The 72,089-nt window shown below is 32.4% G+C and overlaps 1 protein-coding gene and 1 long non-coding RNA gene across 2 annotated transcripts; one reads left to right on the forward strand and one right to left on the reverse strand.

Moving 5' to 3' along the window:
• The first annotated feature begins 3,737 nt into the window (after window positions 1-3,737).
• LOC128555661 (tyrosine-protein kinase SRK3-like) lies at window positions 3,738-34,661 on the forward strand. Its single transcript, XM_053538715.1, is given in 8 exon segments — window positions 3,738-3,817; window positions 4,193-4,351; window positions 9,269-9,419; window positions 11,206-11,459; window positions 12,774-12,927; window positions 29,844-29,884; window positions 29,886-29,976; window positions 34,255-34,661. Coding segments are annotated over 5 exon segments (672 nt in total). The 5' UTR covers window positions 3,738-3,817; window positions 4,193-4,351; window positions 9,269-9,419; window positions 11,206-11,258; the 3' UTR covers window positions 34,440-34,661.
• Window positions 34,662-49,167: 14,506 nt separating this feature from the next.
• Window positions 49,168-52,977, reverse strand: LOC128555662 (uncharacterized). The gene is made up of 5 exons (XR_008370251.1): window positions 52,542-52,977; window positions 51,425-51,543; window positions 50,761-50,902; window positions 50,218-50,313; window positions 49,168-49,768 (listed from the first exon to the last, which is right to left on the reverse strand). It is a non-coding gene; the product is annotated as an uncharacterized LOC128555662 (long non-coding RNA).
• Window positions 52,978-72,089: the final 19,112 nt, after the last annotated feature.

The following is a 72,089-nucleotide window of genomic DNA, read 5'->3' on the forward strand; positions in this document are numbered from 1 at the left end:
TTAAAATAATGCAATACTAAATCCGTCTGAAACCGAGCACGTACTTAAGTTACTAGTATTACAAGATATTAAGGTACCAGGACCAAAAGTTTCTCTCAAACTCAACAAAATTCTGCAGTAGATCTATATCGGGGAGAGAAAGTGATTTCAAGTCATTGCTAAATACATTTATCTTTTTAAAAAGGCAAGTTTTACCACAGAACAATTATTATCAACACCAAAACAAAAGAGCAAGTATCTTTTGTATGAACATATCGTTTGTCCCTTGTAATTTTACACACGATTTCTGTCCAAGGTAGTCTACACTGTATACTATTTAGTCTATTTCAGTGCAATTCAATACCTGACTTCTTAAAATCGTTCACTTAATATATTTTTCCTATAAACTGACAACACTTATATGACAAACACATTCTTTCCTGGGTGGTATCAGTGAGCCAATTCCATGCTTGTTTTGACGATTATCGGAAGTTGTTTTATTTTAGATGTTCCAAAAGAACAGGCCTCAGGTGCAAGCAACGATGATGACTGTAGCTTCAGAAAGGAAGATAACTTAAAAGTGTATGAAAAACCAAGGTATCCGTTTAAATCTGGTAGTGATTGTCATTTGATGATTTATATACAGGATGACACCGCCTATAAGAATAAGATATATACATCCGATTTGGTTTCAGACTAAACTGTAAGCGTTTTTTTGTGAGGGATAGCTTGTTACCTGGTTATCATAATGGAATTTTACTTATGATTTTCGTACTGTTAAATGCTTTAAAGTAGTAAAGGGTTTGCCTTGATTTTCTCTGGAGGTTTGTAAAGCATTCAAAATATGGTAGTTTTTATGTGCTCAGTCACCTTGCTATGTACACAATTTCCAATCATATTGTCCTCTGTGATGAATGACTGAATTTAAAAGTCATTCTTCCTCCACCAACCACGGAGGCTCTACAGGCACTTGTTGAGAAGAGAGTTTTACTGATATGGAGTTCATTCACTTTTGGTAGGCTGATCAACTGCCAGCTGTATATAATTGAAATATTGTTTAAAGTTTGTATTACACCCAACAAAAACAAAACAGACAAACCATTTCGAGATTTGATGGTTGTAATGAGGGGACCATACTTGTCGTATGATTTGGCTTTCTCGGTCTGATTGTATATCTCAGCAGGGAGAAATGGAGTTCACCTGTCTAGATATAACAAGTTCGTTATATTTACGGGTCCTTTGGGTCTTAGATTTCAGTTACTTTTTTTATGTATAAAAGAGGTTCGCTTAAGCTGGTGTTAGGCTGGGGGAGGTGGGTGAGGAGGGGGACGGGGTGCGTGAGATCTCTTCTAACATGTCTGTTGACGTTAATCATGAAGAACATTCATTTTACAAATGGAAACCCGCTGAAGCCTGTGCTAAGGGGCGTAAGAGATATTTTCCATTTCCTTACCACTAAGGAACAGACTCGATCTGACCGAGTCTGCTATTACTTTTCTTAGTTGCGTTCAATACTTCCAAAGAATCTTCTGGAAAATTTTATCCATACCGAGAAAAGAGCGTCATTTCTTTCCGACCTCTGATTCATGTCGGAAAAATATTGGTCATTTGCTCTGAATAAGTTTGTAATGAACACATCGAAATAACTGTTCTGAAAACGTTTTCACTTAAGAAAACAAAATAGACAAATACACAAACCACCATTTTAAGCATTTAAGTGTAGTCGTATTACTGATATACTATTGAAAAACAACGTTTGTCTAAATTTACAACAGCTAAATGCGTAAGTTTGAATTGATATTTATGAATTTAAGATGGTTCGCGGTGTCTTGTTTGTTGTCAGTGCGCTTTTTGAATCGAAGTATTCATTGAAACATAGTGTACTCGAATAACATTTTAGTTCTGATGACAGGTAATTTATTTATGCAGACTGGATCTTTCTTTGAGTTCGGTATTTGACACAAGTCAATGACTTTTCATCTCCTCTGGCAACACATTATCAGACTGTTATAGCCTAAAGCTTTGAGGATTTTTGCTTACACAATGTCTGTACAAATCGAAAAGAAAATCTTGAACTAGCTGATTATGATGAGATTCTTGCAAATTGACGAAAGCGGTGTATTCGAGAATGTGATAACCATTGAAAATATATCTGACAACATCCTGTAGACTCTTCTTATGTTAATTCTCATTTAATGCTGATTTTGAGATTAATATTGCCTGCTTGACATGTTCCCTGTTCAATATTCACCTTACTCATCATTTAAACTTAGTATAGTGCAACCCTCAGTAAACCGTTCCTACGATTGGCTAGTCATGCAAACCCTAGGAAATCACACTTTAACACTTACATCTGCTGTTTTGTGTTATATCTCTATCTTTTCATATTTACATTACACAAACATTTATAGCTTACGTTTCCAGTAAAACACATTGCACAAAAGCCAAAATATACTACGTTCAGTAAACCTCACTACGTAAATCCTAAAATATTTATCACTGTAACAGTTGTAATTTGTATTTCAATTTCTATTTCCTAGAAGTTGATAACAATGGGTCAGTGCGGTAGGTAAAGTAGCAATCTCTTTTGTCCCCTGGTTGTATTTTAGCAACACAGCTGCTACAAGATTGTAAAACACCTGTATAAGCAGGATATCCGCTCTGTTTATATGTTCACTTGTTGGACATCGCGGCGTGTCGGGCTGTGAGTGAAAAATCGTACTTATATAAATATGGATAACTAAAATACAAAACGACCACATACCGAAACAAACAATGACGGCACGGAAGATAAGAAGCATCACCAACAAAACTTTCCAGTTTCTCGTAATTTAAGCTACAAGACCTTTAAAACGTTTGAAATTAGGCCTTAACATAAGACGCAAGTGCTGTCATTTTTTTTTCAAAATAAAAATTATGCAAAGATGTATCAAATTTAAAAAAGATATATATTATTTTACTTTTTTACCCGAAATCAAGAACCAAAAGAAAATCGTGCAATATTCTCAATTTTGATTCAATATACCAGATATGTGACTATATTTCAGTATAACTAAAATAAAGGACTAAAAACGTCTGTATCTTATGTCGTAAATATGGGAATATTATGGGCACTCAAAAGTTTAGCCAGGTAACCAGGTAAACGACCAATCCAGCTGGGTAACCAGCTAATTTGTAGGGAATAAATCCGCCGACCAAGATTATGTAGATGAACGAATCCATGTCTATTGTAAATAAAATCTAGAAAGTAGTTCCCTCGGAAGCACCGAAAATAATGCAAACAGTGAAAATTGCAGACTCGGTTTGATTGAGTCTGTTCATGACTAGTAATGTAAAATGCAACACTGTCCACGCCCCCTAGCACCGGCTTAAGCAGTATTCAATCTTCAAATCTAAATGAGTTGAAATCAATGATCCCGAAGGACTAAAAAATATAACAACACTGAGGTGAAGTCGGGGCGACTTTTTACGGCCGCCACACAGCACTTAACACCCGCTGTTGTGAAGTAAATAAAATCTGGAAAGTAGATCCATCGGAAGCACCGAAAACAATGCAAACAGTGAAAATTGCGGACTCGGTTTGATTGAGTCTGTTCATGAGCAGTAATGTAAAATGCAACACTGCCCACGCTCCCTAGCACCGGCTTAAGCAGTATTCAATCTTCAAATCTAATTGAGTTGAAATCAATGATCCCGAAGGACCTTCCAATTATATCTTTATCCTATTTCAATAGAACTAATTACAGATTGTGGTGTAATATGGACAGAAAGAAAGCAGAAGAACAACTATTGAAACCTGACACTCCTCCGGGAACTTTTCTCATAAGAGAGTCTAGAGGTATTTATTTAAAAGTAGTCTGGTAGTCTTTAAACACGTGTAAATAAAAATGTAAATACTTGAGACTCCAAAACTGTAAAGTTTTATATTAAAAATACTAAATAATAAGAATGCTATCATTCATTGCATATATTCAACGTATGTGTACTTCGAAATAATGGTAAATAATTGTTCACATATCTTTTGTACGTTTTCTTTAAATTTACACTCTTATATAAACGTAGATTAAGTAAAATGAACCCTGAAAAGTTGCAGAGACGAGCTGTTTTCATTAAATACCGAGTCAGTACATACTTGTAGCTGGGCGGTGTCTAAATATATAACGAAGATCTGCACAATGTACATGATACGACCTATACTTTCGTTGCTTTTCAGGAGGAAATTCCCTTGTGCTATCAGGTAGAGACTTTGATCCAAAGACAAATAATGCGTGTGTAAGACATTACAGAATACGTCGGTCGAATAACGGAGGATTCTATATCAGTCGAAAGAGAATTTTTGACAACATGCTTGATCTGATCTTCCACTACCGAGGTAATACAAACCCTGTTCCTTTCATGAATTATTAATCTTAAAGCTAAACCAAGTTGTTCATCGGTTTTATTTTCCCAAATATTGGAGAGACGAGTGAAATGATTTTTTTTCGTTTTCGAACAAATAACGAACGAGCGAACAGCTAAGAAATATTATAAGCTTAGAGTACATGTCCTTCACAGTATTACAAAAATGATTACAATATGTGACTAGAACAATACAGGTGACTTAAATGGGTTAACTTGAGTTATATAAAATGCAATATTGTAACCTGAGATGAGAGTTATTATGACCAGCATATTTGTAAAGTATAAATGCCTTAAATTATCACTGAAATATCTTTTGAAATGTAAAATGCAATAACTTTAAAGAATAGAAAATGTGTGGCTAATTTTTATGCCCCCGAAGGGAGGCATATAGTTTTTGAACCGTCTGTCTGTCGGTCTGTCATTCTGTAGGTCTGTCGGTCTGTCCGCAATTTTCGTGTCCGGTCCATATCTTTGTCATCGATGGATGGATTTTCAAATAACTTGGCATGAATGTGTACCATAGTAAGACGACGTGTCGCGCGCAAGACTCAGGTCCGTAGCTCAAAGGTCAAGGTCACACTTAGACATTAAAGGATAGTGCATTGATGGGCGTGTCCGGTCCATATCTTTGTCATCGATGGATGGACTTTCAAATAACTTGGCATGAATGTGTACCACAGTAAGACGACGTGTCGCGCGCAAGACCCAGGTCCATAGCTCAAAGGTCAAGGTCACACTTAGACGTTAAAGGATAGTGCATTGATGGGCGTGTCCGGTCCATATCTTTGTCATCGATGGATGGATTTTCAAATAACTTGGCATGAATGTGTACCACAGTAAGACGACGTGTCGCGAGCAAGACCCAGGTCCGTAGCTCAAAGGTTAAGGTCACACTTAGACATTAAAGGATAGTGCATTGATGGGCGTGTCCGGTCCATATCTTTGTCATCGATGGATGGACTTTCAAATAACTTGGCATGAATGTGTACCACAGTAAGACGACGTGTCGTGCGCAAGACCCAGGTTCGTAGCTCAAAGGTCAAGGTCACACTTAGACGTTAAAGGATAGTGCATTGATGGGCGTGTCCGGTCTATATCTTTGTCATCGATGGATGGATTTTCAAATAACTTGGCATGAATGTGTACCACAGTAAGACGACGTGTCACACGCAAGACCCAGGTCCGTAGCTTAAAGGTCAAGGTCACACTTAGACGTTAAAGGTCATTTTTCATGATAGTGCATTGATGGGCATGTCCGGTCCATATCTTTGTCATTCATGCATGGATTTTAAAATAACTATGCATGAATGTATGACACAGTAAGACAACGTGTCGCGCGCAAGACCCAGCTCCGTAGGTCAAAGGTCCTAAACTGTAACATCGGCCATAACTATTCATTCAAAGTGCCATCGGGGGCATGTGTCATCCTATGGAGACAGCTCTTGTTTTTTCTATTTTATTACCTTATGCTGTAACGTTACACAATACATCAGGTTTGATGTGACTAGAATTAATGTAAAATACAAAGGTGGAACATTAAACGCAGGAGAGGACTTAATGTGACTAGCATAAATGTAAAATACAATAGCCCGGCCTTAAAGGGACTGGCCTCCATATCGTTCGACAAATGCTGTGTTTTAGATATCTAGAAATAACTGCTATATATAACGCGGTCATCTTTTTTTCTTGATTTGGAATTTAAAAAGAAAGAAACAAAAACTCATATTCTAATGTTCATAATATGACCAAACTTCAGTTTGAAAGAAAGATATTTTTAGCCAGATCGGGAGGTCATTGCCTTCAAACAAAAGTTTGGACTAAAATACTTTCATTAAATGATAATAACACACAGTCACTGCTCTAGAAAGTTCACAAACTATTGGCATTCCCAAGATATTTCTTGTTTTTAATTTGCTGAAGTCAAATTAATTTCATATTAAAAGGTAAATTAAAAATACATCTGTTTTTATTTCCTTCATATTTCCACAGTTTTGACCTGTCAAATATACTTTCCAAACTATTCGGCACTCAAATGTTATTGTTATTGTTGTTGTGCAGTCTGTAACTTTGACCATATTTCACACATCAAGCAAAATCTAACTTGAAAACCGGTAATTTAGTACAAGTTTACTATGAAAACTCACGGGACAGACACCATTTTTCTGATATGTCTAAAACCCATGTCGGACCGTAAAAAAAGGTTGCGCACTACCACATTTTAACTTCATTTTAAGGGTGCGAGCGCATGCAAAACAGCAACAACAACAAAAACAACATTTAAAAAAAATCAAAAAAGATACGTGCGGCAAATCCGATGAACAACAGCTTATTAATTTGATGCGGCCTAATCAGGTTTTAATAGAATACCAATAATATAAATTATCTTTTTTACATTAATTTCTTTATATTTATATTGTATATTTTTTGAAATCATAATTTGTGAGTCATGTCTCAAACATTGTGTTTAAATAAAACATATTAGGAATGATAACTGCTCTAGGGATTGTGGCCAAGCAAGTTTCATTTAGATTGCTTGAAGAAGACAAGATTTATGACCCTTTGTACCTTGAGTGTATATACCATCTTCTATTGGTCCGGAGTCATATCTCAGACTCTGAAAAGTGTTTGAAGGATGTCAGTGAAAAATATTAGAAATATTTGATATTATAATGTACGAAATAGGACCCTGCAAGTTTCTGTCAGAGTATTTGAGGTAGACAAGATTTACCTTTGTACTACATACATTGTGTAAGGATTTAAATAAACATATTAGGAATGAGAACTGCTTTAGGGATTGTGGCCAAGCAAGTTTCATTTAGATTGCTTCCCTGTACCCCCGCTCTTTCCCCTTGCATTTGTGCTCCTTCCTGTATACACCCCTCCCCATTTACTTTAAGTTAGTTTTCGTGGTTCCCCTTTATTTTGGCTGCCGGAATCCTAAGGCAGTACACGATTGTTTTTTTTCTTGCTTATAGCGATACTTTGTGTGCTTGTGAGTCTAACGCGGTGCCCTACTGTGTTCTTGTACAAATGTATCTTATTTTTCCGTTTTTCTATGTTAGTTAGTTGGGTGTGATTGTGTGTTTATCTTTGGTACATGAATGTCTGCGGTATTGGGTTTACGTTGTAGTGTAACCGTGATTAAGGAACGTAGAATTCCCTTTATATATTCATCCTTGTCCTACTTTCTCCTTCAACTTCCTCCCCCAACCCAAACCCTCTTTTTTACCCCTTACCACTTTCTCCCTCCCAATACATATTTGGCATAAATTTATATGTATTGTTAGATTTTTGAAGCAACCCGTCTGTAATATTTTTCCATTACGGCTTCTTTTTGTTGTGGGCCTACTTTGCAAATACGTGGCTCTGAGGCTGTGTTTTTATGCTCTGTTCTTCCGAGAAATCTACCCTTACCTGTTATATCTTGAAGAAGACAAGATTTATAACCCTTTATACTTTAAGTGTTTATACCATCTTCTGTTGGTCCGGAGTCATATCTCAGACTCTGAAAACTATCTGAAGGATATCACTGAAAAATTCTAGAAATATTTGATATTATAATGTACGAAATAGGACCCAGCAAGTTTCAGTCAGATTATTTGAGGTAGACAATATTAACCTTTGTACTATATATCCTTAATATACCTGATATGCCGGAACCTAATTCTATTCATTCTGTAATGTGCCGTTATATATACCTGGTATATGGAAACTTTCCTTTGTTGGAATCTTGGAACGAACATAAATCACCAACAAAATAATGTTCCAACAAACCAGGTAATTTGGATGAATATATATATCTAGTGTTTCAGTTTTCTGTCCTTCGGTAATCATGTGGTTGAAGGATTTCAACAGCACATTGGAATGATATCAACTGTTATTGGTAATTGTGGCCCTGCAAATTGCAGTGAAACTGCTTGAAGAACACAGGAGTTATGGCCCTAAGTAATTTAGTAATTATAAAGCTGTGGTGTCAATTTTCAGTGGAATGTGGAGTTTATAGAAACGTGACTATAAAAAAGGTGTAACGGCCATGACCTCTCATATGACATCAGTACTGGTTTTCCAGGAAGCGGACTCGAGCGTGGTTCAAATAAGCTTGAAGCTTTCATCACAATCGAGCTAAAACAAATTAGTATATAAACTAATAATATTGTTCTATGTAAAATTTTAAACACTGAAACGAAACAGTTTATACAGACAATTTAGCATAGAATATGGTCTTTTCTAAAAGATCGAGGGTCAGATTGGGATAGGAGGATCTATGTTTAGCAAAATGGTTTCTATAACCAATTCGTTGATTACAGCAACATTACCAAGAATTAAGAACCCTATATAGGCATGTGATATAAGACCTACACATTAATCTCATATACATAACAATGTTTAAAAGATTTTTGACCGAGTTTTAATACATAATATCCACAAAGATATTCTATTTGGAACGTATTTTTTTGTGGAGTTAGTGTCACTTTCATGAGTTATGGTTATTTATAACATGCCGTCTAATGGTGCGTCATGCGTTTGCTTAAGGTGGCATTATGCACATCTTATTGCACATAGTTTTTGATGAATATTTTATAAAAGCATTTTTCTGTTGCTGTGCATTTAAATGTGTTAAATTAACGATAATGCCGCATAAGTATTTGATGTTGATACTTTAGAAATTAAGAAATCTGACTAAGAAAATGATAGTTCCTTTCTTCAGTCTTTTACTTAGTGATCTCCTTTACCTATAGGTAGAGATTTCTGCGGTTGAAAGGAAGCAACTCCTGTATGAAGTTTGACTTCTCTTAAAAAGACCTTCGCAGTCAAAATAAAAAAAAGTCATATTTGGAAAGTTATTATTTCGTACTGCTAACTAAAGTTATTATTTATTGTCCACTAGGTGATGTAACGGACCTATTCTACGGTAAATTGAAGATTCCGGACACAGAGATTCAACCTCTTGTAGAGTTCAGGGAGCTAGAGGTGTCGCGACAGTCGGTGAAACTTCTCGAGAAACTTGGAAGTGGTAGTTTTTGCAGAAGTTTATCTTAGTAAGAACCTATATGAATGATACTATAAAGCCGCCTTAATTTAAAAGGCATTTAATCACGTGGTATCACTTTAATTTAAAAAGCACAAAATCACGTGTTATTTGTCAAATCGGTTATTCCATAGGGATAAATAGTCATGGGTTTCGTTTCTTTAAAGCTACTTGTCCACAGTTTAGGGAAAAAGTTTGCAAATTGTTCATTTCCATTATGTTTAGCATAGAATGTATATATGGCACTGAAAAATGATAAAGTGGATGAAAATTAATGTTGGATATTGTGAAAAATGCTTTATTTCAAAAGCGCTGCAAAGATTTACTACCGTCTGCACAATATTATTGGTTATTTATAAGAATATCTTGCAAAAACCACATGTCAATACGTTTGTACCACAAGTATCTTTCAAAGTAGCCCTACTCATTTGAAAGAAATTCTTTTTTCGCCAGTGTGGGTTGGTCTTAAAGACACTGATTCTGGTATGCTAGGTATGTGGCCTATGGGAATGATAAGGTCTGCGTATTGGTGGTAATGGCCAATACACAAGACTGGACCATTGATAGACTTGCTTCTGTTTATCATAATAAGCTACTGTATAGCTACTGTGCAGTACATAAATTACAGGTGATATTTCTCACCTTCATAGCAAATCAGTTCCCACCTTTATAACGAGTTTAGAAAGCTTTAATTGAATTAGGGCTAAATAAAAAAGTGATAAGATACAACAGTGTTTTTATCATATTTTTATTAAATCAAGTTTTCTAACAATTACATTTCATCATTTCTGTTTTTTTTATCAAAAATATAAAAAAAAATGCATTTAGGCACATAGCTTTTAGAAATAATAAATCATGTGTTTTTGAACAATGATATATCTTTATTGCTGGATTTATTATACATAAAAGAAACATTATTTAGACAATACAAGGGGAATTATGCATTTTAATATAAACAATCTTTCTGTCCATATTCCTTTTTTATCTATTAAAAATGCAACTGAATGCTTCTTTAAATAATTTCTAATACAATCCAGCAATTATCTTCTTCTGGTTTTATTTTGTTACTTTTGATAAAAAGATGACAGTCATTGAATAAACAAACTTGTAATTTCTCTTTAAATAAATATTAAGTTTTAAAAAATTATTTCATTGTTGAGGAGTGAAAATTGCTTTGTTATAAGAGTTATAATTTAATTGGCCAGGAAATTATTGAACATGACTGAGCAATCAAAATTAGTATAATTATTATCAATTAAAATGATTTTGTGTACATTCTGAAAAAAAAAACAAAAACAAAAAAAAAACAGGACTTCAATCAATAAAATGCAAAACACAGGAAATAACCAATCTATCTTGTATATTGGGGATTAAAAAGTCTGGTATTTGCGGGGGTGGGGGTGGGGGGGGGGGGGGGGGGGGGGGGGGCAACTTATATAGGAGATTTTCTTTGCCTTTAATAGAATTAAAGAATTTTACATCTTCGTTGATTTTTCATTTCATGTATTGACCAAATCCACAAAAAAGTCCCTCTTGAATATCAATGATATTGCAGTTCTTTACTATAATAAGAATATTGTGACTCATGCAAATAACCAGAAGCAAGCGTGCACAAAAACAAGTTACTGCAACCAGGAAGGCCGAGTTCCGTGTCAATAACCAGAAGTTTACGTTAAGGATTATAATATAGTTCTCGATAAATGGCATTGATTATTGAAAACTACTTTTATTTAAATACAGTAGCAAAAAGCACTTAAGACAGGCTATTACCGTTTAATAAGTGTATTACATTCTAGGTAATTTGCATAATACAGTAGACGTGGCTGTGAAAAGGTTGAAGCAAGGTAAGATGACGGATTTCCTGGCCGAGGCGAAGATCATGCATCATTTAAGACATAATAAACTGTTACAGCTGATGGCAGTGTGTACAGAATCAGAACCTATCTGGATTATAACTGAGCTCATGAGTAAAGGGACGCTATTAGATTATTTACGCTATGATACAGACAGAACCATTGACTTCAATTCATTAGCTTATATGGCTGGCCAGGTATGATATAATTTTTGTATTCATGTGACAATTACTGATTAAAATGCATGATTATTTATATCATCTGTCAGTTGCTGATTTCAAGCCAGTACTTGTGCCTATCCTAGGTCTTGTCTAAAGCTATGCCAGATCCCTCCTTTCAGATAGTGGTCCACTGCTTACATGAACTTACTATACACTCAACGCGCGGTATTTGCAATATCATCAAATGAATTTGTATCAAACTAATACAAACATGATCCTTGGCCCAACGGTTGTGGCATGGCAACCATTTTACCTCTGATCACTAGAACACAACGTGATCAGAATGAGTTATTGTGACAACTCACAGACGTCTTCCGTCCATCCGTCCATCCACCCGTCTGTCAACATTTTCTCCAGTCGACCTCTTCGCTGAAGTATAACTTATATTTTGGTGAAATATTGCCTGAATGTTATTTAGCAGTTGTGCTTGGTTGCACAATAGGACCATCCGATAAAAACATAGAAAAAAATGTAAAACGACATCCTCCCGAAATGCTGGTCTGATTTTGAAATTATTTCACACTTGTGTTCATTGAGTGCCAAGATTGTGCAAATTATTTTATTTGATTCGTCAAAAACGTGGTTGCCAGAAGGCCTTGTTACTTTCACCTAAATGTATACAGATTTTATTTATCAGAAATTGTGGCTCAGTAAAAATATACAAAAGGTTGTTTCAAGTGTAGCCGAGCATAAAATACTGTACCACCAGAGCTAAATAAAAACCTTCTCTAAACAATATTTTCTTCTACTCCTATTTACATTTAATTTCACAGATATAGTTTTTGAGTGACCATCTGCTAAGAGTGTTTGAATTATACAGGACTGTCAATAAGAACATCACCACCACAGTTTACAATAGAACAGTTTTCAAATGTCATTTCGTTTTAAACATCTTCTCCAATTTTAAAATAATTTCACAAGAATCTTTGGCGACCTTATACATTCGTATTAAATTAACTAACAGCCATCTTCATTTCTCAGAAATGAACCAAGACAAGGACAAGGTGTCCAGTTTTCCCCATGTGTCTCAGTCTGTTCTTCGCTTCTGAAACTGCATACCAGTTTCAAAGTGATTTACCGAAGTGTTTCTTTTTATATTAGTTTCAGCTGTGAAACTACAACAAAGTATTATGATGCATAATCACAAGCAAGAGGTATCACTATTCACAGAAAATTTTGACCAGGTCTGAAGAGCGAAAAAAATTATAGTGTACTGATAATTACTACAAACCTCCAACAGGTGTTCCAGTTTGAAATTGGCATTACATGTAGTTATATTTGTGTATTCAGATAGCAGATGGTGTGGCTTATATGGAAAGTAAGAATTATGTACACAGAAATCTGAGAGCTGCTAATATTCTTGTTGGTGATCACAACAAAGTTAAGGTGGCAGGTTTTCGTCTGGCAAGATCGATTCATGAAAGTTTTGATGACTCGCATGAAAGTATGTAAATTTTTTGTTCTATTTAATTTCCGTTTTCTTTACATTTAATTTAATAAACTGATACACTAAATATGTTCCTGGACGTTTCATGATGTTTGACCTCATTTTTTAGGATACAGATATAAAAACAAACTAGAATAGATTAAGCGGAAATTTATTACACGGATACATTGAATTGACTCCTTTAATTATAGATTATTGCGGCTATTAAAAAATGAACGCTTTACAATGAATCTGTTGCTTAGACTACCCAGAAAGTTCTGAAAAAAAAAACAACAAAAAAGAAAGAAATAAACAAACAATCAATCCCAAAAGAACAATTAAAGGATCCAAAATGGCTGGATCATATAATGAACATTTAATATAACACTTTCTAATGTTTCGTTCTGTTTAATGGAAACTTACCACCAAAATCTTTGCCTGAATATGTCACGTTTTTACTATTTATTATGTAACATAAATACAAACTTGCTGATCAGTTTTCAGTAACATGGGTAATTTTTTTAGGACTTTAGTGAACCTCATGCAAGTCGATATTTCGCAGACATTCATGTTAAGTATAACCTAGATTAATGTATACACGTTAGCATTTCTTAATGTAGCTTTGGCCTGTCAAAACGCCGAAAAATATCGTGGCTGATTTCTGGAATTTCCTGTTGGCGAACACCTTGTTTGTCGAGTTCTCGTCTATTTGTGTTTTCGTGTTGGCGCGGTGAAAACACGACACACTTGTGAGAAAACTCAACGCTTAGAGGGCGTTGAGTTTTCGTGTTAACAGGTATGAATATATCGTGGTGGGGCCCTTTCTTTGTCGTGCTGCAATGTTAACGTGTGTTTGCCTCGCCGGCATGACAACACGGCAAAAATCGTATAACAATATTCTAATAGTAGTTATATATATGGGGTTTTTGGCCCGATTTTGACCCAACTTAATTTTAACCCTTGACCTAAACCGACCAATGCTGACCAATTTCAACAAATTTAAAACAAATTTTAACAAATTATTGTTAAAACCTATAGTAAAATATGATTAAACACTTCTGTCAAATTTTTGCCAAAATCCTGCCAAGTGGCAGCAATGTGACAATGTCTGCCAACTTGGCAAACTTTTGGCAGATTATTTTTATTGATAAAATGTAAGGTGGGTCTACGACCCCCGGAGGCAAAGCCTCTGGTCTTTGATCTTATTTTGAATTAATAACTACATTATTAGGGTACACATAGTAATTAAAACTTTAATTAAACTTTTAATTAAGCTTTTAATTAACCCTTTAATCCAAAAGTCTGCTTCTACCAGAGGATATAGGTTCATCCGATATGTAGAATCTAATGTAACTACCTATCAAAAGCATAAATGTTAATTCTGTAGATGCTGAATCGTTCATACGGGTGAATATCAAACATTGTTCTTGTTTTAGATAAATTTAATTTTTTCTTATACATAGATATTAACTTATCAGTGTCAAAGTCCTCAGCTGCCTCAGCTGGTTATATTTACATTATCAAATATATCAAATAAAACATCATCCTGAGGCTATCATTTCCGCCACCTAAATATAAAATGTGATATGGGCTTTTAGTCGGTTTTTACGGTTCACCGGAGAGCTCGCACCCTTTAATTAAATCTTAATATCTATTTATATAAGTTCCGGTTTTTCCGACTATAAACACACCACTCAAAAGCATATTTAGTATATCTATTTTTATTGTGTGGTTTATGCTTATAAAATCTTACTAATCTAAGATAATTCAGGTCTTATTTCAATATATATTTAAATAGTTCAGATCGGCCATATTTTTATATGTTGAATGTATCCAGGCACACGACGGTCAAAATACTTTTTCATTTGTATGTAATCAAAAGTATGATTATAATAGTATTCAAAGAGAAACGCTTCATGTCTCACTTCCTCTACCTTTTTCTATTTTCTTGTCTTTCTTTTTAAGTTTAAGAATTATTTCAGCTAAATCATCAACTCGTTTTGTTGTAGCAACTTCAGAAGCAGATAAATTGTCAACAACGCCCTTTGTTTTAGCTAATTGTGTTTCTTGTTTATGAAAAAAATTTTTTACTTTTGTAATTTCTTGGGTATTAGTAGTAATTTCTCCGACATTAGTGGTTATTGCTTTAGTATTAGCAGTAATTACTTGAGTATTAGCAGTGATTGATTCTCCTTGTTTAGCTGATATTTCAACTACAGAGTCCAAATCTTTGTTATTTTTTTAATTTGATCATTAATTATCTTAATTGCTTCTTCTTGTTTAGCTGATATTTCAACTACAGAGTCCAAATCATTTGTATTTTTTTAATTTGATCATTAAATTCATTAATATCTTCTTGTAATTTGTTTTTTGTAATATTACTTAATTCTGCATATTTTTAAATGTGACGGTTGTCAACAATTACTAATCCAATTCGAATTTGTTTTTTAAAGTCATCTATTTTAGAATTAATTTCTTTTTTAAGGTTATCTAATGCTGTATCATGATCATCACCTCTTTGTGAAGCTGCCTTTTCCAATTCAGATTTATATTCTGCAAATTTATTTGAAAATGTATCGAGTAAATCTTGATTCCCTTTTGCCATTTCAGTATTTAGTTTATTTATTTCTGTTCTGATTTCTAACTGATACATATTTTGTAACTTTTTCTCTGCTTCAATAATCTTGTCTTTTAGTTCTTCATGTTTAATCATACTATCTTTTAATTCTTGAACTTGAGTGAATAAAATTGTTTAAATTAACTCGAAATACTTTTTTATGTTGTCATCTGTCAAATCAGATTTCTCTTCAAGTTCTTTAATAGAATCAGTCTATAGCTTTCATTTCTTCTTCAATTTTACCTTGTAATTGATTAATTAATAATGAATTCTTTTTAAATCTTTTGTTAATCTTCAATATTCTTTTTCTACTTCTAGTGTTTGTTTTATACTTTTGACATCTTCAAGTTTTATAGTCATCTATTACACTTTGAATTTTTTTATACACATACGTCTTGGAACTGCATCGTGGGGTTTATCTGGATTTCTAGGTTGATTTATTTCATTACCTCCCATATCTAATGCTCTATTCATTGTGTTATCAAGTTCCTTATTTCTGTGAAGATATGATTCCGTTTCCTTTTTAAGCTTTTTGAATTGCTTTTTAGTAGCATAATCACTTAAATCAATATCAATTTTAACTTTACTTATACTGTCAGGTTGATTAATTTGTTTTACATCATTAAAAACTCCCATTATATAATTTTATATATTACCAGTAAAGTTTTTTCTTAAAAACTTCTTGGTTTGTCAATATATAAGAAATTATATTTTTGATTTGTTGCATTAGCAAAGTATCACGATCTATATTTTGTTCATTCACAAATCCTATTATTTTCCATTTTACCTGGACTTTCAAATAAAATATAATGTGAACAGTTAATTCGAATATCTTTTGGTGTTTTATAGTAAGACTGACTTAAATAAATAACACAACAGTTTTTGTGACGTCCTTGAATAAAGTATTTTGTTTTTCATTTTGAACTTTTTTATCTTCACATACAAAATCATCAAATATTACTACTTTTGTTTTTCTGATTCAAGATTCTCACAAGGTTCAATTTGGTCGGGATCAGCTGAATATTCAGTATTTCATTTGGATCTAATTTAATCTTTTTGCAATTTCATTTAAATTGTTAATTAAATCTTGATATTTAGATTGTTCTAGGTTTTTAGCATATAAGTATAATTTATCATAATATATAAGAGGTTTTCGAAGTATATGCATTAATGTATTTGTTTTTCCAGATCCTGACGATCCACATATTAACATTCTAAAACATGAATCTGGCATAAAAGGATAAAATTGTTTAAAGTTATTGGATTTACCACTTTTTGTATCATAATTTGGAATTTCCATTTATATATAATATTACATTATTTTACAATATCTTACATTATCTTACATTATTTTACATTATTTTACATTATCTTACATTATTATATAAATGCAATCAAAACTTAATGAAATGATAATAAGAAAAAAATTAGTTGGGGAAAAGATGAGAAATCTTAGAGAAGAAATAATGAGAGAAAAAATAAGAAAAGCTACAAATCGGGAAATGTATACTGAAATTTATAAACCAATTACTGAAAAAATAGAAAGTCAAAAAGAACAATTATCAAGTCAGTTAAAAGCATTACCTGGAATAGAACAACAATTAGCGTTACTTCCAAAAAGTTTTGTTGATAAAATACAAGAAGTAGAACGACAACAAAAATTGACAGGGATAACAGAAGAACCACCACCTCCGGGACTACAACAACCATTACAACCATTACAACTATCACCACAAAAACTAGACGAAAAAGAGGTTAATAAAATACTGGAAGATTATTATAACATAGAAAAAAAATATCCTGAAGATCATATGGGTTTGGATGATGAAGATGATGTGTTTGAAGAATCAGAAGAAGAACTGGGAGCAAGACCAAAAGAAAAAAAAATACATGAAATAGATTTGAATGCTGGTTTGGATAATGATGTTTTAAAAGAATATGGATATTCCGAACCGTCTGAAATGTTGACTTTTTACTGCAGATGAATTTAATAGAGATAAAATAAGTTAAAGCCGCTCTTGAAGCTACAATAAATAAGGTTACTGAAGTATTAAAAAAATTAAATGGTCCGATAGCAAGCAAATCAAGATCAAAAGATCCAAATAAGCAAGAAAAAGCAAAAGAATTAAAACATGATCAAGATCAACTCATAAAGTACAAATACCGGTTAAATTATATTCTTGGTACGGATCCTATATATAAAAAAGGAAAAGGAATAAAACATCATAACCCATATAAAGTTTCACCAAATGGACAATTGGTAATTTAATTATTAACTTAAATAAACTTTATGGCCAAATAAGTTAATTGCTAAGGATAGAATAACTGGAAAAGAAGTAATTACACTAAAGTAGATGATGATTTAATCGATTTGATTAATAAAGATATAACAATAAGAAAAAGCATACAATTCATTCAATAAAAATATTTAAAGAATTAACAGAAAAAGTCAGGATTACCTATCAATAAAAGATCTATGAAATTTAAAAAGTAATTAGGGACAAGGTTATGACGTTTGTCCATGTAATCCAAAAGAATTGGTTTAATGACTTAGAGTTAATTTGTGGTTCAATTAATGCTGGAATAATAATGAAGAACTAAAAATGAAGGTATTAGAATAATTGATGAACTATTAAAAATGAATTCTCTTTTACAGAACAACATGAAATGTTATATAAAAATTATTTTTCTTGAATTTAGATTTTAATTAAGTTTTTTAGTTATATAAATGGAACAAAAAATAGTATTAAGTTTGAAACAGTTAAAGATTATAAAAATACTCCGAGTGATTTTACAATCAGATTTAGTCGTTCTTTAATTTTAGATAAAAATAAAACTTATGTTGTCGGTTTGGATAGTATTAACACTATGACCTACTCTTGGCATAATATTAGTGATGATATGACAAATAAAAGAATTCGTTATCATAATGGTAAGGATTGGAAAGATATTATATTTACAAATGGTTCTTACAGTTACACAGATATTAATAATTATATTAGGGCAACATTAATAAGTAATGATGATTATGAATTTGATAAATCAGAAATTGCTCCAATAAGTTTGGAATTTGATTTAAGTAGTTTTAAGATTTTGATTTCAATTACAGTATAATTTTAAGTGGATTTGGATATATCAAATTTTCATTACATTGCTTGGATTTGAGAAAAAAAAATTAGACAAAACTGAATGGGGAACTAAAACACCAATATTAACTAACTCTGTGGATACAATTATATTCATTGTGATCTTATTGTTATTCACTTGTTGATGGTAATTTCAGTGATATTATCTATGCTTTAAGTACTGCAGATTTAACAAGAGCTTATCCATTTACAAAAGAACCACAAAGAGTTGGATATTCTGAAATTAATAAATATATTATAAATTCAATTAGAATATATATTACAGATGTATTTGGTAGAATAATTAATTTTAATGAGGTTTGAAACAAGTTTTACACTAATTTTTAAAAAAAATTTAAATTTTAAAACTAAAGTTTTAAAAACTTTTATTAAATTTAGTTTTATATATGTACAAAAAAGTTTATGACAAAAATAAAGGAATATTTATTTATGTTGATGCTCAGACCGAAGAAGAAATCATACACGGAACAGGTATCTTTGACACTTTAACGAAATTAATTCAATCCTCAATTAGCACAGCTGGAAAAAAAGCTTTGGAAACAGCAGGAAAAGCAGCACTTGAAAGTGGAACAAAAAAGGTTGGCACAGAAGTTGGAAATTTAGCTGCTGATAAAATTGTTGAAAAATTTAAAAAGAAACCTGCTCCGGCAGTTGGTAATTTAATTGCCAAGGAATTACAAGAAAAGAATAATAGTAAAAATAGTAAGGAGGAGGAGGATATTCATATGAGAATAAATAAAATATTGTCAGGATCTGGGACGCGTAAACGTATTAACAGATTAATTTATAAAAAATAAAAAATAAAATAAAAAATAAAATAATATATAATATATACATGTTTAGAACAAAACAATATTGTGAAAGATATGAATTAACTCCTATTCAATTAGATACAGCATTAATATCTGTCCTGGGAAATAATGTTAAACAACAAAAAAACGGATATCACTTTACAATTAATGATAGAAGTTCATATTTTGATTGGTTTAATGGTTATTTTGAAGTAAGTTTTAAAGTAAATAAGCTTGCTGATGGTAGTAATTATGATGTTGGAGATCAAATTGCTTTAATTAATAATGCAGCTTCATTAATTGATCAGTTAGTGGTTAAACAAAATGGAAAAATTGTATATGATTGTAATAATTTATACAAAATAATAAATGTAAAAAATTTAGTTGAACTATCTGAAGATTATGCAAAATCAACTGGAACAAATGAGTTTATTTATTTAGATATAAATGAGAATGCTGAGAGCAGGAAGGATCAAGCTAAATATAATTCGGGGTTTGCTTCTAGGAAGTTATTAATCCAGGGTAATAAAGAGGTAAATGCTAAAATTCCATTAAATAATTATTCATTTTTTCAGGGTTTAGAAACTAATATTTTACCTCCAAGTCAAATTCAAATAACACTGCAGCTGACAGATGATGATGAATTAATTTTTAGAGCTAATGCTGCTGATGCTGGTAGAGTAATTGTAACAAAATTAATTCTATGGGTTCCACGTTTGGTTTTTAATGAATTTGGGTTTGATCTAATTGCTACTGAAAGATTTAAAAAAGCAAGATGGTCATACCTTAGGGAAATGATGACGCAATCAACTGATACACGACAGACGGACATAACTTTTAGAATAACAGCTGGTATAACAAAACCACAACATGTATTTGTTTATTTTACAACGACCTGAAAAAAGTATGCACAAAGACAGAATCCACATTTATTAGATACATTTAAAGTTGATGCAGCAGATGATAATGTTTGTATTTTGAGCTCTTGTTGTCTTGAAGTTGGTAATGGTGTTTTTTATCCAGAAACAGAATACACAAGTATATCAAGAATATATGATGATGTAATTAATTATTATTATAAACAAAATAATAAGACTACTGGAAGTCTGCTAAATAGATCAAGTTTGTTTGGATTTGTTCATTTTAACTTGGAATATAAAAAGGAAGCAATAACAGAAGATCCTAAACACATTACATTAACAGCTAAATTAAATGTTCGGCCGGCAGCACATGTCCGTGTTTATGCAATTGTATTGTATGAGGAAACAGTTGAAATAAATACTATTGGAAATGAACTTGTTATTGTTTAAATAAAATAAATATAAATTATATATAATGTCATCAAATTATATTGAATATAAAATTAACCTTACAGATGGACAAAAGAAAAATTTAGCCCGAGCCTACAACAACAAAATTCCACATACTTTTAGATTAAAACATGAACAATTTACGTGGAAACTTCCCTTTACTTTTAACATAAAACACAAATTAATCAAATTAAAAAAGCTGTTGCAAATAAGAAGGGATTAGAAATTACAATTTCAAAGAAACAAATGTTCAGTCAAGGTCAAAATGGTGGATTTTTAGGAGCTTTGGCTGGTTTGTTAGGAAAAACAATTCTTCCAATGGCAGCAAAAATAGCTCCAAAAATATTAGCCCCTCTAGGCATCGGCGCTTTGTCTGGGCTTGCCAGTACTGGTGTTAGTAAAATACTTGGAAATGGTATGATTTCAGTAGCTAATGATAAGAAAATGTTATATCACCATATCTTACACCTAATCAAAGAAAGCAACTAGTAGGATCTGGAGTGATTAAATTAACACAAAAACAAAAAACAAGACGGTGGGTTTTTAGGTATGTTGGCTGCTAGTCTAGGGATACCTTGATAACATCTTTGTTAAGTGGAAAGGACTACAGATTGATTCACAACGGAGACTTACAGACGAATTCCTATAGTAAAAAAAAATAAAATTTATAAACAAACCAATATCTAACTTTGAAATAGAACAATGGGTAAAACAATTAAAAATTAAAAACTTTAGGGGTGTATTTAGTAGAAATAATTTACCAAGAGTGAAACTCTCGGAGACCACAGGTCTACCAAAATTAAAAGAAAAGGACGAGTGTGGAATAATCAATTTAGATGACTCTATTGGTCCTGGAACACATTGGGTTTGTTACTTTAATACTTTGTATTTCGATCCGTTTGGACTTCCTCCACCAAAAGAAGTAATTAAGTATATACCAAATGTAAAATACAACAATGTTCAATATCAAGACAAAACAAGTATGCTTTGCGGATATTATTGTTTATTTTTCATTAAAATGTTACAAGATAAAGTACCGTTGTATGATTTATTGTATAAAATACTAAAAATTCATAATCAAAGAGTAAATGAACAAACTATTATAAATTATTTTAATAAAAAAGGACATTTATTTAACTGAAATTTAACTGGAATAATTAATATAATGGGATATTCAATAATATAAATGAAAAAGTAAATAAATTAGAAGGCATTAATAAGAAAACCTCCATTGTTTTTAACAAGTTATACCAAGATACCGATGGTGGATTATTTCAATGGAAAACTGTAAATGCTAGTCTGGTTTAGTTCAAAAAGGTAATAATGTAACAATTAATTTTAATTGCATCTTAATTATTCTTGTTGATGCAATTAAATTAGATAAGGAGAAGCTAAATTACAATCAAAAAATAAAGAAAATGTAATTCTTCAAAGTTACGATGTAAAAAATAACAAATAAATGAATCTATTTCTATTAATTATGCTAATAAATTTAAAATAAATGATGTTATTTTATATTAATTCTTTAAACGTTAAAATATTCAGTAACAATTTATGGTTCTATAATTTAAGTTTTAATTTAGTTTTAATTTAAGTTTTAATTTAAGAATAAGCTAATGTATCAATACCATTATCAAGAATATATCTTTTATCATCATATACATGATAAAGATGTTTTATTTATAACATAACTTGAAAAGATTGTGTTTTCAGAACGAATAACTTTAAAGGTGTGATTACTTTGGGTTGAATTAAATCAAGTTCTTTGTAATTTTTATGAACTATTGTTTTCTTAACAACAAGTTTTTTAATTCCTTTACATTTTTTAACATTAACTTCGTTTTCTAAGAAATATGAATACATTTTTACTTCTTAATCCGACAAATTCAAAAATTACTACACCAGCAGCTTCATCTTTAAATTTTCCAATTACTTTTTTTTATTATCAAAATAAAATTTTGAATTACTATCGTAATCACTATTATCAAATAAATCTTTGTCCTTATAAAAATCCTCATATGCATCTTTGGTTTTTTATTTCATAAACATAATGAATCAGTGTCAGTAAACAATAATTTTACAATTACCCTTGTACTTTTCCTTAATATATTATTATAATGAAAATCATACATTAAATATTTTGATAAATCTAGAATGCACATTCCAACATAACAAGGTCTGTTTAATAACAAACTTTTCTTTATTCTATGAATACCAAAATGGTTAGAGTTAAACATTGTTGAACTAACAAATGAAGGTTTGGCTATGTATTTTAATAAAAATTTTCATCATGTGTTATTTAATATTACCCTCTTACGTAAATTCTCCATCGTCTTACCGATCAGAATTGTTCATTTAACTTAAAAAAGTCCTTTTCAATGAATTTTTTGCTTTAGATCTTTTTTGAGTATTAAAATCAATATACTTTTTTAACCAAGGACTTTCGTCAAAAGTTAACATTTTATGTATTTTTGTTACTTTTAAACCCTAATTGTGTATATAGTTCAAGATTTTTATAATGAACTACATATTTTTGTTTTTTCATTAAAGTTGGAACAACTTCTTTACATTACTTTTTCCTATTTCAAATTCTGTTTTAATATTTTTACTATAATCAGAAAGCCATTGATCTGGTATTTTAATTTTTTCAGGAGCTAAAGGATAATCATTATGGGTTTTATGTAATTCTTTTGGATATTCAAGGTCACATTCAACTATAAAGTTTGTTTTTACCTTTTGCAATTAATTTCTTAAATTGTTTTTCGTGATACAAATTTAATGTTTCCAGAGGGATAAAGGTTGACACATAGCCCAACCGTAAAGGTTATTGGCGTCGAGGTACATAATGTATTTGCTTTCTTCTTTTGAATTATAATCTTTCATATATTTATGTTTGCTTTACTGTATCTGTTTGAAATATAACTTATTCCTCCTCCTCAGTCCCTTTTCAATTAAAAAGAATACATATCATATCAGTTATTAAATCTAACTTAATTCCAGTCATTTTTAACATTGCATCCCAAGCTAACCCAGGACTACTAAAATAATGACAAGGATCTAATTTGTAGTACTCCAAACATAATTTTCTAAAATTTTCGAATACATCAGCTAAAAGTAATACGTCAGTTTTTAAATATAGATCAGTGTTTTTATTTTAAATTTTTTCCAAATATTTTTAGCATGTTCGTATTCATTATCAGAAATATTAGTTTCATTTAAAATTGAATTAAAACTCTTCTTTGAAGGTAATTTTGTTTCTTTAAATTTTTTAAATGAATCCATGTATTCATATGGATAAACACCTTTTGTCTTTTAATAAATTAATGTTTTCACAATCAAATTCTTGAGATAAGTATTTAAATTCTGGAATATTTTTACTAAGTTATCAATGATTGAGACATATATTGGAATGAATCAATAAAGACCAAGTCAGAAATCATAAATGCCATTATATCTTTCCATATTGTTAGGAATAACATTATTTCTTTTTTAAATTTTCCTATTTGTTGATAATAAAATGACCGTCATAACCTCTTAAATTATGAAAAATAACAGGAATTTTATGTGTTAGTGTTTAATTTAATATTACATTCTGAGTGAGCACTTCCTCTAATTTTCCTGTTATTGACAATGGTCACGGACAGGATTTTCATTTTCCTTATATTCTTTTTCACAAATATGACAAACTTTTGTTTTTTAAATTCACTTTCATCTTTTTTAGACATTCTTAGTTCTTTGTTAAAATGTTCTTTAAATATTTCTTTACAATATTCCTCTTCCTCAAACATTTTTTCAATAAACTTACAAACTGCATTAGGTCCTCTATAAATCTGGGTTGGTTTAGTATATTTATCGTCATAACAACAAACAACTTTATAACCGTAACCACAATCTATATGATTTTGATATGGTAAGTGTAACTTTCCGAAGACTTCGTCTTTGGTCCAGTAAATGAGATTCAGTTGATGGTTAAAGCAGTTAAAACTTTTTTAGTTATTGATTCAAAATCAGCATAAATTACAAAAGGTACTGCTAAACCTTTATGATAATTTTTAAATTGTACTTTACTTCCCTCTTTTGGCATTTTTACGCCTTGGATACCATTAATAGCTAAACAATTTGGAATATGTTCTTTTAATATTCTTTCTTGTGAAAAATTCTGTAGACATGATTTACAAAAATGTTTTTTTTCTTTATGTTTGGTTTTTTGAAACATTAATCTATTAAAGTCTTTTATCCAAACATAATGTTGGACTGGGGTCTCTGGTGATTTACAGCCGCCGTTTATTTTATCATTAGTAATTAGCAACATGTCACAGTGTTCTTCGTATTGATATTTTGATATGTACAATGGAAATACTATTTCTTCATATCCAAATATATTAAATGATATTTCATTTAAAACTTCTATTTTAGGTATTTGATTTAATGTAACAGGAATTTAATTCCAGTATAATCAAGATCGTTTATATTTTTTTTATATTTGAAATTATTTGAGGTTTTTTTCAACAGGAAATTTGTAAGCTAAATGACACCATCTAAAACATTATTATCATCATTCTTTTATATTTATTTATCCTTTCATTGGATGTTGTAATGGTTTTGGTAATTCTAAATAGCTTGAAGCAGCCAATGGATTATACTTATATCTATTTATATAATGAGCATCAACTGACTCTATTCTCCAGCCACTTCCTTCAGAAATCCAATTACCAATTCTATTTATTATTTCATCAAAGCTTGATGTAAAGTTTTTTTATTTCGTTTGTGTTAATAATTTCTAAAGCCTTTGATTGAAAATAAGCTGATTTTATATATTGTATCAGTTTTATCCATTTTTTGCAAAAGTTATTTTTTAAAACAACATTTATTTTTTATACCTTTTAAAGTTTTAAGTTCAGATTTAAGTATTTCATAAGAGTCGTTTATAGTTAAATATAATTGATTTTTTGGATCTTGTCTATATGTAATTTTAATTTCAAATTTCTTATAATATTGTTTTGAAGATCTCTCGATTTCCATCTATATATTATATTTAGAAAAAAATCTTCAAGCAAAAAAGGATTAAAAAAATAATTAAAAAAATAATTAAAAAAATAATAAAATAAATAAAGTTTTAAATTATCTTTAAGAAGAAATAAAAATATTTAAATTTATATCTTTTTCCATTAACTTTTGATATTCCACATTTTACTCGGTTTGTCCCTTCACAACACATTTTTATTAACCCAGCATTAATACCAATTCTTTAGATGCTTTGTAAGTTACTTCTATATATTTTTTCTTCATTAGTATCACAGTCGGTTACAATAACTTTTTTAGGATTGTTTCGATAATTATTTGGTCTGGGACAATCACATAATCTTTCATCATTTTCTTCTTCAGTTAATAGACAACCACAATTCCGTTTAAATAAATTATTTTTTAAAGATAAGGATCTATAACATTTTGTAATTTATCAATGACATGATTTTTATATTCATCGCTAACTATTTGATCAAGTTTTGATTTAATAACATTTCTTCTTTTAAGAACTTTCTTATATGAATTTTTGTCTGGATTCATTTATTTCTCCTAAAGTGCTAGATAATTTTGGTATAATCATTCTATCTACCTTTCTATTACCATCTATATATAATATACTTATAGAAAAAAATCTTTAAAAACGCACCTAATGAAATTTTATTGATTTGAGAAATTTGTTTTATATTATCTATATCTTTTGAATAAGATTTTAAAAGTCATTTTTTCTAATTGTTATCAACTGTTTAAAATTTTTAATACCTTCTTGAAACATTCTGTTTAACCATTCTTCGTGTAATTTTGTGTAGTTTTTCTAAATATCTAAACACAACTTTGTTTTCTTCGTTCTGTTTCTTTTTTGAAGTCTTTTAAAACATATTTCTGGGTCGGTTTTAACATAAACAAATCCATCAATTGGGTTTTTTCCATATGGTTTTATAATATGATCAGTTAAGAAAAGATTGTATACTGCCCACTCGGGTCATTTATAACACGTTGTCGTGATGTTGTTTTGTAAAAACGTTACTGTTAGTTAAATAACAACGTTCAAGGACAGAAACACCATCAAACTGTTTAGCAGAAGATAACATTTTTATATGACTATTTAAGTTGTTAGCTGAAAAGGAAATAAATATTTGGAAGGTTCTTGAGCAGCAAGTTCAAAAAGATTATATGAATTTCCGCTTGGATCCATAACATTTTGCCATTCGTGAATTGGTTCTGGAATTATATTAAAATTAGGTTTATATTCTTTAATAATATCTAAAAACGTACTTTTTCCTGATGCAATATTACCTTCAACTGATATAATTTTTTCATTTATATAAAATACTTATAGAAAAAATCTTTAATAATCTTTAATACAACTCTTCTTCTTTTTACTTTTATATCCGTTAAGTTTAAATTCCTTCATGTGCATTTCAAGAGGTGTTGAATAATTTTTTCTTTCTGCATTTCTAATAGTATTGTAAAAATATTCTGAATAACTTTATTTGGATCTTCTTTATTTACTTTTCCAATCCGTGCTTTTGTTATAGTTGTTTTATTTTGTGATGATGTGTTTTTTAAAATAAATTTCTTATCGTCAAGTTTTAGTCTGTTAGTAAATATGGTAATTTACTGATGGACAGCACCAGCAACTGCTACAAATATAGGAATAGTTGGAACAAGTGCTAATGCAGCTGAACAACCAAAGACACCTGCTGTAATATATAATCCAGACTTACTCTCCCACAAAATTTATAACTTTTTCTGTAAGCAGCAGCTAGTTTAGTTAAGTGAATAATTAATTGATCTATTGTTTCTATTCCATTATTATTAGAAATTAGATTTTTATTGCTCATTTATATAATTAAACTTTTTATTTCTAAATTTAATTTGTTCAAGATCGCTAAATGGTACCCAACTATTAAATTTTTCACTATATACCTTTCCATTTTACTAAAGCTTGTTTTTTCTTATAGTCTCGTCTAATAACTTTTTCTATTCTAAAAACTTCTTGTTTAGTAGGTAAAAGTTCTTGTTCTTAAAATGAACCTTGAATTATTTCATCATTTAATCTTTAATAGTGTATGTTCTGGGATTTGTTTATTATTAATTTTATAAATTATAAATATTTCCTCTGTCCAGTTTGGTGTATATCCTTTTTCAAAATGTCTTTTAAGTTTGCTTAAACGAACTCGATCACCAATTTTAAATTTTGCTTTGCTCTTTGGTATTCTTAAATCACCATATAAATTAAAGTAAACAGTACCTTTATTTAAGTTTTTACTAGCTTCGGTTGGTGTTTTTTTATACTAGAATTGTTTTGTTTTGTTTATATTTATCAACCATATCCTGCAAATTATTTAAATAAGTATAAGTATTATTTGCTGTAAATATTTCCACATTATTCTTTTTAATACTTCTATTAAATCTTTTCAATAACTACAGCCTTTCCTTCATTAAATGTATGGTACATATTAATTTTATTTTTATTCAAAATGATTCAAACTTTTATTATAAAATTCTTTTCCTTCATCTACCCATAAATTTATCTGGTAATCGTCCTTCTAAAATTATTTTTTCAAATGCTTCAGTAACAGATTCTCCAGTTTTATTCTTTAATGAATAACCCAGCATATTTACTAAATATATCAATAACAGTTAACAAGTACTTTACTCCTTATTATATTTTGAAAAAGCTTGCATGTCAACTAAATCAGCTGACCAAGTATCATCAATATCATTAACTATCACTCTTCGTTTCCTAAATTTCCTTTTAATGGGTTTGTGTAATTCTTCTGCTAATTCATCGCCCATGTTATTTCGGGGGTATACTCTACCCCTTTTCCCGTTTTTTGATTTTTGTTTTTGTCCGAGGACCAAGTGTGTATTTCGTTTTGATAGTGGTTTTACAACTAAATGTTTTGCAATCTTTTCTCCAATGTTTTTGATTTAGTTTTATTTAAATTGGAAAGCATTTTTTTGTCACATTCACTTTTACTTAGTCTTGAGTCATAGCAAAAATCATTGGTCCATACATACTGCATCCAGTTCATTGACAGGGGGTCCTTTATCTAGGGGATTTCCTGGCCCACATATAATTATATCCTGGAAGTGTTAAACCTTTCTTAGGTAATAAAGGTAACATTGCTTTGTGAATATCTAAATTACCCCCTGTACTTTTAACAAACTTTGATTTCATTTTTCCACAAGATGAACAAGTAGCCCTTATCATTTTTCTCTGTTTTTTGTTGTATCTAATGAGGATTTATATTATCAGTAAATCTTCTTTCTTTCAAACAATATATTTTATTTTGTAAACTCATCTATATCAAATGTATTTAAAATTATTTAAAGGACTAATATGTAGTTACTAATTGAAAATAAGATCAAATACATTACATTTTATCAATAAAAATAATCTGTCAAAGTTTTGCCAAAAGTTTGCCAAGTTGGCAGACATTGTCACATTGCTGCCACTTGGCAGAAAAATGGCAGGCTTTTGATTGGTTGAATTTGTGTTTGCCAACGTTCTGCCAAAAGTTTGTCAAGTTGGCAGCGACTGCCACATTGCTGCCACTTGGCATGATTTTGGCAAATATTTGGTTGAAGTGTTTAATCATATTTTACTATAGGTTTTAACAATAATTTGTTAAAATTTGTTTTAAATTTGTTGAAATTGGTCAGCATTGGTCGGTTAAGGTCAAGGGTTAAAATTAAGTTGGGTCAAAATCGGGCCAAAAACCCCATATATATAACTACTTCTAATATAGGTTTTGCCCACTTTTAGTCTGAACATATGATTTCTTGATATTTGGAATCCAACATACATGTAACTATGTCAGAGAAACATTTAGAGTCCACCTAAATTCATAAATGCAATTATAACAAACTCAAATGTTTTTTTTTTCATAAGACCCATTTAACAGTATTGTGGAGCAGTCTAAAATATAGTAATTAGTATTTCATGGTGTGTATTCACTGTCAGTATATAAAAAAGAAGAATATTGGTTCATGGTCTAAATTTTATCATTTAACGTTATATTGTTATGTTGTCTTACAGATACAAAGTTCCCTGCAAAATGGACAGCACCTGAAGCAGCATTTTACAAAAAAAATCAGCATAAAATCAGATGTATGGTCATACGGTGTGTTGTTGTATGAACTGATTACTTTTGGAAGAGATCCCTACGCTGGTATTATCCAAAATATTAATAAATTATGACTGATAATTGATATAAATAATTGATAATATTCTTTTACTTAAGTTGCAAGTGATGCAAGTGATGATTTAAGTATCTAGTATAGTTTCACTGTGTTTGATTAATTTTTGGGTGAAAACAAAAGTATTTTCTGTAGAAACAGTAAATGATTAATAACTTTCATTTGTATACTATTTCACGATAAAAAAATCAACAAACGATTTCGTGGGGACACAGATTCGTGGGTTTCAGATCTTTAATGACGAAATAAATGAAAACGACCTTAATTTGTTGATCGGCAACCGACGAAATCTCACTGAACATGGTCCATTAATCAAGGTCGCCATAAAATGCGTTCTAACTATCTGTTACTTTTCAAGTCGTATAAATTTAGGGTATTATTAATAGACGCACAGCAAGTGCAAGAGAATGATTTGTACAAAAGTGGTGATTTAACAGTGAGACGTCAAATTAAGAAAATGAAAAAACAGTTAAAAGAGTTATATATACTTATAGCATTGGTAAAAATCAGTTTAAAAGCCAACTTTGCCGCAGCTATCGTATCTGAAGGCAGGTAGTGCTTATTGTATTCCAAACAACATTTAAAGTCCTGTGCTTCCTAAAATAGTTCCATTCATGAGTACTGCGGATGCATTATCAATGATAAAGTAGTGGTCTAGTCCTTTGGCCTCTAAGTGTGACCTTGACCTTAGAGCAAGGGGCCTGGACCTTGCGCATGGCACGTCGTCTTATTGTGGGGAACATTTGTACCAAGTAATATCAAAATCCCTTAATGAATGGCGAAGTTATGAACCGGACACGAAACAGACCGTGTTAACATTTGACCTCTAAGTGTGAACTTGACCTTGGACCTAGGAGTCTGGGTTTTGCGCATGACACATTGCCTCATTATGGTAAACATTTATGCCAAGCTATTTCAAAATCCCTTATGGATGGCAGTGTGATACTTTGAAAAGGCAGGGGACAAAAAGAAGGAAATGCTCTTGAAATATTTTTAAAACAAATGAAAAGCGGCAGTAAAAATATGAACATTTCTGCCTAATTTAAATATATGTACTGAGTACACTTGTGTCTTTTGACTTTGAACAAATAAAGACAAACTTTATAAATCAAAGTAATAATTAAATTGCATATATTTCAAGCTATTTCTTGTAACACGTAAAGCTGCACGTTAAACTTTCCAAACTACAAAATGTATTATTTTCCAAGATTTTATTAGATAATACCTTTAATGATATTAAGAGATTGTATTTTTACCAATCACTGTTTTATATCGACAGAAAATGACAAAAAGATTAGAGAAATATTTTGATGAATTGATTTTGAATGTATAAACTTTTACACAGAGTGTTATTTTGGATGTTAGTATAAATAAGCAGAAAATATTAATGTTTTATTTTCGTTACATATTTAACTTTAGAACACTCATTCTGGTAGATGATGGTTGTTTATTGTTTGACACAGCTGTACTATCATTTTAGCACTATTCAAGTTATGCTATCAAGATTCAATTAACTGAACCAGTGTAATCTAACATACAACTTCCCAACAAAGGGTTGAGAACAATTGACTTCAGATTTATTCTCTCTTGACGCATTGTCATTGTCCGAGTTCGAACCCGTACCTTTTTGATTGGCGCCACTGAGTTGGCTCACATACTGAAGATGTTTCTGTTTGAACTAACAAATCAAGAATGATGTTAATGAACGAAAATTTGTTTAATACTGACAGATCAATTTTTGTAACTTTCATAGTATTAGTCTTTCTGATCAACCTAGATTTCAGTAAAATGGTTTTCTTGAAAGTGTAGTACATAGGCTTCTATAACATGAACTTTATTTTCCCTCAGTATGTTTTAGCTCACCTGAGCCAGAGGCTCATGGTGAGCTTTTGTGACCGCTCAATGTCCGTCGTGTGTCGTGTGTCCATCAATAATTTCTAAAAGAAACTTCTTATTCAAAAGCACTGGGCAGAATTACACCAAACTTCACAGGAATAATCATTGGGTGGCCTCCTTTTAAACTTATTCAAAGAATTGAATTCAAAGTAGAACTCTGGTTGTCATAGCAACCAAAAGGAAAACTTTTAAAAAGTTCTTGTCCAAAACCACATTTCATAGGGCTTTTATATTTGGTATGTAGTATCATCTAGTAGTCCTCTTCCAAGATTGTTCAAATTATCCCCCAAGGTCAAATATGGCCCCATCATTGAGGTCACATGGTTTACAAAGACTTAAATAGGGAAAACTTAACTTTGAACATCTTTTTGTCCAAAACTACAGGTCTTAGGGCATTGATATCTGGCATGTATCATCATCTAGTAGTCCTCTACTAAGATTAATCAAATTATCCCCCTAGGGTTGAATATGGCCCTGTTCTGAGTTCTACATAGACTTATATAGGGAAAAGCTTTGAAAATCTTCTTGTCAAAAATCACAGGGCCTTGGGCTTTGATAATTGGTATGTGACATTATCAAGTAGCCCTCTACCCAGACTGTTCAATTTATGCCCCCAGGATGAAAAGAGGCCCCGCACCGGGGATCCCAAGTTTTATAGAGACTTGTATAGAAAAACAATCTTCTTGTCTTAAACCTAAAGACCTAGGCTTTTGATATTTGGTATGTAGCATTGCCTGGTGGTGGAGGGTTTGATATGGGAATGTGCTATTTAAAGTGTACAGTGTAGATGTTATCATGTCAGAGGATTGCTTGATCAATAAATATGAATATATTGAGCTGTACACTGACAGGCTTTCTAAAATGACTAGAAAGTATTGCTGATGTTTCGTGGTAATATATAAACATTTGGTGTTACTTATTGTAATGTGATTGCACAATGATTATTCATAAGTGATTAATAGCACATCACATGCCTGTAAGTAAGATCTTTATATATAATCAAAAACGTATACAAAAATCTCACAAATAAACTTCTTACCTTGATCGAGCAAATATAATTTTCTACAAAGAATAGAAAAGAATAACATAGTGTCATCAGTCGGTAATGTGATGTGCGCTAAGCATATGTGGTCTAGTCAATTTGTATGGTTATGTCCCGCCAAATATTAGATTTTGCACGCTAGTCACGACAGAGCCATGAACTCTGACTACTAACGCGGGAAATTGTATTGGACAATTTAATGCCAGTTAAAGTGGTCTTGGAGATAAATAAATTGCTGAAGTTTAAAAAAATATTAACTTCTTTATTACTGAACCGAATTTAATGAAATTTACATGGAAATCTAAGTTATCAAATACAGTAAAACATGAGAGGTATTCTATGCGTAAACTCTGACATTTACCTCAATAACTCAGAAATGTACAAAACAGTTATGCAATACCTGTCTTTATACTACAGATACTTTGAGGCCCGTATGTCAGTTTGTGACAGTGGAAGAGTGGATAATTACTTATTAGGTTGGCTTTGATACTATTATATCTCAAGCGTTCAATCTGTTTGTTTCTTTTCTTGAGATAAAATGTGTCTTCTGAAAGGTTTATTGTACAGACAATCGGTGCAGTCATTCTCTTCATCATCTGATGTGTCAACGAGCAGCATTAACTATAACCGTCAATGAAATGTAACAGGAGAGAAATCTGCTAAAACACGCCTCCGTCAATCTTTCCAAGACTTTGATTCAATCACCTGACACTAATCAGATCTCGAACCATTCACAACATTGTAATTAGTCAAGACAGATCCTTTTTACATACATATCGAAGAACATATACAGGTAAAATATTTCGATATCTATTATCTATGCATTACAATAATGTTAGAATATAAAAAAATGAAATGTTCCTGACAATACGCATTACTTACATTTAGGCCTTAGGGATTCTGTTGATTATAAATGTACCCGATGGGTAAATTGATTTGGTTTATATTTTACCTAGTTAAACAGAAACCACCGCATGTAGAAATAAACTTCTTTTACTATCATCTTTGTGTATCCCTTTTAAGTTACGAATTATTTATATTTAAGTTTACGTAATTATATGCGTAATTATATGTCCCTACATAAAATACAATTGTCTATATATGGTTTTCGTGAAGCATGTGTCTCGTATTTCTTGTCATTTTATGGCGTCTTTTGTGTGTTAACTATATCCACTGTTGAAATCAGCGAAAATTAATCACCGACGTACAATTTTGCCTTACAGTACATTTGAATAAAGAATGAATACATTCGTTTTTATTGTTTCAATACTTTGAAGCATTGTGTTCTTCTTACCTTTATTAATATTTTCAGGTATGGACGGACTCGTGGTGCTAAAACGATTAGAAGCAGGATTCAGAATGGACAAACCAAGGCCGTATCATATTCCTTGTCCTGACCCTTATTATGAGATAATGCTAAAATGTTGGAACAGGATTGCAGACAGTAGACCAACATTTGCTTTTCTCCAAGATTACTTCTACAACTATATGATTTAAGCAGGTATAATTCATGGTGGTTTACCTACTCTGAATTATTTTGGATCAAATCAGCTTCCCAGACTATCGATGAACATAAAATGGAGTGTACAAAATATGTAAAATATCAAAACAAATATGTGTAAGTTAGCCAAAGTAGCAATTATGCAGAACATTAACAAATGTTAGTCAGTTGTACAATGTAAATGATATTACATGCGTTTCGACATACGTTTTTTTAAAAGCAAGGGAGGATTGTTGTGAAAAGTGTGTCAACATTTATTTCAGTTATCACAATAAATCTATTTATATATAATACCAGGACAATTTTTTTTAATTGTTTTAGACTTGTTTGACACCCATTTACCGATTTTTCTTGAATTTGCTACAGTACCAGTTCTACGTCACAGTCTCAAATTTGTTTTTATTTCTTCTTTTTTTGAGGTCTTTTTTGTGAAAAGTGACTACTTTTGAATAGTTACAAATGTCACTATAGGTTGCATATGAAATAAATATTTCTCTAGTTGTTTTTTCTGCTTTCACAAAACGCATCAGTATTCGACTCAACGCAGGTAGGAACCGCGTGCAAATCGCATCAAAAGCCTGTTTTAATCCCGGGCTACTGTGACTTATGTGTTTGTCCCTCTCTTATTGAAGGTATATCTTTGAAATTGATATTATGATCTACAACAGGAGGGCATTCAACGCCGATTCGGTTCTTTGGTTATGGCAGGGTGGCGGTATCAATTTGAGTAAAATTTAATTTTTACAGAGCAAAATGTTACTATACGTACGTTACATTTATATGAAAAATATATGGTACTGAGTGATTTCTTCCAGCTTTCACAAAACTCATCCGTATAGGACTCAATGCAAATGAGGACCTCATATTAAGATGTTACAAGCCTTAGTAATTCGGGAGACTATGACTTAAGTTTTTGTCTTTAGCTGGCCTTGAAAACATATCTATGTGAATTAAGCTTTTGATCTACCATTTGAGGGGCTTTACTGCCGAATCGGTTTAGTGTGTAAGGGAGGATTGCGGAGTCAATATGGAGTAACAAAATTTAATAACTTAATTAAAGAATAATATATTAAGCCGCATTAGCTCTAGTGGGTTTAATTTGTGCACTAGTCAGTAGTGTACATGTATTAACAACTATGCTTTGCAGCGATGTTATATTTCGGAATGTCACGGGTCAGAGAGATAACAAAGAAACCGATAGGTAGACGTGTAGGTAGACTGGTTGTATTCATCACTATTACCCGGCGCTGAGTTAACAAACAGTAGTGAATCTAAAGTGGTAGTATATTCATGGCGTGCTATTAATATTTTAACATTAGTTTGACATTTGAAACAAGTAGCTCATATTACTCAGGTGAGCGATCCAGGGTCATCATGACCCTCTTGTTTATTTAACCTAGCAAGATAAAAAAGCATATATTATTACACCAGATTTATGTGATTTTATACCAAAATGTCAGTGTCAGTGAAAAAAACTTTGTTCCTAACTGACATTAATATCTTTATCATTTTATTACTTGTTTGTATATGATGTAAAATAAATAGCAACGCTTAATTAGTTAACACTAACTTTGATTGAATATGTAAATTTATTGCATAGTTACTCTAAGAAAAAGACGGGTGTAATCTATACTACCTCCATGATGTAATCCATCAGCCAGTTTCTAGCCGGGATTCTGCTGATAAGCCTTGCCTCTAAGAGGTTTGATAGTTGATAGAATACAAGAATGGAGAGACGCCTACTTTTTCGTCAGACATAATTATTAATTCAAAATGGTGTATATATATAGTTTAATTGTCTTCTTAATATTTCCTTATAAAAGCTGCATATTCATGATTTAGTGAGATCATCTTTTTATCGATATCATTTGCATATGCATTTTACAATCGAAACTGGTTTCTCTCCTTATTCAAGTAAATGTCATAAACAGACACAAGCAAGAATTCATTTTAGAGAAGTCACGATATTGTTATATCTTTGGGCACATAATGTTACCCTAATATTAGCTTTATGGGAATATTTAAATGAGCTTACATGAACACATCTTATATAATAAATGCTTTCTTAATGTTTATCACAGGCAGACGCATTCTCGTATCTGTAGAAAATCTTCTTCAGCATACAGAGTCGTGGACGGTGAATCATATTGACCATGCCCATTTCCGGGCATTGATGAAATAAATCCATTAAACACAAGGTATATTCGGAATGCTCTCAAGCTTGTCAATTGTGAAGGAGATGCTGTGTAGAGGTAGTGGAAACCATACAACGACAAGCTAGTATTAATACGATTATACGAGGTAGACTTTTTATGAGCCACGTAATGACGAACACATACAAATGATTAACTGGCAGAGTCCAAAAAAGACTGGTTGGCTGCGAAAATATCCACAATAGAGTGGTTAAATGCGTAATATATGAAAATTAGTCCAAAGAAACATCAAGCGCAGAAAGGATACATACATACAGATGAGTTTTTGTAGATCACAATAATAATTTCAAAGATATCTTCAATAATAGAGAGTGACAAACACATAAGTCACAGTAGCCCGGGATTAAAACAGGCTTGTAATCCGATTTGCACGCGGTTCCTACCTGCGTTGAGTCGTATACGGATGCGTTTTATGAAAGATGGAAGAAAAAAACAACTAGAGATATATTTATTTCATATGCAACCTATAATAACATTTGCTCTGTAAGTATCAATTTGTTACTCCAAATTGACTTCGCCATCCTCCCTTAAACACTAAACCGATTCGTCAGTAAACCCCTCAAATGGTAGATTAATAGATATATTTATTTCATATGCATCCTATTGTAACATTTGCTCTATAAATATCAATTTGTTACTCCAAATTGACTTCGCAATCTTCCCCTGAACACTAAACTTATTCGGCAATAAATCCCCTCAAATGGAAGATCAAAAGCTTAATTCGCACAGATACGTTTTCAAGGCCAAATAAGGACAAACACTTAGGTCATAGTAGCCCGTATTACTAAGGCTTGTAACATCGTTATATGAGGTCCTCATTTGCGTTGAGTCCTATTCGGATGAGTTTTGTGAAAGCAGAAAGAAATCACCCAGTACCATATATTTTTCAAATGCATGCAACGTACGTTAAATAACATTTGCTCTGTAAATATCAAATTTTACTCAAATTGATACCGTCACCCTGCCCTAACCAATAAACCGAATTGGCTGTGAAACCCCTCAAGTTGTAGATCACAATATTAATTTCAAAATATATCTTCAATATTAGAGCGGGACAAACACATAAGTCACAGTAGCCCGGAATAAAAACAGGCTTGTAATGCTATTTGCACGCGGTTCTTACCTGCGTTGAGTCGTATACGGATGCGTTTTGTGAAAGCTGAAAAAAAAGAACTAGAAATATATTTATTTCATATGCAACCTATAGTAACATATCTATTTCACGAATTTTAACACAAACATTTGATAATTTTATGGTTTTTTAATTATTAATTACTCCCTTACATCTTAAAACGATGTTTCAGCAAATAACTTTTTTATTTACACTACAGTAAGTTCTTTGATTTTTATGCCCCCGAAGGTGGGCATATTAAAATCGCACTGTCCGTCAGTCTGCCATTCATCAAGGGATTTTGAAATTACTTGGCATAAATGTTTATCATAATAAGACTACGTGTCATGCATAAGACCCAGACCTCTAGCTCCAAGGTCAAGTCACACTTAGAGGTCAAATGTTAACAGGGTTTGTTTTTGTGTCCGGTCCATAACACTACCATTCATCAAGGGATTTTGAAATATCTTGGCATAAATGTTAACCATAACCAGACAATGAGTCATGCGCAAGACCAAGAACCCTAGCTCCAAGGTCAAGGTCATACTTAGAAGTCAAATGTTAATAGGGTATTTTTCGTGTCCGGTCCATAACTCTGTTATCCATGAAGGGATTTTGAAACAACTTGGCATAAATGTTTACCATAATGAGACAATGTGTCCCGCGCAAGACCCAGACCCCTAGCTTCAAGGTAAAGGTCACACTTAGAAGTGAAATGTTAATAAGGTCTGTTTCGTGTCTGGTTCGTTACTCTGCCATTTATGAAGGGATTTTGAAATTATTTGGCATAAATATTCCCCATAACGAGAAAACGTGTCCTGCACAACATCCAGATCCCTAGCTCTAAGGTCCAGGGTACATTTAGAGGTTAAATGTTTACATGATCTGTTTCTTGTCCGTTCAATAACTCTTCCATCGATGAAGACATTTTAAAATTATTTGGCATAAACGTTCCCTATATTGAGATGACGTGTCAGGCGCAAAACCAAGACCCCTAGCTTAAAGGTCAAGATCACACTTAGAAGTCAAAGGTTGTATGTTTCTTGTCAAGTCAATAACTCTGCCATTCATCAAAGGATGTTAAAATTACTTGTCACAAATGTTCCCTATAATGAGTTGATGTCTCATGCTCAAGACCCAGACCCCTAGCTCCAATGTCAAGGTTACCTTTGGAGAACATATTTATTTATCTGGTCACAAAATGATTCATACCTAAACTAAACTATTCTGGCATATTTTGCGCAGACAACTGTAGCATTCTTGGGCATACTTCGGGGGCGTTTGTCACTTACAACTCTTGTTTGAGCTTCAATTTTAAATACTTAGTATATCTTGAGAGTTATGAATACTTGTATTTTCCCTATAAAATGTCAAGGTTGTCAAGTTACCTTAACACTTCAAGTAATTTCTTGAATACCGATGGTTAAAAATAAATACTATAGCCTATTCATTAACGGTTAATGCGAATGTGATAATGTTACACACATGCAGATATAGACTTGTCATAGTACGCTTATCAGCGACCACTACTGCGGGAAATATAAAGTGGTAGTATTGGACTGGGAATTCTTGGCATGGAGTAGGCCAATAGGTCACATTTATAGTCGCTGAAAGTCAGTTTTATGATCGGTGTGCAAAACTGAACATGTCAACCAAATTTCAAGGCTGTTTCTAAAAAAAACACAAGAAAGTAGGTCAGTAGGCCACATTCATGGTCACTGAAAGTCAGTTTTAAGATCGGTGTGCAAAACTGTACATCTCCTCTAAATGTCAAGGTCGTATCTTAAAAAGCTAGAAAGAAGGTCAGTAGGTCACATTCATGGTCACTGAAAGTCAGTTTTAAGATCGGAGAGAAAAACTGTACATGTCATCCAAATTTCAAGGCTGTATCTTAAAAAACAAGAAAGAAGGTCAGTAGGTCACATTCATGGTCACTGAAAGTCAGTTTTAAGATCGGTGTGCAAAACTATACATGTCGTCCATATTTCAAGGCTGTATCTTAAAAAACAAGAAAGTAGGTCAGTAGGTCAATGTCACAGTCGAGTGATCCCTTATCACTTTGGGTCATCAGGTATTTATAATTAAACAGGCTAGGAAATATGATCTGATAATTTTTGAAGAATTTTTCCTATATAACTCATATATCAAGTGACCCCCGGGACATAGCCACTTTTCACCCCAGGGGCAAAATTCGAACAATCTTGTTAGAGATCAATAATACATACACAATATCAAAGGCGTAGGCCTTGCAGTTTCAGGCAAGATAATTTTTAAAGTTTTTTTTTGTGGGCAGCGAAGCGTGACCACAGATTTACCATACCACACATTTACGATCAAAACGCTTATCTGAAACCGAAGAAAAAGTAGTTCCATGTCCTCCATAAATTTTACGTAATTCAAGTCTGTTTAACTTTCAGAAAGCTTCTGAGATTCAACTTTATCAAAAAAAAAAATGCATTGCTTCAGTACATATTTGTCGTAATCTATATTTTATAACAAAAACAACGCGTATGAAAATGAGCATGCTTGCTTTGATCACATGACCAAAACAATTCTTCCTCACGTGTCCAAAATAAACTATAAATAACCTACAAAAATAGTACAGTACTTCAGCATCATCCGCGTAGATCTATATAATCGGTATTAAAACCAAGTTGCGTCTTTTGTTAACGTTTTAAATTAAAACTCAGTTCCTGCTAGAAAAGTTAATCGAAATTTTATTTTTATAACAACACCAAAGAGCTTGTTTTGGTCACCTGATCAGACAACATCTAACTAGCACGGCGTGCGTTCTATTTCGGATGAAATTGCACCCGTGTATCCGTCGGACTTTGTAGCATAAAAATGGGTTTATGGAAAGATATATTGCATGAAATCAACAGAAGAGGTGTTATCTTATTTATTTTTTATAGAGAAAGATACAATCCTTTCATAATATTCACGTAAATAACTTTTATTTGCACGACTTAGGAAAATAATTGTAGCTGTACCGGAGGGGCGAAAAATTCGTACCTGTTTCCCGAAAATACGGACGTCAATTTGATTTATGATTACATTCCAGCTGGTGTTTGTGATTGATATATCATTAAAGGGTATAATTAATTCGAAAGAAACATTATTTTTAACAAGTTCGCCTTTTAATCGCCGGTAGATTAGCGGTGTTTACGTCCCAAAATATTTACGTACTGGCGTACGATCTCTTCCCGGATAATTATACAATAGCGGGATTCGGAAGACTGCAATGAAATCATTTGGGACAATTCAAACTATGTTAGAAAAATTTCAGTTTTCAATATTTGCATTTTAACAATAAAATTCGTAAAAAGATGGAAGCATAGAATGCAACCAAGAAGAATAATAGCAGACTCAGTTTGATTGAGTCTGTTCATGAAAGGTAATGAAATGTGCAACACCACTTACGCCCCACTAGCAAGGGCTTAAGCGGAACTCTGTTACACATATGTTGAATGGACTCCATGATCCCAAAGGACCAGAAAATATAACAACACTAAAACATGCATGTTGTCATGATTATGAGGCATAGTATAGGCATTTACATAGAGCATTTTATTTTCAAGGGAAATAATTGTGGTCTGACTGTATAATTTTGAAAATCACATTTGAGATTTTTTATGTGCGCACCGGTACAGTTTTTGCGGGGAAGCGAAGTTGCTGGAATTTTTGCTTCTTCTAAAACAAGGTAAGTTGACAGTCTTTGTTGAAATATGTATCTGATAGCTGACACATATGAGAATGTTTTGGTTTATATTCATCGTACAGATTTTTTGAAAATGAAGAGAAACAGGGGGAATTCTGTAAATTTCTTCTTATATGCAAATGAGCTGAAAATGTACTGAAATGACTAGATCAGAAGTGTATGCTTTTCCAGTATGTTTTCCCCTACCTTTGACGATAGTTATAAAAAAGTATAGATATCAACCTCTTTGCTGATATCAGTATCTAAAATTTTCAGCCTGTGAATTGCTGTGGAAATTTGGGACTTCCTTTTTTGAAGATATAAAAAGATCTAAGCTATATTTAGACTAAAGTTTATTTCAGTATAACAGCATCTAGGTAACCCTTACATACAGCCAAATATTCTTGAAATTTCAAGGAAATATAATGCATTTTTCAAGTGCTTGCTGATTCTTATGTTGTGCATACTTGATATAGGTCATTGTAAGTCAACTATCATTATACTGACATTTGAAGTTTTTTTTTCTAAGTTTCCTCCCTTATATATACATTTTTCTTCATTTATTTTATTAATAATTACTTCCCTTTACTTTTTGGCAATAATTTCTCAGATTGTATGTAATTAACTCCCTTTATTTAACATGAAAAATTATCTTGTGTAATGATTATTTGTATATTTTACTTTCAGTGTCTGCTACATGTAGTTGCAGCCTGTCTTTGGAAGCTGTTGAAAAAACAAGAAAGAGGCTACATTGACATAGTGGTATTTTTTGTTATATATGAAGTTTATGATGGCATCCATGATATCATTAATGTGTACAATACCTGGATTTTCTGACAGTCATGTGTTTTATATTTGAACTGGGACTGTTTTATAATCAGGTTCATGATACTGTTTTTAATATATACAATAGTTGCAGGTTTTTTTTCCAATATCAATTGCAGCTTTATAAATTAAAACACTTCAGGTTCATGTTTATTAATGATTATTATTTAAAACATAAAATGAGTTATGATATTTTTTATTAATTTTATTATATTTAGATTAATAAATGTAAAAAGTCTATATTAAATGTACGGGTCATCTTTTGTATAAAAATAAAGCAAAAAAATATTTTTTTGTATAATTTTCATTTATGAAGTACATTTTCATGTTTATATTAAGAAAATGAAAACAATTATATTCAAATACATTGACACTGATTTTATGTTGATTACCTAGAAAGTGTGTGAATTAATGTTTTACAATATTTCAGAACTTGAAGACAATGGTTAGTGCAGAAGGGACATAAAAGTAATGATAAAAATAACCGATATAAATAAGGTAAACTATTGTGATAAAAAGACATGGCCAGTGCTGCACATCACAAAGGCAACATTTAGATTTAATTTTGCCACTTTTGAGTTCTGTAAAGCTGATTTTGCAATATATATGAAATGATTAGGATTAAAGATTTTACTGTGACCTTTTTTCACATGATTTTGTCAAGACTGACAATCTGTTCATTGGAATAAAATAGTCAAAGGCGACATTGACTGTATCACATAAAAATATGTCTGCATAGTTGCCTAACATTAAATGTCAAATTGTAAACAAGGAAATTCTAAATTTGGAGAATATTTTGTTGTTTTTCTTCATTTAGATCAGTTGAAAGAGATGTAGTTTTAAGCAATTTTTGAAGCTCACTCTGAAGCAAAAACCTTTCTATAACAACATCATGAGAACTTCCCTAAGCTGAAATATAACTATCCAATTTACCTCTCCAGAATAACAACCTCAACATAACTAAAATATTTGTATACCCCACAGGGTGTTGCTCTACAGAGGTTGCACTGTACTTATTATATCTATTGTTTTCAAATGCCTTAAGAAAAACAACACTTACAACAAGGGGAAAAGTGAACATCTATTACCAATAAGGTGAATATTTGGCAGTTCTCAAGTTAATTGTTTTTGCATGATATATAAAACACCTTAGGTAGTTTATCATTATTACATCATATACTAATCAGAGGTTGTAGGTTGTTGTTGGAGCTTTTAGGTGAGATCATAGCTAAAAATCAGATTTATCTGTTTATTGTTTTCACTATTTCACTGAATATCTGCATTGAATGTTATAAAATATGCAATCTTTTCAGACAGTCCTATTATTTAACTTGTCATTTAGTGAATCTAAGTAAATGTAAAATTTAAATAAAGCAACAAGCCAGGCAGCAACACAATCTTTCTGCTTAAGATTCCTTAGACAAGTTGAAATTAGACAAAATGTCAATTTGTAGAGTTACCTGACTTGCTGCTTGATAATACATTTCTAAGACCATCTGCAAATGTCAAAAATGATGTTATAATTGTTTTACAAACTGCTATGTTTTATTCTCTTTAAGTAATAAAGTTTTACCTTTGTAATTCCAAAAGTGCTACAAGAATGTTGTCATGTGAAGTGGACTTTACCCCAACTGTGCTGCATGATGAATATTCAAGTGTGAGACAGCCATGCACAAGCTGTAAACTGAGATTGACCCACACATGAAATATGTTGACTTTTCTATGTATTATCATCTGTACAGAATGTGTTTATGACAAGACTGTATACATATATTGTTAAATAATTTTTATTTCCATTATGGCATGCATATAAGAAGCAAGTATTAATTTAACAATTGCATTCATAGAAATGTTAAAATGTGATCAATCTAATTTAAAGAATAACCTTTAATTGGACTTTTGACGTTTCATATTATTTGTGGTGGAGATTGACCCAGTCATTCAGTAACTTATACCGTCTGTGAGTCATTTCTTTTATGTAATAGTTTTCTCAATAATGCATAAAATATCAAAATTATGGTTAAATGAACTCATTCATCACTTGTAGATTAATGTTAAAGCAGTTCAACATTTTACCATAACTTAATTAATATTCTGTTCAACCAGATTTGTCACATATTTTCATGTAAGCATTTGTATAATACAGTCTAATCTAATCTAGAAACGATTTTCCAGAATTTTTCAGTTATATTTTATGTTGTTTTGATGTCTCAACAAGTAATTACTAACATCAACAAAACTGAAGTATTTTACAATTTGGTGGTATAAACGGTTGTTTTGTTTATATGTTTTATTTATTTCCATCCAGGGGAATAAAGAAATATACATTTTAATATATCTCATTCCAGATAAGTACACTACATAATCAAGATAAAAGAAAAGAAAAATTATGTTGATGGAATTTTATTCTAAGAACTTGATATACAGTCTTAATAGTATTTACTTCTTTAGATATGTTGGACTGAAATGGGAATATCAACATACTTCAAGTTTTTGTAGTCATAAGTTAATATGGGAATTATTAACTTGAAAAAGATTTTATCTCACTGTTATGCCATCTGAGCATTAATATTTTTCAACATTATCATTGGCAACAAGGCTCAGCCACGGGTGGTAAACGCGCAATCCAATTCCCACTGGGAATACGCTTAAAATGGGTTGCGCGACTTCCGGTGCTGGTGTTGCGCATCAATATATACAAAATCGAGGTAGGTGGGTTTTTGTTTTTGTAAATAATGACACATTTACGAGTGTTTTCGAAAAAAAAAGCAAAATGCTATTCGACCCAAAAATGAATAAAGATCATATGTTTGAAATACTAAATTATTAATTCAAGAATCAGCCCTGATATCACGAAAACTCTGCTGGCTCGATCTGTCAAAAAAGTATGGAATCATAAAAAATGCAAATTTTCTAACTCTTATGCCTTCTTTCTGGAAACGTGCCGCTTCTAATGATCAAACATGTGTAAAACAGTCATGAATATTACATACAGTTGAATGAAATGTTGTTTTTTGGGGAAAGATTGCCAAAAACAATCGGGAATGTGGTTGCACCCAGGGAATGGAGTTGCGCGTATACATTATATACATTATGATGTATACGAGCAACTCCGTTCCCGGTGCGCAACCCCATTCCCGATGATTTTTTGTCAATTATGTCCCCGTAAGCAGGATTTGAAGCAAATTATTTTGATATCTGTTACTTCATAACAGTTGAGTTATCATAGAAAGCATCAGATGTCCTCAGATTAGGCATATGAGGTCAGAAACTGCCATTTTTGTTGATTTCATACTTTTTTCACGCTTTGTGTCGCCAGAGTTTTTGTGATAATGGAGCCGAATCATAAATTATAAACCAGATATTTTACATATATAATGTATCATATATGTGTGTCGAATAGCATTTTCCTTTCTTCGAGAAAAATTATTCTTGTCTCATACTAAGCAAAATCATAACTTCACATACCTCAATTTCGACTTTTATTTTACGCGCAACACCAGCACTGGACGTCGCGCAACCCATTTTAAGCGTATTCCCAGCGGGAATTGGATTGCGCGTTTACCACACGTGTCAGCATTATTTTTTGTGTTGCATTATTAATTATCTTGCATTCATGTGTGATAAATATTTTCATGGTATTCTTTAACATAATATATGCTTTTCATCTTACCATGGATTAAAAAAAATATATATTTATTTGCCTGAAAATTAAGGTAAAAATATTGACAGAATAAATTGCAATATAAGAAAGCTTATATGAGATAAAGGAAGGTAATTCCATAAAAAGTTATGTAGAATTTAGATGATAAATATAATGAAGGGAGGTAATAAAATATTGTGCAGTTGATAGTCTTCATTTCTTTGATGAGCTAATTAATTGTTTTACATGTTGGTTTATAAACTACAAGTATGACCTAACATGTGTACCTGTCCTGAAGGAAAGTAAAAAAAAGGTTGTTTGATGTCCTTGTACTGTTAAATAGTTCCTGGATTTGTTTACATTCCATGTCTGAACAAAATGAAGAAACAGACTTTAATGAGGGTATCCCGGGAAAATACCTAAGTTTATTTTTAAATCAGCAAATTTGATGAGATAGTCATTCAGGAGTTGTCTATCCTATTTCCAAAAATGTTATTGGGACTAAATTTTCTCGAGTAAATATCTCTTTTAAAAAGTAACACACAACATTTTAATATAGTGTTTATATTATCTGATGCACTTAGAAATATATATTTGGAGTCTAAATGTTAAAAAATCCGGTTTTAATTTTTTAGTTACAGTGTCTACATATTATATTAATCTACAGCTGAAAAATGACTGAATGCAACCCGAAGATCATGATGTGTGCTGATACTGGAGACAGTAGTAGTTGTTTTGGTTGTTTTACAATTGAATGAAACATTTAATTTCATTGTAAATATTCTTTTATGGTTGCTTTTAGTTTAAGAACTATTCTGAAGTGTCTTTTATCTATGTAATTTATGTGTAATATAATTATAGCCTGCTTTTACCAAGATGAGATCTCATTTGAAAAAAAAATCACCTGTCAATGTCATAGAGGCCTGAACATGGAAACCCGTATCTGATCAATAACTTGAGAACCACTTGACCAAGAATATTGAAACTTCATAGAATGATTGGACATGTAGAGTAGATAACCCCTATTGATTTTTGAATCACTTGATCAAAAGTTAAGGTCACAGGAACCAGAACTTTGAAAACAGTTTCGAACCAATAACTTTAGAATCATTTGACTCAGAACTTTCAATCACGATGATAGGAATTACAAAGTCGACGGTCCTTAATGTTTCTGGGGTCAATTGACTTAAGGGAAAGGTTCCAGAGGCATGAAGATGGAAAAACTCTTCTTTCTGGATCAATAACTGGAGAATCGTTTGACCCAGAATGTTGAAACTTCATAGGATGATTGGACATGCAGAGTAAATGACTGTTGGTTTTGGGCTCACTCGATCAAAGATCAAGGTCACAGGGGCCTGAACATGGAAAACGGTTTACTTGAGAACCACTTGACCCAAAAAGCGTTTGACACTGTCAACCATAGTATCCTGTTAATGAAACTGAATGCCATGGGTCTAAGTTCTGATGCAATTAGATGGTTTCAGTCTTACCTCTCTGATAGACAGCAATTAGTAGATGTATCTGGTGTTCATTCCAGACAGGCTCCAGTTACCTGTGGGGTACCTCAAGGGTCCATCCTTGGGCCCCTTTTGTTCTTAGATTATGTAAATGACATGTCAGCTATTGTTAATAACAAACTTTTATTATATGCTGATGATTCAGGTATTCTTTGTCTGGAAAAGACATCTCACAGATTGAAACTGTTTTGTCCAGTGAACTTAAAATTGTAAGTGAATGGCTTGTTGATAACAAGCTTTCGCTACATCTTGGAAAAACAGAGTACATTCTGTTTGGATCAAAACCCAAGTTAAGGCCTCAATAAAGTTTGAATATTACATGTAATGGTACAAGTATTAAAGCTACCAATTCAGTGAAGTACCTTGGTGCAATCTTGGACCAGCATCTATCTTGTGATGAAATTGCAAGATCTGTGGTTTCTAAAGCAAATGCCTGTCTGAAATATTTGTACCGTAAGAGTAAAGTGTTCTACAAGCTCTTGCTAGGATCTCCAAACATCACATAATTATTAGTTAGTCCATGACCTTTGCTCACATTTACTGTTATTCCCCTTGTTCTAGTGAAAGCAGGGTGTTTCCCATTGATTTGTTAAAAAATGCTTATAATTCAAAAAAAAAATTTGAGCAAAATTAACCAAACCTCACAAAATTTTCAATAAGCACATGAGCTTTGCTCATATATTATTTTATCCCCTTTGAAAGAGTAAAAGTAGAGTTTTACCACTTGATTTGGTAAAAGAAAGGTTGAAAATGCTTATTAATCAAAAGTAGTTTAACTAGAATCACCAAAGGGCTTGGTTCACTTATAGGTGAAAATGGCACAACATCAAATGTTGTTGAAATATTATTATAATGAATGATCAACAACTCAGAATGCAAAATCTTATATTTTAATTCATTTGAAATTTTGCTGTTGCCATGGCAACCGATTGATTTTCTTCATGGAAACACGAAAATCTCTTATAACAATTACATCAGAACGTATAATCAACATTCAGATATGCTAAGATATAACCCTAAGCAACGCCTATAATTTGGGGCAAAAAAATATATGGTTGCCATGGAAACGGAGATAAAAATGAGAATATTTGCTATGTCTGTTTTTTATGGAATAAAACCAATTTAGGTCATTCTTTAAGAAAAATAACATATGTAATTTGTTTGTGAAGATCATTATTCATAAATAATACAATATATTTCTGTTGCTATGGTTACAATGGAGTTGCAGTATATGCTTCAATGAGACAACAATGACGTTTTTGCTACGTTATTGTAGAACACTTTCAGCATTTACCATTACATGTAAAAATTAAAAAAAATGCACCATTGAAAAGTGTTCTTCAAACAATGTTTTTTTTCAAGACATAATATAGAACAACAGAAAAATGTTTCCATGGTTACGCAGTTAATTCCGTAAACATAATACTTCATAATCTCATTTAACACACAGTAATAGTTTAAGAAAACTGCCTTGTTAAATGTCTTGATCATATTAAAAGAGTTAGATGATACTAACGGCAATAATATATAATTAGGCATACAAAAACTAAATTGTTTCCACAATAATCCAATGTATGTTTTACAAATTATACATATATTGTGCTTTCAAGACAGGTTAAATTAATTGTTCATGAAAAGGAAAATAAACATGATACTGCCGACAGAAATGATTACATGCAGTTTGAATACAGCAGAAAATATTCGTAAGATCTATATAATCCAACTGTCGTAATGAAAAATGTACATTACTACCATATATGTTACAATTATTGTTGAAATATCTTCCAGTGTTTTAGAGGAATTTCACATTTATACTGTGTTCAGCCTTACATGTATATAGTGAGTCAATATTTAACAAATGCATAGTACTGTTGACACCATAAAGTTGTTAATTCAATGTTTACATTTATAAACTATATGTATCATTTGTTCTTTTTCAAATATATGGAATTTGGGTCTAGTACATCTTCAAAAAATCAAAAACACTTCAAATTAATCAAAATTTCAGAGCTCTTTCTCTGTATTACTTTAAATGTTAAACACTTTTTTCCATTCATTCTCCGTTTTAAATGACTTGAATTATCAATTTTAATGGCTTTGACACTGCTGGTTTTGAGCATACATTGCTGTTGCTGCAAAGGGGCGCTACTTCATTATACAGGTACCACTGTCGACTGGCATCCAACTCAGGAATGGTAATACGGTTGGTGAATTTGCCTGTCATGCCAACCCCCTGCCTAAAAATATTAATCTCAGTCTCTGTGTTGAAGTTATAGTCCTTCAAGAATACTATCTATACCAGGTCATGCAGAAGACATTCTGTAATGATAAATGTATCAACTATTTAAGACAAAGAACACATAACCTTTTCATCAAAGCTGAACAACAGCATTCCAAAAGACATCCCACACATAATTACATTAAATAACATTTTAGAATTTTATTACAGTAATAACTTCTTTTCATGAAAAAATTCAACCATTGCACATATTCTACATCAAGTAAGGGCCATGATTTTTATCTCATTTTAACAAATAGTTCTTTAACCTGGTTAAGAAAAAAAAACAGTTACTTTATTAGAATTATGTTATTTCTGATTAACTTGCTTGCAGTGAGCTAGACACTCTTTAACAACACAAACATAAACAGAAACTGTGGTATTTTAATGTAAGTGGCCTCTTTACAGACATGATCTCTGCAGCAAGTTTTATCAATACTTGATTATTAATAAAAACATAACTGATTAAAGAGGCTCAAGCCAAAATAACCTAAACATGTTCAGGACTGAATTCTGTATGCCGGCCTCAATCAGGTTGTACTCCAAGTCATCATGTAGACCCATCATAACAAGCCACATTCCATAGCTAAAATAACGGGTATATTTAAACAATGAATTCTTAAAAAAAAACTTCTAAGTAGCAATTGTGAGTCCTTAGAATATAACATAGCATCACTTTATTAAAACAAATAAATGCCAGCTACACAGTTTATTTTCTTACATACACACTAAGTCTTAATACAGATGTTGTGTAAGTATGCAATATTCAATTGTAATTCAATGTTTGTCAGTGGAGATACTATTTTTCATTTAGATAAAATTATGCACATTATATATATATAAACTGGAAACTAGTGACTTTCCAAACTGAAATGTATGAACACACTGTAAAATTAAATATTCCAACATCAAATTCTGTGTGCTTAATAAATATTTCTTTATTTATTGGGAATTCTTACCTTATTACAAAGTCGTCATATGACCTAAAATGTGTCGGTGCGACGTTAAACCCAACCAAAAAAAAAAAAATTACCTTATTACAACACTTTTCTTATTTTGTCCACTATAACTGTCCATATGTAATGAAACATTCTTTTCTCCATAGCCATAATGCTTGAAGTGATGGTGGACCATAGATACCACACTGTTGCTCCTCTTCCAACAGCAGTACTGTACTTTTCATACAAAAACAAGAACAGTTTATAAGAAATGTATTAAATTCTCATCAAAAATTGGAGTGAATCAACACTGACCAACAGTTCATCATTCTTTATAGAATTTGCTTAACATTAACTTGTATTTATCAAAATTTAAACTGATTCAATTCACAGTGCTTATGATATAGCATCTGTATTATAAAGCAATGCAGATTTTCAACCCAATATTTCAGGGATTTACAGAAAGTTCAGTGAAAAAAAAAAACCCATAGAAATTAGTAATATCATGTCTTAACAAAACATAACTTCCTTTAGATAATTTTACTTGACAAAATTTCTGCAAAGGTGTCACTTTAATCCCAATGTAAAATGTGCACTGCAGGCCTGAAGCTTTTATTCATAGAGTCAGGATCTGTTTGAAGACTATGGAATTTAATTTAGTGATATATGGAATTTCATAGTTAAAACTGATATTGGAAAAGTGCATTTGAGGATACTGACGCTGATATGAATGTAAACACTAACTTCAAAATCTTATACCTGCATAAGGATTCACAGAAATACAAGGGCCCTATTTGCTGAGCATAGTATGGGGTCAATACTTGTTGAGCACTCAAAACTGCAGTGAACCTTTATATTTCTTACTGCTGGAGGTTATCCTGAAAAATAAAAAAAAAAATTCTCATTTATTTAGTAGCCTACCAGCATGCTGTCTACCAGTAATGGCAGTAGTGAGAATGAAAAAAAGTAGTTTTTATTGTAACTTGCATGTAGAATTTTTAAGAAATTTTCAGGAGGTCTATTTTAGTTGCTATAAATTACAACAAAAAGTGACAATTTAAAACACCACTTTTCCTGTGTTATTGTACTATAATTTTCAATTTTCATAGATTCCACTGTGCATAATGAACATGTAATTATTAAATTGTTCTGTGACAGCAGTTTAAACAATGTACAATATCTTGTAATATTGGGCTATTCCAGAAAATATCCACCCCCTCCCTGTGGAAGCAGTTTTTTGGTACAACCTGAGAGGAGGGAGTTGGGGGTGGTATTTGGAGGAATCCTATTGGGAGGAAGGGGAGGGGGGTATTTGAGTAACGGGGTGTGGAAGGGGGAGGGGGGATATTTTCTGAAATAACTCACGAGGAGGGGAGGGGGAGTATTTGGATGGATCCTATTGGGAGGAAGGGGAGGGGGGTATTTTCAGGTAACTTGGTTGTGGAAGGTGCAGAGAGGGGTAAAATGTCTCCAGGAGGGGGGGGGGGGGGGGGGGGGGGTGATTTTCTCCGAAAAAACTGCTTCCACAGTGGGGGGTGGATATTTTCTGGAATATATAGCCCATTCCTGTTCATCAGTTCATTTACCTCTTTACAATTTCTAGATAGAAAGTTTCATACAGAATGTAGGCCTACTCAACATAGTAGATGCCCGACTGTCTTGGCTACAAGTATATTCTGCCATCATGAAAACTTACAAATAGATCTACACAAGAAAGATATTAAAAGTATTTGACAGCAGACAGTCGAATCGAAATGTCAACACTGCTATTTTTCGCTGCAAAGTTGTATCTTCGATAAGTCAACAAACGAAGCGGTCTGTCCATTTTGTTTTGCCTCCAATTACGAATAAATTTATGATGAAAATTAACACTTACCATAACAATTATTAAATCCGCCATGCACTTTAAATATCCGCGTATATTCAGAGCAATAACAGCATGTATTCTCTGACCCAGTTTCAGACATATATCCACCGATAATGGCGTGTTGATTTCAAAGGGAAACAATTCGCTAATTCACTCATTAGGTTTGTGATATTTCACTAAATGTTGAAACGTTTAAACTTAAAAATCTTCGTCCGATATTATTGATTTTAACACTAGCTCTAATGGCTGTTGCTTGAAAAACAAATTAATGAAAACAAATATCTAATTAAGTGACGTCAACTTCAACGTCATTTTACCGAAATCGAGGCTTGTGTAATTTCGGATAAAAATGTGTCTCTGAGACGGACGTTTTTTTCGTTTCTGAATATGGCGGCATTGCTCACCAGCGATGGTTTTTGCACTTTTTGTTGGTTTTTAATGTACGAAGTAGTGGTTAAAATATTAAGACTGGTAAAGGATGCCGCCAAGGCGAAAACCATAAATAAAGTCTCAAATTCCATGGAAAATTCACAATTTTTTGGAAAGTGGGGTATGTTTGGAGTAATATATAAACACAACAACACATTATTTTTCAAAGTTTATTACTTATATATGAAGCATTGTGTTTACTTGTTACGAACAGCATATGTATCAATGTAGAATAAGTAATGTATAATATGGCAAAATTCGGTGCCATTTTCATACATTAGTGAACCAAGCCCTTTAAGCTAACTGTTCATGCCTATTACCAGAAGCTGTCAACCGCTGCCCACATTAGTCCTCTCAGTGCTTTGATTCCTATATAAGTCTATGTACGCCTAACTATAGTAAAGGAACCTGCGTGGGAGCCATCTGGTCTATTGCGTAATGGCGGACAGGTTTTTGAACACTAATTTTTCACTTGGCATGGCAACAGAGGTCTAAATTAAAGCTAGTTTCTGTTTAAATTTCATTGTGGATGTATTTTTGACATTTTGGTAGGAAAAATGGGAGAGGAGGTTGTATTTGGTGAAGTGAAGCTCCATTCGAGGGCTCAACGCGAAACTAGTCTATCTGCTTCTATTTCTATATACACTTAGACTAGTTTCGCATTGAGCGCTCGAATTGTAGTATGAGTAGTACTTCCAGGTCACAACAGTGTGATTTTGATGTGATTTTACAGTAAGCAAATGTGACAAGAGAAATCTCTCTTAGAAGGTACATGACCCCTACTTTTCTCTTCATTTTGTATCAGTTTTATCATAACTATTTAAAATGAGGTAAGGATTTGTTCTCTGAATATGTTTGTTAGCTCTTTAAAAAATGTCAGTTTTATATAGAATATATAGGGAAAACTATTTACAGGTGTGTGACCTATGTAAAACTTGGGCCTCCCTGGGTCGAGCCTCTTTTCAACTCGGGGGCATAATTTGAATAATCTTGGTAGAGCTAGGCAATGCAGCATACCAAATATTATAAGCCTAGGCCTTGCAGGTTCAGACAAGATTTTTTTAAAGTTTTTGCCTATATAAGTCTATGTAAAACTAGGGCCCACCTTGGCAGGGCTTCTTTTCATCCAAGATTAATAATTTGAACAATCTTGGTAGACCACAAGGCAATGCTACTTTCCAAATATCAAAGGCCTAGGTCTAGTGGTTTCAGACAAGAAGATTTTTAAAGTTTTTTTTCTATACAAGTCTATATAAGCCATGTAAACCCCTGGGCGGAGCCATATTTGACCCTAGGGGGATCATTTAAACAATTTGGTAGAGGCCCACTACCCATACCAAGTATCAAAGCCCCAGGCCCTGTGGTTTTGGACAAGATGATTTTCAAAGTTTTTCCCTTTACAATTAAGTATATATAAACCATGTGACCCCCCAGGTTAGGGCCGTATTTGACCCTAGCGAGATACTTTGAACGGTAGAGGACCATTAGATGATGCTACATACCAAATATCAAAGCCCTAGGCTTTGTGGTTTTGGACAAGAAGGTTTTTAAAGTTTTTCATTTCGGTTGCCGTGGCAACCAGAGTTCTGAATGGAATTCAATTCTTTGAACAGTTCTTAAAGAAGAATATCCAATGATCATACCTGTGTATTTTCATCAAAATTGGCCTTGTAGTTTAAGAGGAGATGTTGTTTAAAGGAAAGTGTGGACGGACAGACGGACGGACGACGTGCGGATGGACGCCGGACGGTGAGCGATCACAACAGCTCACCCTGAGCCTTTGGCTCAGGTGAGCTAAAACTTGAAGAAAAGAATATGAAAGTTAATATCCGGTGCCATGCAATAAGACACTGCTGATCCTTAAGGCGCCCGTAAATAGTTTTGACTGTTGACCACCAAGCCATTCAATAGATGTATACTATCTGGTATTTATCTAATCATTTTTTTTAATCAAACGTAACATTATTGGTTGAAATGTTTTTATTTTTAAAGAGTTATTGACAGGTAGTTAGTCTGGATGTATACGTTGTAACATTATCTGTCATAAATGCAATTATTATATGCAATTGATATACCTGACAGTTGTCAGTTTCAGTTGTATACACTGTACATACTCACCTTGGAAAAAGCAAAATTATCACAAGTGGTTCTCGATCTTTGACAGGATAGTGTTAATTGCATTACTACTGATAGCAACGGATTGCTGTCAATTAATTAATCATAAAATCTACGCCAGTGACCTTGTGATGTACAACTGCTATACCTGACCATATCGTTTTATATGACTAACATTCATCAAGCTTCAAAAAACCAATTTATACATTCATTTAGACTAGCTCACTACCATATATTTTTTATTTTTAAAATTTTGAATATAGCAAGTCTATATCCTAGGTCCAATATCATAATACTAGAATCAGTTCTTTGAGAAAATTTGTAAATTAGACTGATATTTGTCACTATAATATTGATAAAAATCATATTTCTTTTAATTCTGTGACAAATTATTTATTATCAGTGTAGTTGCTAGTTTAACATTCATTGTATAGAATTAATTTGTACTGAACAAAAAAACCTGATTTTAAATTGACGAAACATGTGGATCTTTTAAAATGACTTATAATGTTTAAAGATACTGGTTTTTCAAAATCGCTGGTCAAAAATATGATATTAGTATCAATATTACTAATATAAATATATTAGTGTAATATAGAGCAAGGATTATCGGGATTTGTTTTTAAGGCTTTCACTTTAACAGTCATTTAAGAACTTTTAAAACTACCAAATCCGATTATCTTAAATTATTTCATGACTCCAGTCGAATTATGTAAATCGCCAGCGCATATTTTCATATATCAGATAAGCAATTAAACTCGAACTAAATGTCACACTCTTTCAGTACCTCATGTTAGTTTCTCTACCTTTGAATAATGGAAATAATTAGCCTTTCTTGACATTTTGAATATGCCACATTCTTGTACGTAGTTCCTGATGTCAGTTTCTTTTCTTCTCACTGTCGTATTTCTATGTTCATGTCTTAGTAGTACTTATTGTTTATATTGTAACCTTAAAAAAGAAATAAGTGTAAAACCTTATTGTTTTCCGTTCATTAACCGTTTTATTCCTTACAAGTACAAGCGCCTGGAAGCGCATCCAATTAAAACAAAATCTGATGTGTGAAGGTCACAGGTTCAAGTCTCACGTTGAGCACTATTATTTTAAGATAAGATCTCATTTCTAATACTTATTTTTATCTGTGCTCATTTGGGATCAATAAATAAATGGTCAATATTATTAATAGGGCGGATTCTAACCAAGAATTGGGGGACGTTTTCTCGATCTTGGCGTTGTCTCTCGTTCATTTAAAGCTTCACAGTGGCGCACTGAGCTAAATCATTAGTCTTTTGTACCTTTTGGTGTTATGACTTAAACGTCCACATGAAAGCTGAGGTGTGCAATTATTTGAAAATGGTGAGTTTTTAAAGGAGCTGAACTCTCCAAAAGAGTGGCCTTTTTATGCAGCTCCTTTCCGGAATTCAATGTATATTTCAGTACTATACTGATAATTGTTTTGTAGAGTAATACACATGTTTTATTTGCTGTTCAATGTTCATTTTAACAAACCTTGTTTTCCCATGGCTTGTTGTTGTTTGTATGTTTTTTCTCCTAAGGCTAAGCGTTAAATAATTACACCAATTAAAAGACGTTGTTGACAAATACATGAATTATTTTACGTGTTACATAGTTACACTTAATGGTTTGCATGCTCATCTTAAAACGACAACTCTGTACTTTAGATCAACCTTTATCTGTTTTTATCACAAGCCTTCAACTTTTTAAAGATAGTATGATAATGCTGTAGGTCATACATTTAATAGTTTAGTTATCAAAACTGCTGATACATGTTCAATATACCAGTCTATTAATCTTTGTGTACTATTTGTGAATTTTTAATTGTATGTACTATTTACAAAAACAAAAGGGAAAAAACCGAATAGAAGCAGAGGTAAGTACTCTTGGTCATTACAACTGATTAATATAATGCATGCTTTTTTCTCTCTCAGGAACTACAATGTTAAGGAGATCGTTTGAAAGCTAGAACAAAACGAAGCAAAATAATAACAGACCCGGTTTGACTGAATCTATTCGTAAGAAGTAATGGACCACCTAGCACCTGCTTCAGCGAAATTCTGTTACACAGGTATTGAAACAAGAACTGTGGACGACAGCATCTACTCGATTATTCAATAGCCTTGTCAATTGAAAAAATATAAGTCGAAAAAAGGGGCATATTTTTGATAAAAAGCAATCAGAATGATAAAACCTGTGCAATGTAATCAGTTATTTTCACAGTTAATAAGTGTGTGAAGTTTCAGTTCATTCCCATGGGTGGTTACAGAGATCAAGCTTACATACAAAAACAACCAAATCGGGACGCCGACGCATTAGTGAGTCCAATAGCTATACCTATTCTTCGAATACCCGTTTTGTGTAAAAGTTTAAAAGATCGTAATGTTTGCTTTAGATCACATCCAAGAAGAGAAATCACGTAAATGTTGGAAGCAAGTTTCATCCCATTTCAGCTCTTTAAGCTCGATCGTTCGTTAAGATATAATAGACATTTCAGAACACTTAATTCACACACAATGCATCGATTGTAAGACGAACAGGATAACTCACTAGACCTCCCCAAAGATTCTAGCATTTTCGCTGGTTAAAAGATGGTCACGTGGTGACTGACTCCCTATATTTCTGTAGAGGGTGTAGGTCTATGGCTATAATTAAGTGGTCGATAAAACAAATCAATAATTGGATTTGTTAGCGACCCTCCTTGGAAACATGTGGGGTCAGTATGGTAAATATGAGAACTCGTCTGACGACTCACCTTCCCCATTTATCATATTAATATAACCTCACATATTTCCCTGGAGGGTCACTAACAAATCCAAAAATAGTAATGCACTCCTAAGTTATTCCGCTGGACGTGTTACTTCCCATATTTAAGCACTGTTAAAACACTGTTACGCGTTGGCGTCATGTCGACATACTAAATTTAGCTCCATAGATGCTCGATGAAATAGTGCTTCTACATTTCGTCTACAGTTTTACTTAAAATCAATTATAATTGAAATAATATATTGCAGAACCCTGTTGTAACATATCTAAACAGTACGAATCGGATATAGGTCGCGTATTCAATTCATTCGGGCTACGCTCTCGTGAAATTATTCCGCAGGCGTACAATATCTTATTATTTCTATATGTTAAAATATGGTTTTACTATACATTTTTTCTTTAGAGTTAGATTAAACCAAATATTTGAAATCATGTGAGATAATATATTTACATAAGTGATAATTCATTTGTGTTATCTCAGGTTATCTGGGTATATAGCTTAAAAGTCGTTATAAAGAAATCGTAATAATGTATATGAATTTAAAATTAATACAAATGTATTAGATTTCACTTCTTAGGTCATCAGAGAGTTTAAGGCGAGTTATTGCACTCACTGGCCGTTCGTCGTCCATGTCAAAACGACAGATTCTGCTGCTCAGCTACTTTTGATTAAACTTTATAGAACTTTTCCTTGGTAGTCCATCTATCAAACTGTTCAGGGTGGCGCAATATATATGTCCGAAGTTCTAGAACAGAGGAGGAGGCGGGACGGGGAAGGATTGGGGTGTATTATTCGGTTGCGGTGACGGAATACTAATGTAGACGAGACTAAGTGATTTTTGGGGTTGGTTGGGTGGGGGCGGGGGAGCAGGTTTAATGGGTCAATGTGTGTGAGTGGGAGTAATGTTGATTGTTGCACTGCACAAATCATCTCATCACCACGACAATGGAGAGGAAATATTTTTTTTAAAACCACGTGTCAGAAACCGTAAGCGAGATTTCAAAATGATTTCACAAAGATGTACGTTTGGTGACCGTCTACTGAAATTGTTCAAATTATTCTAATACACAACAACATGGCCGCCATGGTGCGTGGTCACATTTCTCTTCAACCGTCTAGCGGGAACTTAAAAACTTCTGGCCAGAAACTTCATATCCCCCCCCCAAACCCCTCCCACCCCCCCCAAAAAAAAAACAACCAACAAAAAAAAAAAAAAAAAAAAAAAAAAAAAAAAAAAAAAAAAAAAAAAATACCGAGTTGATGTACGGGACTATTCATTTACGTGACATTAAAATACTGCTACGAGGAAGAATAAATCTGAAGTAGAGAAGCCGAGCTGTGCATACAGTTTGCAGGCTTATCAGTTTGGAAAGCGATCAATCATGTCAGGAAAACTCTGTTCAGAACTGTCACAAAAAACTATCTGTTATAAAGTACCATATGTATTTTCGGAGTATTTTACAGTTTCGAGTTATATCTGACTTTTGCTGTCAGTCAACGTTTTCAGCTATATTTGCTTAAGCTTTTCTTCGGCGATAGGTATCTTCTGCTGGTTTCAAATATTTATCTCTAGTGTCATGTAAATATCCCCGCGATATCATATCAGCTATCTGAAGTCGATTACTAAAGCTAAAATCATATGTATTTGACTTTAGTTACATCCTTTGTAGTTCAGGTTGTGAACTGTACCACGGTGTTTTCGGTATTGAACTTGTTGTCCGATTCCTTTGTCGTTTTCCGTAAGTATTTGTGTGAAATTCATTTAGGACAAGAACTAAGATCGGTTAGAGGATTCTTATGCTGCTTGAATCTGAGCTTACAGTGGCTGGTTTTCCTGGATCATTTTTCGAATGCACCCCATTAAATGTTTCATTGAAATATTGGAGTTCGACACCTGGCTTTACAGTGTTTTCTTGTTTCTGTCAATTATGCTTGTTTTTATTTTAGACGCATTATTTAGGGTTCTTAGTAAGTAGTTTGTCTTTAACTAATGATGCTGTCTAAAGACAGTACATGTGCTAAGTATATGACAGTGTACACATGTCTTTGTTCTATTCCTACTCCATCTAATTCTTCCTTTAATGCTGTAAAAATTGTGGTGTCATCATTGTTTACGTGTATAACAGATAGTCTCTCTAATTCTTTATAGCTGCGCTAAAAAGTTTTGAAACTTCAATATACATAGTGCTATAGGCTTATGGTTTGACTGTTTGACGGGGATGGGAGGGGGTCACTAAAACTTGGCCTTTCCAGTTAGATAAATATGTTGTTTTTTTCTTGAGCAGGAAAGGAACTCTTTCTGTATGGCTCTACGGGAAACTTTGAAAATAAAAATATCTAAATCTTCGGACCAGTTTTAAAAGTAAGTACGTAGAAACGTTTTTTGTTACATGCATTTGAGCTGTGAAGCTCTGGTGGACGATATAGGACCATCATGGCCCTCTTCTTGTTTTATATCAGATGGCCACGAGGTAGCTTTGCTGTTGTGCAACGTGTATACTACTGAAACATTTCCGTTTTCTTTTGAAATATCTCCAAAACCGTTTTGTCTTTGAATGGACTAACTGACCAAGTCGTATATATATATATATATTGTTCTAAGCAACAAAACTAACAAAACTGCTCTCTACCGTAACAAGAGTTCTCTTTATGCATAAAGATATTGTCTTCGTGCCTGAAAACATTCTTCATTAAACCGTTCTGCTTTTTAGAACAAACAGAACCATTATTAAAATATGTCTTAGTTTAATGAGTACAAGTCTTTGAAAATAATGGATTTGCAAATTCACATAAACTTTTAGTAGAACTTGTCAAAACACCATTTACAGATTCTCTATTATTAGTATCATTGCTCAAACATGATAGTTTTGACGAAAACAGAAACGTGAGGGAAAGTCACCTTTATATTTCTTGATTTGATACGAACATTAATAGACATTAATGTCAAGGAAATCAGACCGCATAAAACTAAAATATTTTATTGCAGTTGCAAACACTAAAGTAATAAGTAAGGAGTTTCTTTTTACTTTACAACGGTAACATTAAACTATTTGCAAAGGCCTATCTTAACTCTGATTGATTCTCTTTATTTGTACTTTACATTTATGTTAAAAAGGCAAATATCTTCAAAACACCATTTAAGTATAATAAACATTAATTTCTTATATACATTTATGTGGATATAGTTAAAGACTATCTGTTATACATCTTCAGCTTTTATTGACGTTCATTATCTCCAGCGAAAATGACAATATGAAGGAAGACTTTGACAAAAAGGCTAACAAGCAATATAAACAATGATGACATCAGCAGTTTTGACAGTATAACAGTAACTCATATACGGGAAACTCTTTATACAACTTCCTAATAACTCAATATTTTTTGGTCAATTTATGTCCAAAATTTCGTGAAAGTATTAAACATAATAATTAAGCTGAATGGGATTTATATATCAAATTTGTGTGTTCATTTATATAGCATATTATTCTTTGTATGTTTATTGCATGGAAGACACCATGTTGAGCAGTTTTAAAAGCCCATTAGTACTGAGCTGCTATAATATTTGTTGTCTGGACATTTTAATCAGAGCCTTAATGGCGGTTTTCTTGTTGCCATGCTTTTTCATAACGTACTGGTTACATTTGCACATGGTTATTTTCGTTTTCTTTAAACAATTTTACACAAGCGTATGCTGTTTTACATATCGCAACATTTGTTATCATTATATGTGTAAGGGATTTACCTGGTGGGGATAAACTATTTAGACTATACTGTAACTTTGGAAAATGGTTGGAATTAAGTGAACTCCCCGGTGCTGTTTTTGCCATCGTTCCAAGGTGGTGTCGCACTATTTTCCTGGGTGTGTTTTGTCCTTGAAGTCTGTCCATTTTACTTGGTATATGTTTATATATTCATACAACTTAAGAACTTTTAAAACGCCTCATCAGTATATTATCTGGCAATAATTTCTGTCTTGCAACTTATAAGCAAATATTTTGATATTCATTTAATATCATAACTTGAAATACTGATCTACTTAAAAACAAATCTTTTAACGGTATAACGATTTAATAGTGTATTCGTATCTGAGACCATGACCTAATGTCTGTATATCCGAATCAAACTAATCCGAATACGAGTTTCAAGAGCGGTAGCCACGTTTCGTATAGCACAGAAAGTTTACTACCATATATTTTGCATATCTCATTAATAAATGCATTAGGAGAGACGTATTTGATTTAATATTTCAGATGTTTAGATGAGGCGCTATTATAGTTCTTTAGTTATATCTGTAATTTACATACACATATACGAGGTGATTCAATAAATTCTGTCACTAATTACCTTCTATAGGAACCAATGGGAGTTTTTGTACTTGATAACGGATGTTTACTAAACGTATCTGTGAAAAAATATCGATTTAATCCAGTTACATAGACCAGGTTAGCCATTATTGAATTACACATACTCATATACAGTGCCTATATTTCAATGCTATCATGAAACGTAAAGAAAAAAATAGGGATGACATTAAAGCCCAGGCTTCTTTGTGAATAACTTCGAAGGGTAGTTCTGTAATGAAGTTCAGGTTAAGGTATAGGTTTGTGCTGTATGGATACCAATTGTTTCGACACCAGACCAAAAGTCCAAGCTTTAAGCTTGCGCCAAAAGGCTACTGAAGAACTAAAATAGTAATCCGGAAAGCTTTGAGGTGCCCACGGAGACGAAACTTGGCTTTATTATTTTGAGCCAAACGACGCAAAAGTAACAAGCATTGGGTGAGTAAAAGTCATTGCAAAAAGGACTAAAAGTGTCATATAGGTTTTATATGCCATTTACCTAAGTTCTGTTGACACAGTTGTACAAGAAACATTATTATTTGTAGGCAATACTGTTCTGGCATGGTCAGCTTCAGTAAAACCTAATTTTTTTTATTACTTTGCGTGCTTGCATTCTGTGTTTTCCAAGGATCTTCCATGACCGCTCTTGAAAAAAAAAACCTTTTGGACACTTGGTTTCAGTAACAATACTTATGTATCTTTTAAATTGGATAATCATTTTCTTTAGCTAGAGTGATTCAAACGTTTACAATTCCGATTCCTTAAACAAACGCCAAATAAACAATGTCATTCAGTCTTGAAATGAAGCAATGTTGCATTTTAGAATGGAATCAGAAATGGACAGACATACCAATTGGAAACTGAAGAAGGTTAATAAATGCTGGTTTTTAGATGTTGGCGGTAAGCTGAGGCTGATGAATATCTTGAACAAATCTACTGATGTTCACATTGAGGACAACATTATTTTCGCCGATGACCTAGTTTATCAACTGACAGAGAAAAGTGACGATGATATTGTCATAACAGAAATTAAAGATATATGCCAAAATGATCAAGCGGAGAAAAAAGAAATCTTCAAGAAAGAGAAGGAAGCGTCTAATTCAGAAGTTAGTGATAATGAAAGGGAAGTTGTTGTGACTTTAACAGAAAACAACGAAAAAAATGTTGACTCCACCAAGGATACCACTAAAAGCAGTTCATTTACGGAACTTACTCAAATAAAAGGTATTTATAAGCTTAACATTTTATGATGGCATAATTGATAATCAATGATGAACTTTTACTCACAGAAGATATGTGTGAAAGAATAGAATTTATGCCAGTACAAATTGATTTGCGACAACCTGAAATACACGTTAGGATTTTGGTATGTAAAATTAATAAAAATTAACCACAGCCTGAAATACACATTACGATTTTGATCTGTAAAATTAATAAAAGATATGCCTCCTTTCGATTAGGATGACAGACTGACTTAACATTATGAAGATAGACAGGATTTATTTAACAATGATCTTCATAACTATCATTTTAAGATTTTCTTCTGTCAAAATACCGCCCATTATACATGTATATCAGGTGTTTTTGTCTTACAATTAAAGATACCGAAAATGACGACAGGAACTTGTCAGATTCAGAAAAAGAGGAGAATTACGAACTGGGCAGCGAGAATTGTGTACCAAATAAAGGTAGACGGACTACATTAACTTTGTAAATGGAAAAAACCTAACGATTCATGCATTTCAACTCACCAGAGCCCAAAGTGCGCAAGGTGAGCTACTATGATCACCCTGTGTCCGCCGTCGTCGTATATGTTTAACAATTTGACACTCTAGAGGAAACATTTATGGTCAAAACTTCAAAATATCCAACGAGCATCTTTCATTAAATAGTTTATTTGTAGATACTTACTTTCAGTAAAGAACCCTCATCAAATGTATTTAACTTGGCTAAATATATATACTGATTGTGTTTGTAGAAATTTATTCACATTCACAAGTTAATGCCATGAATAACAGTTATTTTTATTGGTATCACACACATTTGTATTGCACTTCGGTGTACATTCATCAAATACTTACAGACAAATAGTGTATCAAATATTTACTGTATTTAACTTATAACATTTGATTACAAATAAGCCAAAATACCTGTTGCATGATGATAATCAGCATGCTTGTCTTGAATATGGTCTGCATCTGACATCTGTCATATCTTTATAATGTTCGGGTTTTAATTCTACATCAATTGCTAAATTATGATATGTAGCCTCTTTTAGATAAGAAATTTACAAAACTTGCTAGGCTTAGTGTTGAGAATATAGACCAGTCAGTCAGACTAATTAATGGTTCAATCAGACATCGACGCTTACTGCATAACCGCAACCGCAACCATTTCCTTCGAGATAAGAAGATCTTCAAAATGCTTTCAGAAACCAGAGTTTTATTGTGTGAAGTCTATGAAGCTTAGCACGAGTTGATTTTGTCGAAAAGACCCCGTAGAAGACTTCAAAATGTAACACAATGTGAAATATATATATTTTTTTAATTTAATTAAAAATTAACGTTATGCTCCAAGTAACAAAATGTCGATGACAACAAAGACGATAAGCGCGAAATGGACATAGCTTAAACATATTACCATTGAAATAAATATTGCTCTGTTACAGAAACTAGGGTATACATGTTTACACATATACACTATTAAACTGATTTTGTCAATGATCAAACAAATATTGTTCAAGTAAACATCCTCATATGTAGCAAATGAAAAATCCTTTCTACGCTGTTTTATCGTATGAAATAAAGTGTTTACTTTTCTCGAAAAAAAAATCTAATTAATTTTAAGGCAGGTAACATTTAAAAACATTAAAAATTTATTGATATTTAGCAAATACATTACGAACATATCACTATACACAGAGATACTAATGACATAACCTTCGGACTGCCAGCACATTTTTATACAATCTTGCCGGGCATACGTATGTTTTTGATAACACAAAAAATGACGTCGGATGACCTTCAGTTTTTCCCGGAAGTAAAGAAAATAAAAGTACACTGGCTAAACTTGAAAACGAAAGTCGCATTTACATTAGTCAATAGCCAGGGTTCACGTGCGGAGGTCACCCCGTAAATATATGCGCGTGGACTTCTTCTTTTTTACTAATAAGGATCAATTTTCAGCACTTTCTAACGATTTGAAAATACCTTGGCTTTAGCACGACATGTCAGCTTTTCATCTATGAAAAAATACTTGCACTCGGAATAAACACAAATCCCACAGGGGTCCGTAACGGAGCAGGGTAAATGGAAATTTTTGGAACTTCGTCAAATCGTTCAAAAGGTCCCATTTTATGTTGTCTAAAGGTGTCAGTATATGCCTCAGGTGTCAGTATTTCCGTTTGAGAGCTACAGACCTTGACATTTCAGAAATATTTTCAAAAGGAATTTCGTGTAAAAAATGTTAAATCTACAGAAGCCTGAAAGGGCCATCAGACGCTAATAGGTTTTATTACGTTACGGCCGCGGAAAGGATATCGAGGGCTGAGCGCGATGCTATTGTACCTGTATATAAATAAAGAACACGATACAAGAGTTCGCGCTCAGTCCACGATACATAGAATCCAAAAAATAAATTGGATCATTAATTAAATTTTAATTGATCATCAATAGATTTGTCGAATATTCGAATTATTTGTTTTAATTCGCTAAAAAGTATTCGAATATTCGAAAAGAGAAACCAGTATTCGACTGTTAAATATTCCTTGCCATCTTTACTTCTAACACCAGTTACTTTTAAGCATTTTTGTGTGTGTGATGTTTCATACATTTTCTAAAACTTTTGCCATCGGTATTCCTTTAAATTACAAATGCTCTTGTGACATTATTGAACTTCTGTGACAACTTGCCAACACATTCTAACAATTTTACGCTGTTTACAAGTCCAAGCAACTGACATGACAATACCCTACAAATTCTTATTTGTGAGTTACGGAGCTTAAAACCTACAAGGGCAAGCATCTTGTGCGGGATGCTCCAAATCACCTCTGTGATTAAAATTGACAAAAATCAACGTTTGTGATTACTATTATTTAAAAGAGTAGTACATTTTCGAATAACTTTCTTTGTTTACTAAGTAGTGTATAAAACAGTTCAAAGTCGTATGTTCTAGTTTCAAGATTACTGTTACGAGAAATAGAAAAATGGTTTCCGATCAATATATTAGTTAAGTGCTCCTTATCGCCCAAGTGTGTGCGTATACAGCGTATAGGCAACGTTAAAATTCAATTTTTTACTAGAAAAAGGAAACCGGTTTCCGCTTGAAAATTTGAGTTATGAAATACTCCTTAACACATTTTATTTATCCTAATTTGCATTTTTTTATCATTACAATCAATTGTCTTTAATAACATTTGTTTCAGACATGTGCATTTGTTTAACAGAACGGTATTTATGAATTTCTTTTCATTTTTGATGGTTGTTTTCTTTTCAACGTGATTTTTGACTCTCAACAAAGAGCTATAAAATAAATAGATCCGAAAGTTGAAAAGCATAAAGAGCGAATCACGCCAACATCAGGTGGGAACTGAATTGAGATCTCGTTTTACCGGTGTGTGAAACAGAAAGCAGAAGGATAAATCTTCGTGTCGTGAAGATATTTTTATCAGATCGTTTGTTTATAATGTTAATGGTGTTTCTTTTAATGTTGTTAGTATTTTCTACACGGGGAAGGAAGGAATTTATGTTTGAAAGTTTGAGAATTTATGAAAATTGGACCCGATTGAAGTCGGTCGTATCGCCAGTGTAATACTTTTATAAGCGTCTGTTGATTTGATCAGGAGTAATCCAAGTCAGCAAACGCTTCAATAAAATAACGCCAGTTAACGCGGTGAATCAAGGCTACGCGAGATTATCTCCTGTTGCGATTCTGTTTATTTTATACTTCTTTGCTCTCATTTAGACCTTGAATTAACAAGGTTTATAGTAAAAATACCTAAATTTCCTCTCCTTAGGAATCGATTGCCTTAACAGTGCATAAATGATCGCTGTATTTATATCACTAATTCAGCTAAACAACTGCCGATCATCATGATGTTACATGTAGTACAGTATATTTTACTTGTACATTTGTAAATGATTTGTCTTTTCAGCATATAATCATAGAACTTTGAATATTTGCATTGTTTAACGAATTCATTTCTGTGATTTAGACTGACCTGTCACTCTGGTCATGGTTCGTGTAATACTTACTTATCACAATTTTCAATAATTTGTATGTACTTTACAAACTTTCCATCACCTGTCATTTGTGCTATCTTCTCGTTGCTTTCAATATTGAGGTCTTAATTCAACTGCTTTTTACCACGTGTTTTCTTCTATGTGGCATAGGAGATGAAATGAGTCATGGAAATACATATTGGCATAGGCTCGCAATGCTGTCTTTATAGTCAACGACACAGTAGAATAAGTCCGTAAAAAATTACATTGTCAATGTTTAGAAGACTCATTAAAACCAATAAAAGAATGTTTATAGGAAACATATCTTGTTATAAGGTCATAGACTTTATAAGGATTAGATTAAGATATTTGTTTTAATGAGATCTAGATAAATTAGGTAATATAATATCTGGAGTATGTTGAAGGTCAGGTGAGCGATACAGGGACTTAATGGCCCTCTCGTTTATAGCATTTAGGCTGTGCACTTTTTCGCGAGGTTTTGTAAAGGGGAAAATTGTGAGTTCAAGACTGTAATTCTTATTGTTAACATATGTGTAATATATAAAACATTTAGAAAATCGTACGTTACGCAATAGAAATCAGCTGAAAAATGAGAAGAATTAATCTTTTCTTTATACCATGATTTTTACTTCCACTCGCCTTTAACACGCCAATGTTTTCAATATTCAAACCCATACTTTCTTCACCCATTTAATATTAAGAATTTTTACTGTGAAAAAGTACAATCGGCTGAGGATCCTAACAATATAAATGAAAGTTTTCTCGTTTTATGAAGACGAGATATTAACAGATTCGGAACCAAAGGAAAATTATGAACTGGGCAGCGAGCAATGTGTACCAGTGGAAGGTAGGTGGTATAGGTTGTCTTTCTAAAAGAAACTTGACGGACGATGAAATCTATCAGACTTTGGAAGCACAGAAAGGAACAAAGCAATGTAATAGCAGGCTCAGTTTGAATGATTCTGTGCCGTAAGAGGTTATGAAAGTGTGAGTAGTTAGCTAAAGATGATTTAACAGTCTAACACTTGCATACGTAAAATATGCGAAATTCTGGTGACTTTTATTGCAACTGGTAGCTTTAGCATTTATTCTCCTCTATATAACCGACCGACAAAAAACTGAAAAATAGCACAGTGTTTGTAGAAAAACAGTTCAGAAGAAAAGTTCTTACTAGATCCCTAAAGTTTTAATGATTTTCTGTTCAGGTAAGCACCTGCATTAAAAATCACCCTGCATAACACTTATATTTATAGGGGATCTTTCATGTAAAATAGAAAAAGTGGAAAACTACAAGTCGCCTATATATGTAAATGAAAATATCATGGTTGACGTTGGATATGCAAGCTACAGTGTCCATGCCCTCTATCTCAAGGTTGAGCAGTACCTAACATTTAACATTAAAATAGGTTAGAAATACCAAGAATCAGATTAGAGACATACGCAATTATGTTCATACAGCGGTGTAAATGGAACCTTCAATGATACACAGAGTGCAATTCCATGAAAAGCTTTTCATTTCAATCAAATAAGTTTAAATAAGGATTTTAGCTTTGATTCTCTTCAATGTTACTTGTAACCAAGATTTTTAGTACAAGAGATATTATGCATCACCATGTACAACCGGAGACGTTAATGAGTTTGGTTATTTCCATATAGTGTTACAATAGAAATGGTAGCTGTAGAGTGGTCATCATTATACAAACAATCGAAGTAAGCGGGTCAGTGCTCACGTTAAAAGTTCGCCATTCTCTGTAAAAAAGTAGTCGAAGTAGAAAGTGTGGATTGCTGATTGGAGGCAATTGAAAAGAGATGAATTTCTCGATAAAATAAAACACCGCATTGACGATCAGGCGGCAATGTTTGTCTTTTCAAAGTTGCACCTAATGATACAATCTAAATATAGGACATTGATATCTGAAATGCATAACCGTTATAGCGTTTTTAAAAAAATCATATTCAGATGTTATGATGCCGTTCTGATTTAAAAACGATACAATATTGCTGAAAGAAAATATTTTAAACAACTCTTTCAAAGATTGAACGTCGAAGTATGTATTGCGCCGTTCAGTTTTATGAGGGCGATTTAAAGATATTATGTACTGAGTTACTTTGGAGGACACAACTGGGATCGCCTTGAGTTAACACCCGATTCATTTCTTCAAGTGCAGATATTTTATTCTTATTTAACACATTTTCTCACCTGATCAGTGTGTAAGAGTCCAGACCAGAGGCAAACTATTTATGGACAAACGACAAGCCAAAACTGTCATTACCGTAGTACAATGCATTATCAACACATCAGTAAACACACAGACACTAATGACACATTTTGGATACAATTTGCTTACAAGTTCGAGAACTTCTGTGATACAACTTGGCAACACTTCAACAATTTTGCACGTTACGTTGCTTATAAGTCCAAGCAACTGTTATGACAAAACCCTACAAGTTCTAACATTTTATGAGTTACGAAGCATTAAAACCTACAAGAATTTTGTGTGTGGTGCTCAAAGTCCTAAGGCCTCAGTGATTAAGATTGACAAATTATTCACGTTTGTGAATACCACTAATTAAAAGCATGGTACTTTGTGATATAGGTTACCGTAAAGGATTTTGCGAGTGATGTTTCCATATCACGATTTTCAAATACATTGTCCAATAACTTTGCTTAAATAAGTCTCTCCATCTAAATTGAAATATCTGGTAAAACTAGTACAAATATTTGTTTTCTAAGTAGTTTATGAAACAGTTCAAAGCAATGTGTTCTAGTTTCAAGGTCACTATTACAAAAATAGAAAAATGTCTTTAGTTTAAATGCTCCTTATTGCCAAAGATTGTGCGTATATAGGCAAAGATTAAATTCAAAATCTTGGGTTACCCGGTTCAGTATTAAGGTCATTATTACTAGAAATAGGAAAACAGTATGATAGTTATGATTATGTTATATCTAATACACCTTACCACATTCTATTCCTCCTACGTTTTTTACCTCACCTGAGCACAAAGTGCTCAGGGTGTGCCATTGTGATTGCTTACCGTCCTTGCAATTTCGATAAAGCATTTTTTACTAGTTGCATTGTAAAGAATTATACTATGTGGACCTGTGACGAAATTTGTAAAGCCTTTCCTTCTTATTGAACAATATTTACGTCAGGTTTGGGAATGCAGTTTTCAGACAAGTGATTGGTATTCCCATGAAACAAATTGTGCACCCCTTGTCGCAGATTTGTTTTTATATTGCTATGAAAGAGATTTTATGTTGGACCTTTCTCCAGATACACAGGCAGACATTATTACTGCATTTAATAGTACATCACGCTATCTAGATGATATACTTAATATGGATTATCCGTTTTTTTGCTCAGCTGGTGGATACTATATATCCCAGGAAGCTGCAGTTAAATACAACTAACAACTCGGATACTACTGCTTCATTCCTAGATTTACATCTCTCTATTTACGACAATTTTGTACATACCAAAAGTTATGACAAGAGGGCTGATTTTAATTTTAGTATTATAAATTTCCCCCATTTGAATGGGGATGTACCCCAGGCTACATCTTATGGGATATATATTTCTCAGTTAATTTGGTTTGCAAGAGCGTGTAGTCATGTTGAGGATTTCAATGAACGTAACCAATATATTACAAATTAAGCTTCTTCAACAGGGATACCGGTTTTATAAATTACATAAATACTTGCTAAGTTTTACTATCGTAATTCAGATTTAGTTTTAAAATACAATAGCAATTTAAAGACACTTCTGCGAGAAGGTATATCAAAACCCTTTTAATGGAGATGTGGTTTACAAACTTCGTAAGATTTTGGGTCATGGCAATTTCCAATTGTATTTTGTAGAGTCATTAAACGTTTTATTAAAAGAGGTTATGACCCAACTACTTTTTTGACACACCGCATGTTTGGTATTCATCCCTTTCACAGTTGGACGCTACGCTTACCTCTTTTATTGTGTCTGACGGAACAGGCGGAGGACTCTATGATAAGTAGTTCTTAGATCCCACCAGGACTGAACTATTTTGACTTCCGTCTTCTGGCCTGTTTCGTCGGGCCCTTAAGGATGTTTCCCTTGTTGCTTTGTTTTCTGCAAAAGCATTGAGTACATGCGTTTTAGGTTCTTAAGGTAGTTCTGCACATTTGATAAACCGGAAGTGCTGGCGTAACGGCATTTAACCGGAAAACGTAGAATAAAGCCTGGATTCGGCGTACGGAAACAAAAATCTTTCTGTGAATTAATGGCAACCCGTGAGTACATTTATTACAGTGACACTGTTACTATCTTTCTAAATTAAAAATATGATATTAAAACCTCTGATATGTTAAATAATTCAAAATAATGTCTTAAAATTAGCTTGAAATGTGTGGTTCGCTTTAATCATGATAAAATATCTCAAAATTAAGCACACAGACTTATACATTTTATTTCACCACATTATAGACCATATGTTTATTTACGCTTCATTAAAATCTACATTGTAGAAAAATTTCTATTCGCGAAAATGTTATGAAAGTTGTGATTTTCCCATAGACTCCCATTCTGAAGAAATGCGTGTTGTCAAATCTTTTTAAATCAGTCTAGCAAAAAAATCAAGCACACGACCCTATTTTTTTTATTTGCTGAATTTTCTAAGA

This window comes from Mercenaria mercenaria, chromosome 3 (genome assembly GCF_021730395.1).
Source record: "Mercenaria mercenaria strain notata chromosome 3, MADL_Memer_1, whole genome shotgun sequence".
Taxonomy (NCBI): domain Eukaryota; kingdom Metazoa; phylum Mollusca; class Bivalvia; order Venerida; family Veneridae; genus Mercenaria; species Mercenaria mercenaria.